Raw genomic sequence first — 72,089 nt, 5'->3', positions numbered from 1 at the left:
ATCTAGTAACAACAAACAATACACTACTCACCCTCAACTATCTACAACCCTCAAAGTACTTATATAATGTGCTTTCCATTTTTCGAGCATCTTTCAAAGATAGCTCTTATGCATCATAGGAATTCGTCATAACCATTTCAGTCATGATTTCTTATACACAATTAAATCTTCCAAAGATAGCTCTTATGTGTCATCGAAATCCATCATAACTGTTTTAGTCATGATTTCCTTACACACAATTAAATATTCCAAAGATAGCTCTTATGTGTCATAGCAATTCGTCATAACCATTTTAGTCATGATTTCCTTACACACAATTCAAGATGTGGACACATGCAAGTGGAGTGACACATCAACATGCCAACTAGACATGTACACTCACACTTATTACATTATTTACAAAAAATACATTTACAAAACAAATAATAAGAATAGGAATTACCCAAGGTCGAGGCACCTTATTTCTAACAAATCTATAGACCTTCCTTATATAGGAAATTTTACATCATGTGGGAAGTTTCTAGACATCAAACCCTAGCCCTTGAGGCTGGCCAATTGTAACATTACATATTGAGTTGGCTCAAAATAATTATGACATTTAGTTTAAAATTTTTGATTGGTCTAATTTTGGAAGACCATAAGTTGCAAACTATTGACTTGATTGACTATTATAACCCCATTCCAGAATCCTTAGATTCTATTCTTGAAGGCTTGGCTTGTGTAGGCTCTAGTTGATCTCATTTTAGAGCTCATCTAAAGCTTCAAAGGCCTTCAAAACTAACCCTAAATTTTTTTGTACCAAAAATCTGCAATAACTTCATGAATACACATGATATGTCAGTGAGCCTCAACCGACAAACTAATATATCCAAGATGAACATCCACCTCTAAAATTAAGTTATTCTAAACTCCTTTGACCAAATTACTAAATAGAAAGCCTCTGTAGAAAAAAAAAACTCTACAAGTAAGACAACCCTTATTCAAGAAATATATAAGAAATATTTTTGGGTGATGCAAGATTTCTGTTACACCCATGATACTTCTGCATTAGAAGGCTTTAATATTCTAATCATTAGCTAAGTTTTAAGGATGAATATATATTTGAGAAGTTCTAAGAGATGAAGAAGGAGAGAAAGGATTATGAGGGTTAGGAAAAGGATTAGGAGGGTTAGGAAAAAGATTCATGTGGTTAAGAGGATGACTAGGAGGATCATCAACTAAGGTCCTCACATGATCCAAAGAAGAAATAAGCCTACCACATAAAGACCTAAACATGAACTTTAAAGAAGGAAAATATGTATTCATTAATCTAATAATACCATAAGCAAGAAGAGTATTAAGAGCCATAAATATAGGGTATGTGCAGGATCATGGTGTACCAAACTATGGTTTTAAGTGGCAGTGAAAAATTAGCAAATCAGGTTTATGTCAACTTGACACATAATTTTGAAGTGGTTATGTACTTTATATCAAAAAGTTTTAAGAAAATAATCTGTAAGAAATTGAATGTAGTTTCTAAACTACCACACCTTATTAGGAGAAAAAAATAATTAATTGGTCAAAAGTTTGAATTTTAATGCAGTACTAAGAAAATTTCAGAGTGAAAATAAAAAGTAGGTGTATGTCTGACCACCTTAATCAAAATCAAATCATAATTTTTTTTAATATAATTATAGATATGAAAAGTAGACTCATGCCTAGAGGTGATGCATATTTTTCGGTATTTTTATTCCAAATAAATAATTAACTATGAATTTTCTACCAAAACTTTTTTGGAAAAAAAAAGTCTCGTGTTTGACCACCCTAACTAATAGAAAATTTTACCAAATTTTTATTTTATTTTTTTTTCTTATACTAGCCGAAGTATAGAATGTGATGCAACTTTTAGATTTAAAAAATGTTATACTATTTGAAAGTTATAGCTATTTTTCAATCAGTATGTCAATCAGCACTTTACAATTATCTTCATTGATAATTAACTAATAAATACTTATCAAACTCAGAATTTGACAAAAATTATATTTATGGAATCTAGAGATCGATATTAGAAAACCCTTTTCATTTTATTCAATTTTGATCAAAATAACATTGTCAGACGGCTACCCGAAGTCTGAGTATCACTAAAACCCTCTTCAAACACATCTTTTAGGTTGATTGGGTAGGCTTGGTATTTACCAAGCCTAATCGGATATCCGATTTTAAATCGGATATCCAATTTTAAATCCAATCATAAATCGGATATCCGATTCGAAATCAGATGTCCGATATGTTCAGGTGGGCAAATTTAAAATCTCAACCCATTTTGGAGGGAAAATTGGGTTTAAACGTCACAACTTATTATTTCTAAATTATTTCACTTATATTACTATGTAAAGATATATATATATATAATAATGTAATGTAAAGATATAAGATATAATCTAACAATATATACTAATATATTATGTTAATCTTATTACAATCTATAAATATAATTTATATTATTATTATTTTTATTAAATATAATAACGTAATTTATCTATATATAAAATACGTATTATATATTATTATATTAATATGTATGTTATTAATATATATATATATAATAACGTAATATATTAAATATAAATATATAATATGTATTATATATATTATTATATTAATATGTATGTTATTAATAAATATATATATAATAACATAATATTTTCATTAAATATAATAAAGTAATACATATATATATGTTATTAATCTATATATAATAATGTAATATTTTTATTAAATATAATAATATAATATATATATATATAATTATATATATATATATATATATAATTATATTAATATGCATGTTATTAATAGATATGTATATTATTAATATATATGAGTCAAAGGGGGTCATAGGTCAACCATTGACTCCCTTTGACTCATTAAACGATGATATATGTCCTTAGGGGTCCTAAGAGCCCTAGGGACATATTACAATGGTTAATATGGGTCAAAAGGGGTCATAAGGTGACCTATGAACCCTTTTGATTTATTAAATGATGATATATGTTCTTACGGGTCCTAAGACCCTGAGTGACATATTTGAATCGTTCATATGGGTCAAAGAGGGTCATAGGGTGACCTATGACCCCCTTTGACCCATTAAATGATGACATATGTCTCTAGGGGTCGTAAGACCCCTTAGGACATATTCGAATGGATAATATGGGTCAAAGGGGGTCATAGGTCCCTTTGACCCATTAAATGACGATATATGTCCCTAGGGGTTCTAGGACCCCTAGGGAAATATTCGAATGGGTAATATGAGTCAAAGGAGGTCATAGGGTGACCTATGACTCGCTTTGATCAATTAAATGACAACATATGTCTCTAGGGGTCTTAGAACCTCTAGGGACATATTCGAATGGGTAATATTGGTCAAAGGGGGTCATAGGGTGACCTATGACACTCTTTGACCCATTAAACGACAACATATGTCGGTAGGGGTCCTCGGACCCCTAAGAACATATTGAAATGGGTCATACGGGTCAAAGGGGGTTTTGACCCATATGAACAATTCAAATATGTCGCTAGGGGTCCTAAGACCCCTAGGGACATATTCGAATTGTTCATATGGGTCAGGGGGGTCATAGGTGACTTATGACCCCCTTTGACCCATTAAATGATGACATGTCTCTAGGGGTCCTAGCACCCCTAGGGACATATTCAAATTGTTCATATGGGTCAAAGGGGGTCATAGGGTGGCCTATGACCCCCTTTGACCCATTAAACAATGACATGTGTCTCCAGGGGTCCTATAACCTCTAAGGACATATTCGAATTGTTCATATAGGTTAAAGGGGGTCATAGGATGACCTATGACACCCTTTGATCCATTAAACGACGACATATGTCCCTAGGGGTCCTAGGACCCCTAGGGACATATGTCGTCATTTAATGGGTCAAAGGGTGTCATAGGTCACCCTATGACCCCCTTTGACCCATTAAACAATGACATACCCCTTTGACCCATCTGAATGATTCGAATATGTCTTTAGGGGTCCTAAGACCCCTAGAGAAATATTTAAATCATTCATATGGGTCAAAGGGGGTCATAGGGTGACCTATGACGCCCTTTGACCCATTAAACGATGACATATGTCCTTAGGGATCTTGAGACCCCTAAAGACATATTCGAATCGTTCATATGGGTCAAAGGGGGTCATAGGGTTCCCTATGACCCCTTTTGACCCATTAAATGACAACATATGTCCCTAAGGGTCCTAGGGACATATTCGAATGGGCCATATGGGTCAAAGGGGGTCATAGGTCACCCTATGACCCCGTTTGACCCATTAAATGATGACATATGTCCCTAGGGGTCCTAAGACCCCTAGGGACATATTTGAATCATTCATATGAGTCAAAGGGGATCATATGGTGCCTTATGACACCTTTTGATCCATTAAATGATGACATATGTCCCTAGGGGTTCTAGGACCCCTAGGGACATATTCAAATGGGTAATATGGGTCAAAGTGGCTCATAGGGTGACCTATGACTCTCTTTGACCCATTAAATAACAACATATGTCTCTAGGGGTCCTAGAACCCCTAGGGACATATTCAAATGGCTAAAATGGGTCAAAGGGGGTCATAGGGTGACCTATGACTCTCTTTGACCCATTAAATGACAACATATGTTGCTAGGGGTCCTTGGACCCCTAGGAACATATTTGAATGGGTCATATGGGTCAAAGGGGGTCATAGGGTGACCTATGACCCCCTTTGATCCATTAAACGACGACATATGTCTTTAGGGGTCCTAGAACCCCTAGGGACATATTCGAATTCATATGAGTCAAAGGGCATCATAGGGTGACCTATGACCCCCTTTGACCCATTAAATGACGACATATGTCCCTAGGGGTCATGAGACCCCTAAGGACATATTCGAATCGTTCATATGGGTCAAAGGGGGTCATAGGGTGACCTATGACTCCCTTTGACCCATTAAATGACGACATTTGGCCCTAAGGGTTCTAGGACCCCTTGGGACATATTCGAATGGGTAATATGGGTCAAACGGGGTCATAGGGTGACCTATGACTCTCTTTGACCCATTAAATGACAACATATGTCTCTAGGGGTCCTAGAACCCCTAGGGACATATTCAATGGGTAATATGGGTCAAAGGGGGTCATAGGGGGACCTATGGCCCTCTTTGACCCATTAAACGATGACATATGTTGCTAGGAGTCCTCGGACCCCTAGGAACATATTTGAATGGGTCATATGGGTCAAAAGGGGTCATAAGGTGACCCTATGACCCCCTTTGACCCATTAAATGATGACATATGTCGCTAAAGGTCCTTGGACTCTTAGGAACATATTCGAATGGGTCATATGGGTCAAAGGGGGTCATAGGGTGACCTATGACCCCCTTTGACCCATTAAACGACAACATATGTCTCTAGGGGTCCTATAACCCGTAGGGACATATTCAAATTGTTCATATGGGTCAAAAGGGGTCATAGGGTGACCTATGACCCCCTTTGACCCATTAAATGATGACATATGCCCCTAGGGGTTTTAGGACCCCGAGGGATATATTCGAATCGTTCATATGTGTCAAAAGGGGTCATAGGGTGACCTATGACTCTCTTTGACCCATTAAATGACAACATATGTCTCTAAGGGTCTTAGAACCCCTAGGGACATATTCGAATGGGTAATATGGGTCAAAGGGGGTCATAGGGTGACCTATGACCCTCTTTGACCCATTAAACGACAACATATATCGCTAGGGGTCCTCGGACCCCTAGGAACATATTCGAATGGGTCATATGGGTCAAAGGGGGTCATAGGGTGACCTATGACCCCCTTTGAACCATTAAATGACAACATATGTCTCTAGGGGTCCTATAACCCCTAGGGACATATTCGAATTGTTTATATGGGTCAAAGGGGGTCATAGGGTGACCTATGACCCCCTTTGACCCATTAAACGATGACATATGTCCTTAGGGGTCCTAGGACTGCTAGAAATATATTTGAATCATTCGTATGTATATGGGTTAAAAAATGAAAGGATATATATATAGTATTTATACTATTTTATGATAACATAAATAAACATTAAATATTAATATTATCATATCTATAGTAATAATAATAATACTATTATAGCTATAATAATAATATATATATTAATACTATATTGTAGCATAATAATAATAATAATAATAATATAAATAAACACTAAATATTTACACTATTATATCTATAGTAATAATATTAATACTATTATGGGTATAATAATATTGATACTTTAGCTATATTAATACTACTATACTATTAGCTTAGTAATAAGCCAAAGTCAAAAAATTATAGCAAGTTTTGATTTTGATAATATTAATATAATTATGGCGAAAGAGGAAAATTATAGCAAGTTTTCCCTCCAAAAATTCACTTTGCAAAATTTAGGATCGGATATCCAATTTGAAATCGGATATCCAATTTGAAATCGGATATCCGATTTTACTAGCACCAATTTCCAATAATTCTCTGTCCCTGCAGACCCGACAACATCACTTTTCCACTTTTTTTTCACGGGTTTTGAAAAAAGTCGCGTTTTGGGGACCAACTAATCAAAAAAAAATCAAAAATATAACCTTAGGTGTTCTAATTTGTCATCTGAATGGGGAGCAATAGTCATCGAAAGGATAAACACAAAAGGAAGATATCCAATGAAGACATTGCGACATATAGCGAAAGGGACAAAATGGAACACCGAAGAAAAAGACAAGGTATGCTAAATATTAGTCAAGTTGACGATGAATTAATCGAAGGTGAAATCATAGAATCAAATAATGAATATGTATAGTTGGAGAATGAAAATGTACCTATTGAAAATGATAATGCCGAAATTGAAAATTTGGAGAATGAAAATTTTGAAGAAGAAATGCCACCAAGTCATAATCCAAATTGCATAATTGACCATGTCGAAGATGACAATGCATAGGAACCTAATGCACAAGAACCTTACATATCTCCTAATTATAATCGGCATGAAGGTTCTAAAACACCAAAATGGATAATTGAAATTGATGAAACGATTATTGCTAGTTTGGAAGGAAAAAAATTCAGAAAGAACCATTTGGTTATGGGCTTCAAGACTATATCAGATGTTTTTCAGCAACAAGATAGTGGTAGAGCAATGTCAGCTTTTCATGCACTTATTAAAGATGCAAAAGATGAGATCTATGCTTTCCAAATTGGAAGTTCGTGTCAATAAAAATTTAGAAAGAAATGCCATTATTGTGAAGAATCTTTTTAGAGCTCTCAATAGCATTGGGAAAAATAGTAGAGAGAAAGATAATAGAGTTGCTCGAAGGGTCATTACAACCTCTTTGGTAAGTCATCATTTGAGAAAAGGTAGATATATGAGACAAACTTGTATTGATTTGAATCTAAATCATACTACTTTGAGAAGAGCACTTAGTCGACGAGAGAAAATTGATGATCCTCTTCAAAATGAAACATGGGCATTTGGTAGGAGACTTCCACATTTTGATAAGAAGCTATCTGACGATGTGAAGGAAAAAATTACACAATTTTGGCACTCTAACTCACGAGTATCACCCAATGCTAAAGACATCTTAAAGTTGAGAATTGGCATCAGAGATCACACGCCACATCCTAAACACCATTTAAAAGTAAGTCAAACTATGTTGTTCAAAAAAATTAGAGAGAGTCATCCAAGTCTTCATATATCACAAAGAGCTTTTGAATCTTTGAAGCCATTTTATTGTGTGCCACTCAAAATTCAAAATACATGTTGTTGCAAATATCATGTTGAGTTTTCTATGCACCATGAACTATTATGCTTCATTCATTCTACTTTGCATAGTAAAGAAATGTTGCAAGATTGTGGGGCTAGTGGGCTTCCAAAATCATCAAGAGACTTGCTAGATCAACTCTTATGTCGTAGAGTTGATGGTTGTTCCTTTTATAGAAATGCTTGCTAAATGAGAAGTGTTCAGAATGTGGTGGCTTATCCAAGTTTGACACATGTTTCCATGAGGGGTGTGAACAAGATCTTGGAAAGACAATACTAAAAAAAAATGTATATGAAACGGTGAAATACGCATTGAAGAGTGGGAGTGAGAGCTCTAGATGTGAATTGGTTGGAAAAGATAGTAGTGTGGCTAATTTTATTTCAAATTTCAAGGTAAATCTTTTTTACAAGTATGCAAGACATAGTCACAAGTCTTAGTGGTTGGATCAACAATTTAGAATGTGTAAGGAGACTTTTCCCATTGGCACTATTATATCAGTTGTTGATTTTGTTGAGAACTACACATTGCAACCTCAAAATGAGACAGAATCTCAGTATTACAACTCCATTCAGATTGCAATTTTTGTTCACATAACATATAGACATGCACCTGATAGTGCGAAAGATAATCGAAAGATTATTAGAGAGTATCATTTTTATATGAGTGATGATAGATCTCACTCTCATGAGTTTGTGCAACATTGTTTTGAGAATTTTTTTGATTTCTTACATGAGCATGCAATTGCTATGGATAGACATATCATTTGGTCAGATAACTATACAGGTCAATTCAAGAATGCTCGCATGTTTTATTGGTTGTGTAGGATGCACGTAGGGAGAGGGGTGCCTCATATTTGGAGTTTTTTTGAGTTCGGCCATGAAAAAGGGGAACATGATGGAGCCGAGGCATGTGTGAAGAAAGCTCTAGTTAAGGAGCAACTGAAGATTTCAACAACAGAGCTTCTTGATGCTCGTAGCATTTTTTATTGGTGTAGTTTAGGATTATCACAGCGGGGGACTCTTGATTAAGTGGTATGTAGGTTCTTTTGGTTGGTTGAGGAAGGGTCCATAGGTGATAGATCAGATTGTGCTACATCGAGAGACTCATCAAAAATGCATTCATTTCAGAGCTCTAATTCTAGTACATGGACCATTTGGACACGACAACTAGCTTGTTTTTGTCGTACTTTTTTTCAGTGTGATTGGGATCACTGTGAGTCAAGTGAGTGGGTGGACACATGGGCTCCACATTATCTTACTCCATTGTCTATCATACCCTCTATCAAAAATGATGACATGGAAAGTTCACTTGAGCATAACCATCTATCAGATCTACTTTAGCCAGGACATGTCTTTGCATTGATTGCACCACAAGGGAATGATGAGAAATCCGATTATTGGTTAGCACGTTGTGTAAGAGGCAAACAAAAACTTGCACAACCGATCACAGATGATGATGGATTCATGTATCCTACTGGTTTAGTGGTTGTTGCTGGAACATGGCTGTGGACATACATGCTTAGAAGGAACAGAATTCCTACATTCGAAGACTATCAAAAGTACAAAGTAATTCTCATATATTCGCATCTTATTATAGCAACAAATGTAATGTTATTGAAGCATCAAGGAAGACCAAAAGTAAAAGAACTTTTTACTATTGCTAATGTTGATCATGAAGCCTTGTTGGAGACCCTAAAATAGAGAGAGGACCCTATTGGAATACTCGACTAGGTATATATACTTCTTATGTTATTTTCTTCATAATGATTTAATGAATTGATGATTATCTTGTTTGATACAATAAGTTACTAATTTTTGTATGATATTGGAATGTAGGTACATCATGAAGAGTTGGAGGGGGGTGGTATTGGGGAGAATTTCTAGAATTTATGATGTATTATGATGTAAAATGTGTAGTTTTTTGTATATGGTTTTTGTATTTTGGTAGGTTCTTTGTAAGGAATTATAAGAGGAAGATATTGAACAAGTTCTTCCAAATCATATTTGCATGTGATACAAGGCTATAACGACAATTTTAAGAGCATTTATAACTATATGAAAGATAATTGCATGCAGATATCTTATTACTGTAGAACAAGAATCTTAGTGTGCAAAGAACATTAACATTAAAGCAAACATTCACAAACTAAAACTATATTCACATATGAGATTAGACAAAAGAAACAATTAAGGAATGCAAACCCAAAAAAGGAAACACTCCATGCTTCCTTGATTTTGTAGATGTGTCCTTTGATGTGGATGTATGCTCAAATGCTCAAAGTTGCTTCAATGGTGGAGATGGATAATAGAAAATTGGTAGCTTTGTGAGCTCTCAATTTGGCATTATAAAGGTATGGGTATGGCTTTGGTTCTCAAAATAGCATGGTAACTTTAGCTCCAAGATTGTTGATGAAATGGCTTGGGATGGGATTCAATTTATAGGCCAAGGGGTAGAGGGATGGAGGGCTTAGATGCAAGGATGGATGAAGGCTTAAGGAGGGATAGGATGCACTCAAAGGAGAGCACATGGATTGTGCTTGTTTAGCACCAATGGGAAGGTGACACTTGTCACAAGGAGGATGAGTGTGAGAGGGTAGGGTAAAGGGTTGGTTAAGGGCATGATGAGTGGGGTTGAGTATGTAAGAGAGGTGTAAGAGGAATGAGTGTGGAAGAGGGAAGAGTGTGGAAGATGGATGTAAGAGTCATGAGTGGGCTTGTAAGAGTCTTTGATGGTTTGTAAGAGCACTCATGACTTGGTGGTTGGGATTTTTGAGGGGAGACTTTGATTTGGTTTAGGAAAGTCTTAAACTTGTTTAGGGAATGTGACAACATTAGGGGGTGGATTAGGCTTGGGTTTAGGATTAGATTAGGGATGTTAGAGATGTACAAGTGGATGGCATTAAAGAGGGTGGGTGAGTTAGTGGCTAAGCTTGGTTAGTATGGGTGGATGGGGTGGATTAGGCTAAATGGAGGATTAGAGATAGGTTAGGGGTTTTTGAATTTGAGGATTTCATTTATCAAATAGATTTATTTAATAAATGGGGATTTTTGGAATTAGATAGGAGAAAAGGATTTAATTGATAAATAATAGATTATTTGATTTATCAATTAGGACTATAGATGACTAATTAAATTAATCAACTAGGGGATGACAAAGGATTAATTAAATAGAAATTTAATTAATAATTTCTTTTTAGATAACTAAATAGGATTACTAAAATAGTGTAATCAAATTTAGGTGTCTACAATTACAAATTTGGCTTTTTCCTTATTTGACATAAAGCTGACATTATGATTATTAAAACTATTTTTATCAAACTAATCAAATAAAAAAAATCTAGAAAGTACAGATGAACAATTAGAATACTTGATTTCTTCCATTTTGCAACCAATCATAGCATTTGAAAGCATAAAGAGTCATAATATTGTATAATGACATGATATGAAGTTGGATATGAAGGCTATGAGTGGATGAGAAAGTAAAATAGGGTATGCATGGTTAGCTTGATTTTCTTTTAGTTGTAGCTCTTGAGGGTACGCATCGTCTATATGGAAAGAATTAGGTTCATTAGTGTTATAAGAAGTGAAGGTGTCAAGGAAATCATCACTTGACATAGGTTCATCAGCATGATCTTGTGACACATGAGTCATTAGAGGTATCAACAATCCCATCATAAATGAGATCTTGGATTTTATGTTTCAACACTATGGAATCTTTAGTTTTATGAAATTTTCTTCCATGGAGATTAATTTAAGAATTCCCCATGTGTATGTAAAGGTCTTAAGGGAGATTAATTTAAGAATGCAATATTCTCCTCTAATCTTTTCTCAAGTTTAGAATTGATTTCTATCATGTGCTTAGAGAGATGAAGGTAAGAAAGATTATTTGTCTCTTCTAGCTCTTTGTATTGAAAATAAAGAAAGAGAGATGACAAGTGAACAAATTTAAGTGTAGTCAATAGATCAAGGAAACCATTTAGTGAAAGAAATTCTTAGTATGCATATCATAGACCATGAAGTTAGAAAATACCAATAGCTCTAAGACCAAAGAGCCATTTTAAGCATGTTCAAGCACTAGAGACATAGAAAATCAAAGTCAATTTATGAAACTCCCCTTAGCAAAAAATGCAAACAAATATTTGCATTTGACGTTTTGACTTGGTTGAAAAAGTTTGACAATAATTGATAATATTGCAAGCTTGATGTTCAAAAGAAAAAAAATTTCCAAGAAAGATAGTGACACATGGAGTAGTCTTCAAACAATCAAGCAAGGCACAAGGCAACCTTTCATAATACAAGTCAAAGGGGTCAACCTTTCTTGACAACTTTTCAAAATCTAACTCCTAACGGCTACAAGTCAGTGCCATTAGCTCCAAGTGGGTGGGTGAACCATAGTGACACCCTTGTTCCAACCATGTAGACCATCTATCGTCTGTGGCCACCCCATACCGAGGAGTCTCCAAGGTGCTCTAAGTGCATTTTGAGGTCGATCTTTCGAGGGTCATAACTCAGAGCTCGTGAGGGTTATCAATGAACTAGTGAATTCTACAGGATAGTGATACTAAGGCATAAAATAACCTATCTCATTTTCGAGAGATCACATTCCGTTTGGATTCAGCATAGCGATCTTGCTCGATGCCAAAATTTGCAGTGTGCCTCAGTTCATAGGTGCACCACAATGTAACTTTGAAACCACTGATCTTGGCATCGAATCGTCAGTGCCATTAGCTCTGGATGGGTGGGTGAACCCTAGTCACACCCTTTTTCTAGCCACAAAGACCATCCATCATTTGTGGCCACCCCATACTGAGGAGTCTCCAAGGTGCTCTAAGTGCATTTTGAGGTTGATCTTTCGAGGGTCATAACTCAGAGCTCGTGAGGGCTATCAATGAACTATCAAATGCTACAGGACGGTGATACTGAGGCCTAAAATAACCTATCTCATTTTCAAGAGATCACACTTCGTTTGGATTCAGCACAGCGATCTCGCTCGATGCTAAAACTTGCAGTGTGCCTCAGTTCATAGGTGCACCACAGCGTAACTTTGAAACCGCTGATCTTGGCATCGAATCGTCAGTGCCATTAGCTCCAAATGGGCAGGTGAACCCTAGTCACACCCTTGTTCTGGCCACGAAGACCATCCATCATTTGCGGCCACCGCATACCGAGGAGTCTCCAAGGTGCTCTAAGTGCATTTTGAGGTCGATCTTTCGAGGGTCATAACTCAGAGCTTGTGAGGGCTATTGATGAACTGTCAAATGCTACAGGATGGTGATACTGAGGCCTAAAATAACCTATCTTATTTTTGAGAGATCACATTTTGTTTGGATTCAGCATAGCGATCTCGCTCGATGCCAAAACTCACAGTGTGCCTCAGTTCATAGGTGCACCACAGCGTAACTTTGAAATTGCTGATCTTGGCATCAAATCGTTAGTGCCATTAGCTCTAGATGGGCGAGTGAACCCTAGTCACACCCTTGTTCTGGCCACGAAGACCATCCATCATTTGCAGCCACCCCGTACCAAGGAGTCTCCAAGGTGCTCTAAGTGCATTTTGAGGTCGATCTTTCGAGGGTCATAACTTAGAGCTTGTGAGGGCTATCGATGAACTGTCAAATGCTACAGGACAGTGATACTGAGGCCTAAAATAACCTATCTCATTTTTGAGAGATCACATTCCATTTGGATTCAGCACAGCGATCTCGCTCGATGCCAAAACTCGCAGTGTGCCTCAGTTCATAGGTGCACCAAAGCGTAACTTTGAAACCACTAATCTTGGCATCGAATCGTCAGTGCCATTAGCTCTAGATGGGTGGGTGAACCCTAGCCACACCCTTGTTATGGCCATGAAGACCATCCATCATTTGCGTCCATCCCGTACCGAGGAGTCTTCAAGGTGCTCTAAGTGCATTTTGAGGTCGATCCTTCGAGGGTCATAACTCAGAGCTCGTGAGGGCTATCAATGAACCGTTAGATTAGACAAGTTTGTAAGGATGGAGTGGCTTAGTTTTTTTGCTAAAATAAGTTAGTGGGAAGGCTTTATTAGAGGGTCTTGGCCAAACTAGTGGGGTGTTTGCCCACTCTCTAATTTTAGAGACAGGTAGGTTTTGCACGGAGATTAGGGGAGCTCTACTACAACTATCCTTACCCTAGCTTGGACCAAGGTTGGTATCTCAAACTTGCTTCTTTTCCATTTCTTTCTTTTAGCATGGTTAAGCAAATATGCAAGTGTGGAGTTTATCAATGGAGTATGCATTGCATTGCATTGTGGAGTAGCATTCATGTGAGTGCTTGAATGGTGTTCATTCCATGTAGATTAGTGTGACACCATTGTGCATCTTGTTGTATTGTGTGGAGTATTGTGAGTATGAGGTTTGGATTTCATCTATTTCCCTGTTGTATTATGGGTGTTGATATTGTGTTGTGAAAATGTGATGTGCTCTTGAAAATTTCTTGTTTTATTTCTACTTGAAAATGTTATGTGATACCATTGATTGTATAAATTTAAAACTTAGTAGATTGCTTACAATCTTGTTGTGCACTCAATAATTTGGAAGGAAATTTTTATGTTCATATCACATGCATGGATAACATTGATTTTAATTACCAAGCTTAATGCAATTCTAAGCAAGGAAATCATCAAATTAATTTTATGATATAACAAAATGAAGTTTGTTGTAAGAGAAGACATAATAAAATCTATGAGATACATTGTTGTAGGCATGCATTTTCCTCTCTAGAAAATGTATGGTAAAGGCAAATAAATCCCTTCCTTAATACAAAGCAATAAAATATTAAAGAATATTCCCAGATTCTAGACTGCTATCTAATAAAAATAAAAATAATAATGGCATATAGAGACTAATGAGTGTCCTAGACTAATATATTTTCTAAGTGACAGAATGGTACACATTACAATCTTGTGACCTCTAAGTCACATCCAACACTCAAATAATAAATTAGTAATTAAATAAATAAGGCATATTAGTGTGCATGTTAGAGAATATGAAAAATTTAAATATTTAACTCAAAAATAAAATAAAATCCAAGATTGATTGGATGTACATATAATAGGGTTAATATGAAGTAAGTTGTCGGGATGATGGGATTGGAGAATCAAGGATAACGATGGATGGTGGATTAAAATAATAACTCAAATCTAGTTTTATCTAGTCAATAAAGCACATTCATACATTGATACATATATGTCAAAATGACAAGGTATGTTATATAAAAACCTTATTTATATGCTTGCACCTAATCCTTGCATAAACAATTCATCTAACAAATTTAAATTGACACACTCAATATGATGGTGTAGTAGGATGTGTTTAAATACAGATTGTGAATTATTATTGAGTTAAGTACTTTGAATTGGCCCTTAGACTTACTAAGAGTTCCTGATTTTATGTGCTTACTAATTCGTACTATGAAACTACTTTGAATCTTAACATGCTTTGATAATAATAATATTAATAGTGAGAAAGTGAGCTTATGGTGAATAGTTAGATGTAATTTAATGTAAAAAGTAAATGTAATAGTATAGTAATTATAGTAATTAAAATAGTAAATGTAAAAGCATGGCAATGTAGCTAGATTAGTTAGTAGTTGATGAGCTAGATAGTTAGTAATTGTCTTTTGTTAGAGTGAGTTTAATTTATGTATTGAAATAGTAATTTTTGTGTTTAGAAAACTGTAGTGAGTGCTAGTTTGGTGAGGAAGCAATGTTGATAGATAATGAGGATATAGTAATATAGTAATTGTCACATTAATATATATTGTAATGATTAATGAATGTGTGTACATTGGTAATGAGGATAATAAGTAATTCTGATCCCCTTCCCTTACATGCTAGAATCACAACCTAGTCCATATGATACAACCAACAGACCCTAATAGAATATTAGTATCAGAGGCTTGTTAAGATATGAATTACCTCACTAATTTATGAGTGTTGTATCTTGAACTTGCTCATTTGACTCGTGACGCTAACTTAAACTAGATTGTCATCCAATCTATTTGAAAACCATCTGTGACTAAAATGTTAACACCTTCACACTATCCACATGAGTCTTGAACTCCTATTCAATGATAACCTTGTTTTACAATATGTAATTTCTTATGCGACTTCATAAGCTACAAAAAAAATAAAAAATTGTTGTGTTTTTACTAGTAAAATTTAGGGCATGACACATGATCCACAATAAATTGAACAATACTAGATACTAAATTAATAGGTATATCATTGTGCACGTAAATGACAAAAATATATATCAAAATACATGTATCCATAGACAAAATTTTACACAAATATATATCAAAGATCATGTATCCATAGACAAAGTACTCAAATATATATATATATATATATATATATATCAAAATACATAGATCCATATACAAAATGTGGCTGATCCTGCCATCAGAATGTGTATAATATTAATGTTTTTGTATACAATGTGGCATATGCCATCTCAAAATGTCTCATGATGCATCCTACGAAAACTATACTATCCTAGGGTGCTGGTGGATGATCAAAATGTAGCCTCTTTGTTGCACTAGGTGGATCAGATGCCTCCTACATAAACAAAAAAGGAAAACCCAAAGTTAGACTACTAAATTTATATGATTCTACGTATCTAACATTGAATTACTCAAATGCACAATGATCTTTTTCATAATGGAGATTAATACTATCAAAATTTCATAATAAATACCTCTCTCGTTGACCTCCTATGCTGGTCAGGAGTCTTCTCGTATGCCCTTGGCAATGCTGGTACCTCTCTGATTGTGGGTTGTATATGTTCAAATAACTTTGTCAGATGAATCTACAATTTAAACTATAACATTATAATTCATAGCATGCTAAATTTATAACATATTTAATTATGAATTCAAACTACAACTTACTATTGTAGGCTCCTCCTCAGGAGTGAGTGACCACGTCATCAAATCTACATAACTATCCCGTCGAACCTCATGTGCACTAGGAGTCTCCTATGAGACACAAAATAGTAGTTGTTAATATCACAAAAATTAGTTTTGAATTTATTTATGAAGATAAGTGATGCAGGAGCATCCCATGCTCATCAGGGGAACATTGAAGATCCAAGGCATTACAGAGGTCATGGAACATCTCTTGAAGTCAATTGGGCAATCCTTGCACCAATTATGGCTCATGGAAGCATACAAAGTTATAATGTTGGACTCATATGTGAAAAAAAGTTGTAATTGGACATGAGATAGGATTTTAGGATTTCATATGGTAGATGAGTCATTTGATAGGTTCATGTAGGTTGTCATGATCATATCTTGTCATTAGACAAGTCAAAACGTTCTAGAATTGAGTTTTGGGGTTTGAACAAGTAGGCCCTGGTTTTTAAGCCATTTTAAGGAGGGTTTTTAAGTTTGGGTGTTTAAGCCTTAAGTGTTTTGGGTCTTGGGAACCCACCTTGCCCATTCTTCCTTGAAGCCCTAGCCTAACTTGATCAACTAGGTCTAGGTACAAAGAAGCAGTTTGGAGGGTGCTGGAGCAAGATTAGCCCAAAAGATTTTGGATTCTTAGTAGGTGCCAAGAAGGGTGTTTGGACCTATGGATAATTCCCTATGCTATTAAGGGATACTGGGAGAAAACTGCAAAGAAGGTAATTGGAAGGCTACAAGGTTTGTAGGCCTAGAAGCGCAAAGGTGTGTTGGGAGTTTGGTGGAACCAAACAAATTGATGGGTTTGGGTTGGAATAGTATGTCCATGATTGTCTCCATTTCTGGTGACAGTTGGTGAGGCTTTTGAAGTGAGATTGCCTTGTTTGGCTTGGAGGTTGAGTATACCCGGAGTGGGTAAGAGGACTTGTGAGAAGTCCTAGAATCCTAAGTTGGATTGTGAAATCCATTTATTGGCTTGTGGAAGGTAGTTGCTTCAGACTCTGCATCAAAAGGGGATTGAATAATATTTCAAATTAGGAGAGAATGAAGACCATGGTGAGAAATCAATTCTTGCCATCAGATTTAGCAATCCAAATTTAGAGATAAGACAGAACAATTTGAAACAAAGGGATATGGATGTCATGTCCTATACTAAGAAATTCCATACCTTGAGTATTAGGGGAGGACTGGAAGATGAAGATGAGAAGGTGGCTAGATACATTAATGGCATCAAGTACAATATTCAAGATGAAATAGGATTGAATGTACCAAGGACACTTGGAGAATGTTTTCAGTTGGCAATCCAAGCAGAGGAGAAGTTGAAAAGAAAGAATGAGAGGCAAGCAAATCAGAGAGGAGGTGGAACAATGAGAGGAAGAGGTGTAAGAAGTCAGTTTGACACTTCAAACAATCAAGACAAAGATAAAGGAAAAGAGATTACATCTGAGACAAGAGGAAGTTTCAAGGGAAGAAGATTTGGAAGTGGAAGAGGTAATAGTGTTTTCACAGGTAAATGCTTCACATGTGGAGGAGTAGGCAATAAATCCTACAAGTGCCCTGAGAAAGGTGTGGATTTTAGGAAGGAGGAGAGGAGAGTCACCTTGACCCAAGGAGAAGAGGAAGAAAGGAAGTACGGTAATGCAGACCCTGAACTTGAAAGAGAATCTTTGATGGTGAGAAGAGGACCACAAATGCAATAGAAAAAGGAGACCAGACCATCCATTTTCAGGACAAATTGCATGAACCATGGTAGGATTTCTAAGATGATAATAGACTCTAGTTCCTTTGATGATTTAGTGTCTTATGAAATGGTAAATAAACTAGGATTGAAGAAGTATCTTATTGATAGACCATATAGGGCATTTTGGGTCAGTGATGCACAAAATATTGTTGTAAGGGAGCAAGCAATAGTGGATTTCTCTATAGGAGAATATAAAAGATCAAGCTATATGTGATCACATTCTAATGACATGCTGCCATGTAATCCTTGGAAGGCCTTGGCAACCCTCAAGGAACACTATTCATTTTGGCTCATCAAATGTTTATATAGTAAACAAAGATGGTGTGAAGTTTAAGCTAAATGTAGTGCCTCTCCCATTTGACTTTTGTAAGTCATCCTGATGGATGCAACCTTGCTGATCTTTTGTTGTGATGGATCATGATTGTGACCCTGAGTGGTCTACACCGTCGAGGTGTTTGGATTTATATTTTTGTATCAGTTGCCTTATTTATGCTTTTGACTGATCTTTGAGATTATGATGTGATTTTTGGTTCACTGAGATTTGTGCCAATGGTTACCAGGATCGATGTGGTATCATGAGGTTGTTCAGTGATTACCCTAAGATGTGTGCAGAGATTGCACTATGTACTATTACCATGCTACACTGGACTGGGTTCCTCTAGCGATGATTAGTCATGTTTATGACTGTGTTTTCTTATGTGTTTTAAATGACTTTTTAATGCAAAGTAATCAATCATTATTAAATGCTTAAGTAATTAGAATGGATTGTTCTTGTTGGATTATTTGGTTATGTGCTGCGGATATTTACCTTGTTTTATTTTGATCTGAGAGATATTTGTTCTCATGTTATGTTTACATTTGAGATGACCTGAGGGTCAAATGTTACTCTTTGATTTCAGTATCAAAGATATTAGACTACTATATTGTTCAGTTAATCATATTGCATGATGATGCCATTTTGAGATGACAGTGTGTTTTATGATGATATTTGGTTATCTAGTTATCTAGTATTTGGACATACCTCTGATTTCGCTATATGATGGATTTAATGCTATGGTTATTTACTTCATTCCTACGTTGCTATGCCTTTTGCGAACATGAGTGATGTAAATAGATTATCTTAATATAATTAAATAAATGGTTAAATTAGGTGATTTAATGCATTTATTGCTTCGGCTATGTTATTATATGCAATTGCACTTGATTGTGTTGTTTAGTGTGCAGGATTTTTATCCCTGGCAGTGGCACATGGAGTTAGTGATTCAGCCGTTCATATTTTACCAATTTCATCCTTGTATGGTCGACGTATCCTTAATTAAATGTTTAATTTAAACCTTTCGGTGATTATTAAATCCGAACTCATTTGCATTATGTGATTAGACCAGTAAGCGTGTCTGTGCATTTAGAGTTTCGCTTTGTCACGAAAGTTGTTTAGGAGATTTATGTGTTTTTGAGTTTTCGGGCTTTTTAATTGATTTATTTTATATTTCTGGCAGCTTTGCCATAGATGAATTCCTATTTATAGGAATAGCCTATTTTCGTTTGGGTCGATTCGAGATTTAACTAGGTTGGCTGGTTATTTGCCCTAATCGATTATTCACTCGAAAAGTGAATAAATATCCAAAAAGTAATTTAATTCCTCACTTCTCACTTTCAAATTGGAAAGTTGGAGAGTAAAACCCAAAATCCTCTTCATGAGGATTTACTATTTTGTTCGTTGTGGGAGCTACGGGCGTGGTATAGTCCTGAGGTTGAGCTCATTAGATCCAGCTCAGGAAAACCTTGGATTGTCATGATTTTTAGCCACTTCTGCGGGCGTTTTATTTTTTGGTTCAGTTTTTTGTTTTGCCCTTTTGGCTGTGAGGTAGGGCTTTCCTGTTTTATTGTTTCTGCTCCGTTTCAGCTTCTATTTTTGGTAGCTGTTTGTTTGGAGGCTGAGAACTAGTGTTCCCCTCCGTTTCTGTATGTTAGTTCTACCCGGTTGGGCGGGTATGAACATTTCCCTATTTTTTGGGATGAGGGTTTGGGATTTTACGCTGTTATGCTGGCCGTTTTTGCATACGGTGTTCGATTTCATTTATTTTTGGATTTTTGGGGATTTTGAACCCAAAGGCCAAATGGGTTTTAATTTCAAAGTTTTCCACATTTTTGGGGTTTTTACCTCGTTTTGTGTGTTGCCCTGTTTTCTCAAGTTTTCTTGGCACAATGTGGGTCATGGACCTTGATGATCCATTTGGATATCAATTAGACCACTTTTGCACTTTTATGTTGCGTTGGGATGTGTGTTGCATCCGTACTCTCGAGGTTGTGTTCGGTTGAGTGATTTTACACCTGTTTTGGTTTCTTTTGGACCTTTGCTTTTGTTTCGTGAACGCTAGGATTCGTGTAGAATCCATACTCTCGGATTGAGGCCAGTTGAGTAAGTTCATGACTTTTGGTCTTGTTACATCATTGGGATTCATGTAGAATCCATACTCATGGATTCAGGCTGGTTGAGTGATTTTATGATGTACGATTTTATTAGCTCTGGGATTCGTGTAGAATCTGTCCTTCTCGTGTTGCTTTCGGTTGGGTGTTTTCTTTGCATTGTGTTCTCATTCTTGTCCTTATGTTATGATCTTCGTGATGGTGGTGTGCCACACACGAGTACGTATGCGTACATTTGTTGGGTGACTTGCAAGGCCCGATCTTCTGTGGATTTTCCGGAAGTTATGATCATTGGGGTTGGGATGGGAGTATGCATGCCCACGGGCACTTGTCGTAGGATGAGCATGGGTAGGGTAGGGTAACATATGGAGGGGGCTTCTATCTCGCAGCCCGACGATCATGATGACATGGGTATGGCTGAGAGGAGCTTGAATAAGTGATAATTAAAGAAAATGCGTGACTGGTAATAAAACTTAAGATAATAAAATGGTACTTTTTTGTATTGGCCTTTCGTTGAGGGAGTTGAGCTACACAGTGTATTGGCCTTCCGTTGAGGTAGTTGAGCTACACAGATTCAAGCTTGGGCTTTTCGATGCCAAGCGACTCTCCATGATGTTAGTCCCTACTTAGTAGCCTTTTGAGTGTCTGACCAGGACCTTTACTCCTTGCATTGTCTTAGGTTCTTGGTTCAGCCATCATACTGTCTGGCATGAGTGTTAGCCTTGGTTGTTGTGCTTTTGTGTGTTTGTGGTTGGATCATTATCTCCATCAGCATGGTGGGTGTGGACCTACAGGTGCCACGTGGTTGGGAGGCATAGCTACCTTCACCACTACTAGGGATCAGTGTACAGAGATGATCTTTTGTCCTAGTGCGACCGTTGGTGGATGTCTTCACTTGGTACTTTGGGTTTCGGAGTATGCTTTCTTGTGATTTATGCTTTCATTGGGATGCTTGTATATCATGTTTAGATGATGTTATTTTATTTGGCGCATTCCCTTATTATGATGTTTAGCATATGATTAGATGCTGTGAATTATTTTATTAAGCATATATGTTGCTTATTGTTGTTTAGCATGTGATAGGTGATGTTATCTACTGTAGGATTATCTTATGCTTTACTACTAGCATGTTAGATTTTCTTATGCTTATATTGTTGCATGTTTTTAGTAGTGATGTCCCTATTACGACAGTACCGATGATTTGGTCGGTGGCTTGGGATGTTACGCGCGGGGGACTGCTAGGACCCACGATGGTCTTATGATGCTATTGATGGTTGGGAGGAACCGCGCATTTATTTGGTTGTTTAGTTCTGAAATGTATTTTGTTCATTGCAATGTTTATTTCAGTATGTGATTTTCTTTTATGTTTTAGATGGTTAGATGTTTCTCTTTCCTTGCTATTAGTGCTCTCGAGTGTTCATTCCTCGATTTACGTGGATCCGGTACTCCCCGGTGTGGAGGTTTCCTTGTTTGTTTAGCTTTTTGTTTGTGTTTTGTGTCACGCTGATTTGTTTCCTCGCATGAGATTGTATTTTCCTTGCGCAAGACTGTTTCTTCCTCGCGCGAGACTATTTCTTCCTCGCACGAGACTGTTTCTTCCTCGAGCGAAAGAATACACTTCCCGCGCAAGAATGTAAATCTTTGCGCAGCACATAGGAATCCTCGCGCGAAGCTCAGTAGTCCTTGTGCGAAGTGCGCACTTTCTCACATGAAGCGGTGAAAGATCTCGCGCGAAACTCATGACCAATTTTCTTTCTCGCGCGAGAAACAGGGGCTATCTAGGCTTGTCAGATGAAAGTTCAGAAGTTGGTTTTAGGCACCCTTTTGGTTTCTACACCTTCCTGGTTGAAAACAAATTTCCTAGGGGTTTAAAATATATCGTTTAAGTATAAGTTGATGTATATTTAATTCCTTATACTTAAGATATATTTTAATATATGCAACAAATCGTTTGAGATAGGTTTCAGACCTCTCAGAGATAAGTTATGGATTCTAGGAAATTTCAGGGCTTCAGAAATCCAGACTTAGCCAATTTTTAGGGCTTCAAGATTTCAGGCTTAGCTAAATTTTGGGACTCTGCATTTTACCCCAGCTTGGTGTTTTTTTGATGAGTGGTCTTTTCTTGTGCCCTCATCTTGTTGTGGTGGTTGTTGGCTTTTGTTTGGGTGTGTCAGTTGGGTAGTAGCGTTCAGAGATTCGTTGGTTGTCGGGATTGTGTTGAAGTCTTCCATTCCGATCGTTGTGATCCCTGTATGATGTTGTCATGTGCATTCATACTTGTAAAAAAAAAAATATCTTGGCTTGATTTGAATCCTTGTTTCCAAGGATCTCCTGGCAAGGCATTACATCTGGTATCAGAGCCCATGTTCAAACATTGGGATCTCTGTGTTTATGTTGCCCTTGTAGGTTTTGCTGTGTTGGTTGAGTGCGAGTGTCTTGGAGAGAACTTGTGATCTTTTTTTCTTTGGTATCTACTCATGATGGACTTGCTTGTCCAGTAGATGCAACTAGAGCAGTGTGTGGAGAAGGAAGTGAGTCTTCCTGGCCTTGTAGGTGGGATCGTTGTGCCTTGGTTGGTTGGTTGCTTGTGTGACCCTTTTTGGATGGAACCACTGATTGGTGTCCATGTGTTGGCCTTGTGTGCCTCTGCTCGTTTCTCCTTGTGGAGTTACGTGCATTGTTTCCCTGTTTTCTCCTGATTGTAAGTTGATGAATGAATCTTATTTGTGATTCTTTATTTTGTTATTATAATGATGAAATGGTTCCTATCATTGAAAATGAGTGTTTATTGTGAATCATTGCAAAGAGTAGGTTTCCATTATATCCTTGGGTTAATGAGTTAAGTCCCCAATCTGATTGTTTCTTAAGCTTATGGAAATTTGTATTAGATGGATGAATATCTAAATGTTGCATTGCATGGAAATTTTTTTTGTCTGCATATGCATGAGATTACTGAAGGTATACTGCTTGATGTGTGTGAGTGTGTTCTCTAACGATGCTAGGATGATGTATTCCTTAGCATTGTGTGGTGATTTATCCCTCTTGTGTGATTGTACTTAGTCATCACTTGTAATGTGATTTGTTTGATGCCTTATTTTATTTGGCTGGAGGTACTTTCCTCATGTTGTTGGGCTAGCATTAGTTTTTAGTTTTTTTCCTCTCTTGAATTAGTCATCAATTTTATCTATCGCTCTCTTTGTGATAGTTGTCACATTTGACTTATTGTTGAAATGAGCTCTTTTTGGTACTTACTGTTGGAATTGACAATTCTCCCATTTGGGCCTTTTGATTATGTTTCATGATGACTATTCTAGATGTGTTTTACTGCTGCCCAGTTGTGTTTTGTCACTCTATCATGTTCATCTCAAACCTGTGGTAGTATGTACAAGGGATAATATCATGGAGAACATGCTAGTGTGTCTGATAGATTTTAAGTGTTTATGTAATTGGATGGTTTAAAAGATGAGTAAATGGAATGTTATTTTGAAAGAAATTGAAAGATATGTACTTGTTTTATGGTGACTCTTGGACCCTTGCTTAAAATCTTTCAGTTTCATCATGCATTAGTGCTTATATTATGTTTTATTAATGAAATTATGAAAGAAGAGTAATGATGGTTTCAATGTGTGAATTACCTTTCTCTCCATGCCTTATGTTGTTTTGGGCATGTGTGTTCTTGTGTGGATTTGGACATTTTGTCCGTTGCTTGTCTTGGTGACCAAGGCTGTTGGTTTTGTCTTTGTTGTTTTGATTTCAGTGGTGGCTCAGATCATAGGTCTTGGTCTCTATTAGCTTCTTCATGTTGTAGTCCTTTTCGATATCTTTTCGACACTTTTCAAATGGATTCAAACCAAGTCCAACTGTGAGGCTATGGCTTTTGGAGTTGTTGATCGATGTTCTGAGTACCTTTTCGAGTAGAGGCAAATTCAGTCATGACATATCGTATTTATGGCCATTGGAGAAGTTTAACTCCTCATGTTATTCATAATGGAAGAGTTATCTTGTCTTCATAATCTACTAGGTACTTGTTGGAGTTCGTGCTTGGGTTTTTGTGTTTCCTATTGCACTAACCCACCCTTGTGAGGTGTAGTGTGGTTTGTGAGTGTTCCTTGCTCAGGGTTGATGTCGCCTTGTCTTTTGGGAGTGACTCAGTTCTTTGATGAGTCTAGATTCTCCTTTCTGGATGTTGACCTTGGCACATCTCTATATTCTTTCTCTCTTGAGAGAGTAGGCTAGTGTGGTTATGCCACTAGCTTAGTTAGTGTTCTCTTGTGAGTATGTTGATGGTTAGGGATATTGTGAGTTCCCTAATGCATCTTGGGCTGATTTTGTGTAGAGGTTGAGAGTGACTCCCTCTCAGTCCTAATACTCTGTAGTATCCTCCTCCCTAAACTTATATCTTCATGTGGACTGTCTCAGTCAAGCTTTCTCTTAAATCATTGACTTGAGGCTGGAGATTGAGTTTAGTGGTAGTTTGGGTGTAGTTTTCCTAGCATGGTGCTAGAGGGACATGGTATCGTTGGACACATGTTTCCATCTTGTGAGTTGGTATGCAGACATTTTGTGATTGTGTCCACTGACGAAAGTCGTTGAACCATGTGAGAAGGTGATATCTTGTCTAGTTGGGTTGTGTTACCCTAGTTCCCAATGTTAGTTGAGCTTTTGTACCCTGGAGAGGTGTTGTGCTCCTACACTTGGTGGTGAGTAGTCCTTTGGAGTGTGTCCTTTTGTTGGTAAACTTTCATCCTCTTTGTTCTAAGGGTGAGTTTACGTGGATTCCAGAATGATCATGTGTGACATGATAGTATTCTTGGAAACTTTGGGATGGTTATTCCCCATGATTCCAACTTTTGTTGGAAGAGCTTAGTGTTTTGACCTGGTTTTGTGGTCATGTGGTTGGTGCATGTCATTTTTGGGCACCTGTTGACAAGGTAGAGGGGATTGTTCCTTACCTTCTATTATTGACTCTATGGCTAGATGGGTTCTTCCTAGCGCATAGAAGGTTTCTTGTTGGAGGGCCTTGTGTCTGTGTGACACCCATTCTCTTGTGGTTAACCCATTTGGGGGTTAATGTGATGGTTTGAGAATGTGGAGTGATTTGGGTTTGACTTGTACAGAGTTGTTGAGTCATTCCTATTGCTCGCTTTTGATTTTATTCTTGGTGTGTTTGGTTTCTATTCTTGGATTGCAAGCTTCCAGGAGTAAGCCTAGTCTTTGGGGGGGATGATGTAGTGCCTCTCCCATTTGACTTTTGTAAGTCGTCCTGATGGATGCAACCTTGCTGATCTTTTGTTGTGATGGATCATGATTGTGACCCTGAGTGGTCTACACCGTCGAGGTGTTTGGATTTATATTTTTGTATCAGTTGCCTTATTTATGCTTTTGATTGATCTTTGAGATTATGATGTGATTTTTGGTTCACTGAGGTTTGTGCCAGTGGTTACCAGGATCGATGTGGTATCATGAGGTTGTTCCGTGATTACCCTGAGATGTGTGCAGAGATTGCACTGTGTACTATTACCATGCTACACTGGACTGGGTTCCTGTAGCAATGGTTAGTCATGTTTATGACTATGTTTGCTTATGTGTTTTAAATGCCTTTTTAATGCAAAGTAATCAATCATTATTAAATGCTCAAGTAATTAGAATTGATTGTTCTTGTTGGATTATTTGGTTATGTGCTATGGACATTTACCTTGTTTTATTTTGATCTGAGAGATATCTGTTCTCATGTTATGTTTACATTTGAGATGACCTGAGGATCAAATGTTACTCTTTGATTTTAGTATCATAGATATTAGACTACTATGTTGTTCAATTAATCATATTACATGATGATGCCATTTTGAGATGACAGTGTGTTTTATGATGATATCTGGTTATCTAGTTATCTGGTATTTGGACATGCCTCTAATTTCGCTATATGATGGATTTATTGCTATGGTTATTTACTTCATTCATGCGTTGCTATGCCTTTTGCGAACGTGAGTGATGTAAATAGATTATTTTAATATAATTAAATAAATGGTTAAATTAGGTGATTTAATGCATTTATTGCTTCAGCTATGTTATTATATGCAATTGCACTTGATCGTGTTGTTTAGTGTGCAGGATTTATATCCCTGGCAATGGCACATGGAGTTAGTGATTCAGTCGTTCATATTTTAACAATGTCATCCTTGTATGGTTGACGTATCCTTAATTAAATGTTTAATTTAAACTTTTCGGTGATTATTAAATCCGAACTCATTTGCATTATGTGATTAGACCAGTAAGCGTGTCTGTGCATTTAGAGTTTCACTTTGTCGCGAAAGTTGTTCAGGAGATTTATGTGTTTTTGAGTTTTCGGGCTTTTTAATTGATTTATTTTATATTTCTAGCAGCTTTGCCATAGATGAATTCCTATTTATAGGATTAGCCTGTTTTCGTTTGGGTCGATTTGGGATTTAACTAGGTTGGCTGGTTATTTTCCCTAATCGATTATTCACTCGAAAAGTGAATAAATATCCAAAAATGAATTTAATTCCTCACTTCTCACTTTCAAATTGGAAAGTTGGAGAGTAAAACCCAAAATCCTCTTCATGAGGATTTACTGTTTTGTTTGTTGTGGGAGCTACGGGCGTGGTATCGTCGCGAGGTTGAGTTCGTTGGATCAAGCTCGAGGAAACCTTGGATTGTCGCAATTTTCAGCCACTTCTGCGAGCATTTTATTTTCTGGTTCAGTTTTCCATTTTGCCCTTTTGGCTGTGAGGTAGGGCTTTCTTGTTTTATTGTTTCTGCTCCGTTTCAGCTTTTATTTTTGGTAGCCATTTGTTTGGAGGCTGAGAACTAGTGTTCCCCTCCATTTCTGTATGTTAGTTCTACCCGGTTGGGCGGGTATGAACATTTCCCTATTTTTTGGGATGAGGGTTTGGGATTTTACACTGTTATGCTGGTCGTTTTTGCATACGGTGTTCGATTTTATTTATTTTTGGATTTTTGGGGTTTTTGAACCCAAAGGCCAAATTGATTTTAATTTCAAAGTTTTCCACATTTTTGGGGTTTTTACTTCGTTTTGCGTGTCGCCCTGTTTTCTTGGATTTTCTTGGCACAATGTGGGTCGTGGACCTTGATGATCCGTTTGGATATTAGTTAGACCACTTTTGCGCTTTTATGTTGTATTGGGATGCGTGTTGCATCCGTACTCTTAATGTTGTGTTCGGTTGAGTGATTTTACACCTGTTTTGGTTTCTTTTGGACCTTTGCTTTTGTTTCGTGAACGCTAGGATTCGTGTAGAATCCATACTCTCGGATTGAGGCCGATTGAGTAAGTTCATGACTTTTGGTCTTGTTACATCATTAGGATTCGTGTAGAATCCATACTCACAGATTGAGGCTGGTTGAGTGATTTTATGATGTACGATTTTATTGGCTTTGGGATTTGTGTAGAATCCATCATTCCCGTGTTGCTTTCGGTTGGGTGTTTTCTTTGCATTGTGTTCTCATTCCTGTCCTTGTGTTATGATCTTCATGATGGTGGTGCGCCACACGCGAGTACGTATGCGTACATTTGTTGGGTGACTTGCGAGGCCCGATCTTCTATGGATTTTCTGGAAGTTATGATCATTGGGGTTGGGATGGGAGTATGCATGCCCACGGGCACTTGTCGTAGGATGAGCATGGGTAGGGTAGGGTAGCATATGGAGGGGGCTTCTATCTCGCAGCCCGGTGATCATGACGCCACGGGTATGGCTGAGAGGAGCTTGAATAAGTGATAATTAAAGAAAATGTGTGACTAGTAATAAAACTTAAGATAATAAAATGGTACTTTTTTGTATTGGCCTTCTATTGAGGGAGTTGAGCTACACGGTGTATTGGCCTTCTGTTGAGGGATTTGAGCTACACAGATCCAAGCTTGGGCTTTTCGATGCCAAGCGACTCTCCATGATGTTAGTCCCTACTTAGTAGCCTTTTGAGTGTCTAACCAGGACCTTTACTCTTTGCATTGTCTTAGGTTCTTGGTTTAGCCATCATACTGTCTGGCGTGAGTGTTAGCCTTGGTTGTTGTGCTTTTGTGTGTTTGTGGTTGGATCATTATCTCCATCAGCACGGCGGGTGTGGACCTACGGGTGCCACATGGTTGGGAGGCGTAGCTACCTTCACCACTACTAGGGATCAGTGTACAGAGACGATCTTTTGTCCTAGTGCGACCATTGCTGGATGTCTTCACTTGGTACTTCAGGTTTCGGAGTATGCTTTCTTGTGATTTATGCTTTCATTGGGATGCTTGTATATCATGTTTAGATTATGTTATTTTATTTGGCGCATTCCCTTATTATGATGTTTAGCATATGATTAGATGCTATGAATTATTTTATTAAGTATATCTATTGCTTATTGTTGTTTAGCATGTGATAGGTGATGTTATCTACTATAGGATTATCTTATGCTTTACTACTAGCATGTTAGATTTCCTTATGCTTATATTGTTGCATGTTTTTAGTAGTGATGTCCCTATTACGACAGTACCGATGATTTGGTCAGTGGCTTGCGATGTTACGCGCGAGGGATGGCTAGGACCCACGATGGTCTTATGATGCTATTGACGGTTGGGAGGAACCATGCATTTATTGGGTTGTTTAGTTCTGAAATGTATTTTGTTCATTGCAATGTTTATTTCAGTATGTGATTTGCTTTTATGTTTTAGATGGTTAGATGTTTCTCTTTCCTTGTTGTTAGTGCTCTCGAGTGTGTTAGAATCTGAAAAGATTAATAACCCAGAAAACTAGTGCAAAGAGTAAATATCTAAACTATGAATGCAAATGATACAAAATCAAAATAGCATCATAGAGTTAGTCTCCAAGAGATTAATGAAAATGCTGGAAGTAAAATAGCATTAAGAGGATGCAAAAATAAGAGATGCAAATACAAGCCAGGTAGCATGCTTATATAGGCTAGGAAGAGGGAGGAGGTGTCAACACCAACCAATGAGGAGCAACCATCTATCGGACTAAAGATAGCAAAGTATCTTCCCAAGATAGCTAATGGATGCTCACATGTAGGAAGGTGACACCTCACAACCATTCACCTAATAAGACATGCTTTATTAACCTAAGCGAGATTATTAAAAAGTGTAGGAAAAACCTAGCAAAAAAGAAAAAATAAAAAACTACACTAACACCCCCCCATAAGCGAAGCTTAGGTGGATGTAGAAATGGGTCCCGACAAGTCAAGCCTGATGAGGTACCCATGTACATAAGATTTCTCAAAAGAGAGAGAGAAAAGAAACCCCCCCACAAAAAAGTCAGGACTCCGAGTGAGAGGAAGAGGCCCCCCCAAAAGATGAAGCATCCCGCACCCCCAGTAAAGCTCGCAAATGAAGGAACTTGCTCTCAGTGAAGGGTTTGGTGAAGATATCAGCAACTTGCTCGGAAGTCGGACAATAGCGAAGGTCAATGACATGACCATGGATGAGCTCTCGGATGTAGTGCATGTGGACCTCTATGTGTTTGGTCCGTTGATGATGAACTGGATTCCGTGAGATCTGAATGGCACTCTGGTTGTCACAAAATATGACTGATGGCCGTCTGATCTGGATACCAAACTCAGTGAGAAGATGTTGAATCCAAATGGCCTCAGTGGCAGCATTTACAGCCCCCCGATACTCAACCTCAGTAGAAGACAAAGCAATAGCAGACTGCTTTTTACTCGACCAACAAATAGGACCTGACCCAAGTGAGAAGCTATACCCTGAAGTAGACTTGCGATCCTCAGAATCACCTGCCCAATCTGAATCTGTGTAACCCACCAAATCAAGCTCAATACCTGCTGCATAGTGAATCCCACAACTATGAGAACCCTGAATGTAGTGAAGGATCCGCTTGGCTGCTTTCCAGTGTAACTCATGGGGCTCCTGCATGAATCGAGAGACCATGCCTACAGCATAGGAGATGTCAGGTCTCGTATGAGTCAGATAAATGAGACTCCCAACAAGTTGGCGGTACAAAGTGCCATCAACAAGTGGAGAAGAACATTGAGCCTCAAGTTTGACTCCAGAAAGGAAGGGAGTCGGAGCAGGCTTACAGTCATCCATATGAAACCTTGAGAGTAAATCTAGAGCATGCTTGGATTGTGTGATGGTGATCCCAGAAGGAGACTGAAGGATCTCAATCCCGAGAAAGTAATGCAACAAGCCCAAGTCAGTCATCAAAAAACTGTCCTGAAGGGCCACTTTGACAGCCTTAATGGTGGGTGAAGAACTTCCTGTGATCAGCAAGTCATCAACATACAAAACCAAAAATAGAAGTGAATCACCCTATTGCAAAATGTACACATTAGGATCAGAATGGCACCGAGTGAACCCAACTGATAGAAGGAAGGAGTCCATCTTGGCATACCAGGCCCGAGGAGCCTGTTTGAGGCCATAGAGAGACTTTCGAAGATGACACACAAGTGAAGAATCCTAAAGGAAGCCCTGTGGCTGCTCCATGTAGATCTCCTCATGAAGGTCACCATGAAGAAAAGCACTCTTCACATCCATCTGATGTACTTCCCAACGATTAGCTGCAGCAATGGCAAGAACAATTCGAATGGAATTCATTCGGGCAACTGGCGCAAAAGTCTCAGAGTAGTCAATCCCCGGAACCTGGGAGAATCCTTTAGCAACCAAGCGAGCCTTGTGTTTGTCAACTGACCCATCTGTTGCAAATTTTGTTCGATAGATCCACTTACATCGAACAAGTTTTCTTCCTTTAGGAAGAGGGACAAGATCCCAAGTGTGGTTCCTCATCAAGGAACTATACTTGGGATCTTGTCCCTCTTCCTAAAGGAAGAAAACTTGTTCGATGTAAGTGGATCTATCGAACAAAATTTGCAGCAAATGGGTCAGTTGACAAACACAAGGCTCGCTTGGTTGCTAAAGGATTCTCCCAGGTTCCGGGGATTGACTGCTCTGATACCAATTGTAGGGCCCATTTGCCGTTGCACCAAAAGCCATGACTGTTAGTGAACATGGAACACCACATAATTAACCACCTGTGGGCAGGGGAGCGCATTGCATCACCCAACAATCTCCCCCTCGACGCGCATACCAGGTGCTTACGCGGGTCGGGAAGGCACCGGGGAGATTTGAACCCATGACCAGGCCAAAACCAGGCTCTGATACCAAGTTAGAATCTGAAAAGATTAATAACCCAGAAAACTAGTGCAAAGAGTAAATATCTAAACTATGAATGCAAATGATACAAAATCAAAATAGCATCATAGAGTTAGTCTCCAAGAGAGTAATGCAAATGCTGGAAGCAAAATAGCATTAAGAGGATGCAAAAATAAGAGATGCAAATACAAGCCAGGTAGCATGCTTATATAGGCTAGGAAGAGGGAGGAGGTGTCAACACCAACCAATGAGGAGCAACCATCTATCGGACTAAAGATAGCAAAGTATCTTCCCAAGATAGCTAATGGATGCTCACATGTAGGAAGGTGACACCTCACAACCATTCACCTAATAAGACATGCTTTATTAACCTAAGCGAGATTATTAAAAAGTGTAGGAAAAACCTAGCAAAAAAGGAAAAATAAAAAACTACACTAACAGAGTGTTCATTCCTCGATTTACGTGGATCTGGTACTCCCCTGTGTGGAGGTTTTCTTGTTTGTTTAGCTTTTTGTTTGTGTTTTGTGTCGCGCTGATTTGTTTCCTCGCGCGAGATTGTATTTTCTTTGCGCGAGACTATTTCTTCCTCGCGCGAGACTATTTCTTCCTCGCACGAGACTGTGTCTTCCTCGCGCAAAAGAATACACTTCCTGCGCGAGAATGTAAATCTTCGTGCGGCGCATAGGAATACTCACGCGAAGCTTAGTAGTCCTCGCGCAAAGTGCGCACTTTCTCGCGCGAAGCGGTGAAAGATCTCGCGCGAAACTCGAGACCAGTTTTCTTTCTCGCGCGAGAAACAAGGGCTATCTAGGCTTGTCGGATGAAAGTTCGAAAGTTGGTTTTGGGCACCCTTTTGGTTTTTACACCTTCCTGGCTCAAAACAGATTTCCTAGGGGTTTAAAATATATCATTTAAGTATAAGTTGACGTATACTTAAGATATATTTTAATATATGCGACAAATCGTTTGAGATAGGTTTCAAACCTCTAAGAGATAAGTTATGGATTCTAGGAAATTTTAGGGCTTCAGAAATCCAGACTTAGCCAATTTTCAGGGCTTCAAGATTTTAGGCTTAGCCAAATTTTGGGATTCTACATTTTACCCCAACTTGGTGTTTTGTTGATGAGTGGTCTTTTCTTGTGCCCTCATCTTGTTGTGGTGGTTGTTGCCTTTTGTTTGGGTGTGTCAGTTGGGTAGTGGTGTTCGGAGATTCGTTGGTTGTCGGGATTGTGTTGAAGTATTCCTTTGCAATCGTTGTGATCCCTATATGATGTTGTCATGTGCATTCATACTTGTAAAAAAAAAATATCTTGGCTTGATTTGAATCCTTATTTCCAAGGATCTCTGGGCGGGGCATTACACTAAATCCTTTGACTGGTCATGATGAGGAAAAAGTTATTTGTTTTGGCAAGAAAGAGTTTGTGGACTTGCAGAGGCAGAGGGAGAGTAAACATGATATGACAGATCTACCACTGAAGCCATCTCTTTTGGTTATGAAGGATGAGATTGTTCAAGACAAAACTCAGAATTCTACTTACAATCAGACAGTGACAGCAAAAGGAGTGATGATAGGAATAGTATGGTGTCCTTTGGTGATGAGAGTGAACAAAGAAGTGAACATATCCATGGAGGATAAGAGACAGGGTCAGCATGACCTCAGACAACAAGTTATTCAGCCTTTGTCAAGGATAAAACATGAGTGTTCACAATCAGCAGGCAGTAAGGTTACCATGACTAGTAACAAGGATCCAATGCTTTTTGTTTCTAATGATTTGTATGCAGGTGTGCAGGGTAATACATTGCAGGTGAAAAGTTGCAAACATCCCTCTAGAAGGATGGGAGGAAAGAAGATAGTACCCCTTAACTCTTGGGACAAGAGTTGCTTTGAAGGTGGGGTGTTTGGTGCAAGGGCACCTATTAAATCATCTAAGAGAGCCTTGGTACCAGATGAAGATAGAGGATCAAAGACATCATTGATTGTTAATTGGGATATATTAAAACCAATAATAGAATTATGTAATAAACAATGTACTTTGAAAGACAAAAGTCATAAAAGTCCTAGTAAGGATCTAAGGGCAACATGATGTAAAATGGCCAAAAGAGCCATATGGGGTAGTCTTAGGATAGTTTCATACTTAGTTGCATTTAATAAATCCATATGACCAATTTTGAGTCAATGGAATAGTTTAGAAAGTTAGGGAATGCATGAAAACTATAGTTTGAAATTTGAATTTCAAATTCAAATGGTCATATTAGTTTTGGAGGGAAAGTAGTAATTTGGTATTTGTTTGATTAAATAAACCTTTGTAACCAACTTGGTCAGTTGGACAGGTGCATATAAGCCTATTTAAGTTGTAATGAACATATGCTAGAAATGAATCATTATTGGTATGGAAAAAATCATAGAAATTGTATAGAACAACAATCATACTTTCCTTTGCATCAATTAAAAAAATAAAAAATAAATGATACTTATACATACAATGGGGCTCTCTGTGCGAATGAAAATCCCTGATGATCTAGGACGCCGAATCTGTACAGGCTCATCGCTAGTAGCCACACCCTATATACAATAAAGAATGTAATTAAATGAGATTACCACAAACATTTTACAAGAATGCATCAATATTTAATCAATTAGAAAACATCTAATTACCTTTCCTTTGTCAATGCATGCTGGCTCACCCCCCGCACTTTGTCCCCCTGGGGCAGGTGGTATCTGCAAGATAAAAGAAAGATTAGCAACCATATATGCTACAATATCAAATAGAAAAAAAAATGCGAACACAAGATAATGTACCGTAGATGTCTCAAGGCCAAATGAAATGGTCGAGAGTGTAGCATCATCTATTTGTCTGAGCTCCTCCTCGATCATCAACTAAACATGAATGAAGATCACATACATGTAAAAGTCAGTATGGCTTAAAAATTAAAATTACTCTATTATAAAAATTAACTTTAAATCACATATGTCATAACAAAAAAATTAATACACGTACCGACACCGAAGGAGTCCATGCCTCTGCATTCCCCTCCTCTCTCGCATCAAGGTCTGTAGCCTCTGCACGTGCGTCTGGTGTATCCTCATCTAATACAAAATGATACTCAGGAAGATCACCTATGGGACCCAGGGAAATATTCTTGCATGTAATGCAAGTGTGAGGCACACAAATGTGTGATGAGCTAGCCAATGATGAACTGGAACCAACATCATCAACACGAGGAGGCAGGACTGACCTAGCCTGAGATATCATTAGGCTACTCAGCCTATGAATGACTCTGATGGTCTGAGAGCTAGCCTCTGCCATAATATCTGGATGCTGCACTCGAGGAGGGGGGCAGATTTTTGGGGGGGGGGGACAAAAGTGCCAAGTTTCTTCCATTGGGAAGAGGGTCTATCGTGAGGAGCTCCTAGTCCTAAGCCCATGTTGGGCTTCATGCTCCAATAGTTCACTTTAAGTTTCAACACAATTTCTGCATATAATTTTCTAAAGAAATAAAATAGTATGTCTAAATTGCCATGTGGAGGGATATCAAAGACCATCCACCAATGGTCCCAAAAATTTGCACGTATTGTGTCATTTGTGCACCATTTAATCAATAGTTTGGTTTTTTTTGGGTCAACTGGTATACCCATTTTTGGGTTAGCAAAAAGGCTTGCCAAATTGTCTTTGGTTATGTTGAGGGCCGCAACCTCATCATAATCCAAACCATCATCAAACATCTGGTGCATTTCATCACGCCAACGAAGAGTGGCATTTTGTTGGTTTGCAAGGGTTTCAATGTTATCCACTATGGTGTTTAACGTGGATAACATAGGAGCCAGTGCAGGTACATTATTGTATGTTCTATCAAACCTCTCAACTTAGTGAGATTTTCATTTATCAAATCCTCAATTCAAGGAGGGTTTTGAGGAGGTAGAGGATCATTTGGTGGATAGTTTTGTGGGGATACTAGATCGTTTGGTGGTGGGTTATGAGGAATATTATTCCTTGCCTCAGTGTCATCATTTTGATTAGCCATTCCTATTGAATTACAAAATGTAATATTTTTTTTTAAAAAAATCTAAATTTTAACCATTTTTGTCAAAAAAACCCTAGATTCAACTAAAACAAACAAAATCATGTTAAAATCTATTAAATTTAGGTTAAAAATGAGTTGGGGGGGGGACATACCTGATATTTGATATCCGATTTCGTATCTGATATCTGATTTTGTATCTGATATCCGATCCGCGATGGCAATACTGGCCCCAAATTCGTGTAAAATGAGGGCCCAAGGGTTTGTGATTTTATTTAATCCAATGCACAGGTATCGGATATTTGATATGACACAAATATAACATATAATATATAATATATATTACATTTTATATATAACATATAATATATATTACATTTTATATATTTTTATATTATATTTTATATTTATTATATTAATTTACTATATATTATAATATAAAATATTATATTATATAATATTATTATTATTATATTATATTATTATAATATAATATGTTATTATAATATAATAAATTATAATATTATTATTATAGTATAATATTATACGATTATAATATAATAATATTATTATTATTTAATATACTAATAATATTATTATTATTTAATATACTAATAATAATAATATTATTTAATATAATAATAATAATAATAATAAATAATATATCATTTTATTATATGATTTTAATTATTAGTCGAATATTTGATTTAAAATCGGATATCCGATAAGGCTCGGCTTAACCTTCCAGGTTTGGTTCCTAGATAGGTAAAAAAAAGTCAGAGCAGATTTTGAAGCGCTTTTAGGTGTCTTCAAATTCTTTTTTTTTCACATCGCCACTTTTTGGCACACCATGATCCTGCACATACCCTATAATGAAATACAATAAACTCTTATATACATCATAATTTCTATAAAGAGATACGAGAAATATAATATTAAGAAAAATAGCCATACACCAAAAGATCTTCATAATCCAAGATATAAGCTAACCAATAGCACACAATCTAACTCAAAAGGAGGGATCCACCTAATAAAGATGAACACACAATCTAACTCCAAAATGGAATAAAGGTTGCAAGTGAGTCAGGTTCACCCAAAAATGTGGGGTGTGTGTGTGTGTGGGGGGGGGGGGGGGGGGAGGGGGGGGTAATGGAACCAATCCTCCCTAACACCTAATAAAGGATGAAAACCAAGATCACCTCTTACGATAGGTTTAATTAACACAAAAGGAAGTGTCAATGTAGAACCTAATGCAAATGAATAAATTACTTGGATTTATTTCCCTCTCAACTCCACCTTAAGAGGGTTTTATGCAAGTAGATATGAAATTTAAGATTGAAATATAAGAAAAAGAAGATGGTAAAGTGAAGATATTATATCTTGCAAGATACAAACCTAAACAAGTGCTACTAAATGACCTCCAAGAGTTGAATCCCAAATTATGAGTGAAAAATAACAAGATAGACAAAAACCCAAAAATCATTTGATGATCTAGAAAAGGTCAACTTTCACATGAGGGTGACTTTCTTCTAAAGTAGGGGAATTGTATGTCTCTGATCAATTGTGTCCAATCCCAATTCTAATTTTATATCTCTGACAAATGACAAAAAGGGTATCTAAATCTACAACTATTCACCCATCCAAGATTCAAAACCTGCATAAATGAATGTGCTTGAAATCTTCCTTTAAAGTGAATGTAGATCTTGAGAGGATGAATGAGGAATATGCATCAAAGGATCTTGAATTATATGAAGAGATATTTTGAATGTTGAAAGTGCTATGGAAGATCTAACATAAACTCCTTCAATCACTTGAATGTATGAATCCTTGATCTTCAATGGAGAGATTGTTTAAATGCCTTGAATGCTTGAGAATTTGAATGCTAGAGCGTGTGAATATTTGATCATGAACTTTATGGATGATTGATGGATGTGAAATGGAGAAAATAGATAGGTTTATAAAGGGTGCAAAATTAACTTTCTCCTACAGGCTGACCCACCTAAAAATTAACAAATTGGAACAATTTAGATAGGGGACCCAGGAAGCGGCCCCAGAATAGGGTTGTACTACATCCTTGATTGGGAAGGAACACATTGTATCCCTTCCAACCAGGGCCCAAAACCCTTAAGATTCCTTCGATGTCCTAAAATAGGTCTTGAATCTCAGAAATTAGGTGCATAACTTAAAATATAGCTATTAAAGTATAGAAAATAGATTATGAGTGATTGGATGATGGAGTGTTAGGACCTAGGTGGTTAGATCATTCCTCGAGCTTTACAATATAAAAGTAGGAGCTTTGAAGATAATCTGTTAGCTCCTACCCTAACTCCTCTTGGGAGAAAGAAGATGAAAGGGGAGTAATGCAAATGAATGATGAAATCATATTAAATGGGTGCTAAACCATCATTAAATTAAGGTGCTTCCAATTTAAGATAGTACACAAGGTACCATTCTTAGTTTGAGTTTCCACAATAAGAGTCTATGTGTTGTATGGTGTACTGTTTTCTGATTTGTGTTTACATGCTTTACACTTTGCAAATTGGTGATTTTTTATGTATCAACTTTTATAACTTTTAAACTTCTTACTCCTCAACTAAAACATCAAGTAAAGAATCCCTAGTACCACATGAGCTAAGAAAAGAGTAGACCTCATAACCTTGTACTTTACGACAATAAGCTCTCCCCAACCAAACCACACCTTTAACCTTTTAAAATTTCCTGCTCTTTAAAAATACTACTTTTTAAAAAGATATTAAAAATATTAGCAAATTTTACATTATTTAAATATTTTTTAAACTAAATTTTATAAAAATAAGACAATTTTAAATATTTTTAAGAACAAACATTTTCTAAAACTAACCATTTGGTAAATATTAACCATATATATATATACGAACTCACAACTACTATAAATATATACGAACTCCTATTTATTTGTTCTCCTCCATCTTGGTGGAATTATAAGTTTCTTGCTTTCCATGAATACAACGGCTATCTATTACTTTATGGTTACCACTATTGTCTAACACAAAAAACAAATTACATGGAGTCTATTCGTCAATATGCTCAAAGTGGCAAACATGTCTCCTTAAAGGGACTCGTTACAATCCATCAGGTAAAAGTTGGGTTTAAAAAAGGCATTTAAGTCATAAACTAATGAATAAGTTATCCACTATATTTAATGCACTTGTTCATAATTAAACTAAAATTAATGAAGAATGTTCATATATCACATAAATTATGTTTAAAATAATAGTATGCGCAATAAGCGTTCTCAAATCACCACAAATAGATTGCAATATTATAATGGAGATATTTACTCATAAAAGTGATAAGTATTTTCAAATATATATTCTGATTCATATCAGATTTTACCCATAACAATTGAACTTCACAAAGTATTGAGAATTGGAAGAAAGAATGTAGAGATTTTTATTGATATATTTATAAATATTTACAACTTTTTAATCTATTTATTTTGCTTAATTTCATTTATTTATGATAATATACATCAAATTTAATTTACAATATTATATTTGTATTGGTTCAATCATAATGGGCAATCCTTTTTCAAATTCCACATATGGATGTGCAAGAGCATGATCTTCTCCATTCAATATCCATCTGCAACAAAATAAAATTAAAAATTAAAAATTAGGAGTCAAATTGAATTTAACATGTACATATGTTTCTTTAATAGTATAATTTTAAATTTCAAACATATAATACGGATGTTCATTTAACAATATATGGATTAAATATGTTGTAAACAAAATTATCTATGATAAAATTAATATCATTGTATTTAAAATTTATTAAATACATTATTTAAAGTTTAAAAACTTTCAAAATTTTAAATTATATAATTTTTTTATTTTACTACCTATCTTCTATTGACTCATTCATGTTATATAAAAATAAAGGTTACAACACAAAAAATAAATTAAGTACCTTCTATATAAAATTAAAAATGATTATATTATCTTTACATACTAATATTTATAAGACTTTTTAAATTTCACATGAACAATCAACATTAATATACCTGTAATTTAAAATGAGATGATGGATGAAGAAGGAAATCTCTACTTTCGCAAGTTCTGATCCTGGACAAAGTCTTGGTCCCCCACCAAAAGGTGTAAATTGTTTAGTTGGGGAATTAGCTATCTACAAAAATTTAAAAATAACATATATTAAAATATCTAAGTTTAATTACAATATTTAAAAAAAAAAAATACATATATAATAATCACACCTGCCATCTCCAAGGATTAAATTGTAAAGGATCCGTAAAAAAAGATTCATCTAGATGTACTCCTGTGAATACTGGAAGTACCTTCCAACCTTTTGGAATTCTAATATCTAAACAAACAAAATCAAAATCAAAGTTAACAATTATCTTCAATCAAACTAAATTCAAAGACTTCTGACTATATGATATTTAAAAACTCATTATTAAATATGTAATAGAAAAAAATATAATTACTAATTAATTAATTTAATTCTTTTATAAAAAAACTGTTTTAACAAGTCAAAAACTATTAAAAAACAATTTTCCTTTTTGTATAGTTTCTTATTTTAATCCATTTATGTTTGAATTTCAACCATAGAAAACTGACGATTTGAAATCAACCTGCCCTATATATTTAAAGCAACTAGAAATAATAAAGAAAACAAAATACCTTTATATGTGATGTCCTTCAAAGCCTTTCTATGGACAAATTTGACTATATTGCCATAGCGTAATGCTTCATTGATCACCTGAATTCATTATAGTCTTGAGCACATTCTTTCATGAACAATATTATAGTCTAATTCAGACTTTAAAAAAGAAGGGGAAAAGCTAATTTGTAATGATGGTATAATTTATTTTAATATAATATGGTCACACATACCTGTTGTGTAAATGTCATTTGGTTGTAATGGTCCCAAGTCAAGTGCTGATCCTTTTGCTTTGTGCTTGCAATCATTTCATGCTCAGCCTGTAAGCCCAATGTCCAACAATGGTGTTAGCTGTTTTGGGTGCCAAAATGAGTGAGACCCATTACAATTAAGTGAAGTGAAAAAACAAATATATTAAATTAGCAGCATGAATCATGTTGACTTGATATTATAAAAAAATGATGTTGTGCTCTCATGGATTCTAACATGAAGTCAACACTTGAAAAACAATCTTCTGTATGCATTCTCAGTCTATGTTTACTTGATCAGCTATTTTGGTCTCAAACTTCATGAACATGTCTATGAATGGGGATTAAGTTAAAGCCTATCTTCCTAAAGTGTGATGATTCCGTATTACAAGTGCAGGGCTGATATGAAAAATTCATGAAATTTAAAAATGTTAGTATTTAATTAATTTTTTGTCGGTTTGAAATGATGTTATAGTTGAAAAATTTTACTCATCAATGTTTCAGATCACACTCCATCAGAATAAGAGAGTTAAGTAAGAAGAACCAACTTATCAATGTTTTGAGTCACACTCGGCCAGAATAAGATAGAGTTAAACAAGAAGAAGAAACGAAATGACTTAAAAGATAACTAAGAGAGAAGAGTGAGGTTAATGAATCCCTTGCCCTAAAGTTAATTGGGATGGAGACAAGCCTAATCTGACTTTTCTTGTACATACTGTATATAAATTTTACAGCCTAGTCTAACTTTTATGACGTAAAAGAGAATAGAAGACAACTTTGAGTAAAAGTGATGGACCTGAGATAAGCCCATTCGCTGAACATTTATAATAATTACTAAAATGATAGATTGAATGACCATAGATTACCTTTAATTCTTGCAAGGCTACTTGGGAATCACCAAGTAGGTAAATGATCATTGCCAGTAGTATGTAGGTGGTTTCATACCCACCAAGCAGAAGATCCATAACAAGGCTTAACTTTTCATGGTTTCTCAGGTTGTTACTGACTAGAAGTATGTCAAGAAAGTCTCCTAATGGCTTGTAGTCTGTTCCTTGCTTTGTTCTTTCTTTCACTATCATGTCTACTGCAGACAGAATTCTCTTCCTTGCCTGAATATCATGAAAAAAAAAGAAACATTAGAAGGCAATTGAAATCTACCACGTGGGTAATCAACAAAACATCTTGGCGAATGAAATCTACAAATTCAATCACCTTAACTGCCCTTGCATAAGGTGTTCCAGGGATGTACAATGGCAGTGAAACAAGCCCCTTCATGAAAGTAAGATAATCATCCAAGATTCTGGCTGTCAATGGGTTTTCAGGTGTCAAGCTAAGCATTTGCTTCACTATAACATTGAATGTGAACTGCATATACATAGATTTAAAGTCAAGTGACTATCATATTAGCATTTTTTCTCTTGTAGATTCATTCCTTTGCATTCTTAGCTCTCTTATCTTAATGATAGATTATTGAATATGATTCAAAACATTAATACTAATAAACTCACACACAATCTTACCCAAAAATGTGAATATAACAATTTTTTCCAGTTCCTCTGTTATAATTTATCCATATTCAATTTCAAAATGATGTGAATAAAATTATGCTTAGAACTACTTGACTAGCTCTAAGCTATCCATATGCTTGGGTTGTACCAAATGCTTAGCTTTATACCTTCCTAGCTTCTTCACAAAAGATGACTTGCCGCTTATCCTTCCAGGAATCGATGACATGAAGTGCATTTTTCTCTATTTCTAGTAGAAAATCATGTCTTGATTTAGCGGCGTTGATCAGATTCAAGGCTTGAGTTCGGAGCCTTTTGTGCACATCTCCAACTATAACCAACAAGGAATCCTTCCCTAGAATGCCATGAATGGCCTTTGGATAGCTACACTCAAACAGCTTATTCTCATTCTGAAGTACATACGCATTAAGCTCAGGGTCACATGATACGATGGTCTGTGATCCAAAGAGATGTGACTTGAAGACTTTCCCATACCTGCATGATCGGATTCAATTGCATTACAATTAGTTCATGCAATTGCTAAATCATCTAAAATTGTTATATGTCATAAAAAGCCCCAGAGTTGAGAGTTATCCCTGTCTCATGGAGCTTTCTAAATCCCAACTTAAGGGCTAGGATTCAGATGTGCAAACATGTTTAAGGACCCACTTCAGGATAAAACTTTCACATAGACATTTTCAGGGACTAATTGAAAAACCGGCCTCTGGAAATAAATTGGGCCGAGCAATAAGATATCAATACCTGCTGCAATGATCTTCGAGAAAGCTTCCTTTTCTGTTTGACTTGTGTGGTTTTAGGAAAGCTAATGTTTCTCCGAGTAATGGCCATCCCATGCATCCTCTAGGAACTCTTCTCATGCTCCTAAGGAAAGGAAGATAAAGGAACAAGATAATCCCTCCCAATCCTACCAAGCATGGAAATACAACCCACCAAAACTCTCCCACCATGATTATATGCTCAAACTCAAATGGGATATGAATTTGGTACATAATTCTAATAGTGGAGAGCAATAACATATGGAAGAGATGCACTCCCTGCTTTTTAAAATATGCAGGGAAACTTTTGCAGCTGCAGATATTATATAGGCGATGAGCTTTTGTAGGCTTCCAGGTAGACAAAGCAAGTCCAGTTAGCACGAGAGAGACTTCTGATTATTATTAGATACTATACAGGATGACTTTAATGGATTGAGTTTGCTTTCATCTTAGCCAATATTCAAACAGGAGGAAAAAAGGACGAAAGCTAAAAAGTCAGCATTAGTTTGAAACATGAGATGTCAGGGTTAATTCATATTCAACGCTCAATAGGGCACTTTGGTGAGTCTTACAATTCCAAGCTCCATATGATGTGCCACAGACTTAGAACAGACCAAATGAATGCCAAAGAAGCCATCTTTTTCTATAGAGGAGCACAAAAAGATGGTGTTTGGAATTTCATTTTCTCCTAATTGATCATGAGGAGGATTTTCTTAAGTTGGAATCATAAGCATATGGAACTCTGAGCTTGATGAGGTCATCCTTGTTATATGCTCATTCAAAGCAATTCAACTTCCATTAGAAGCCTCTATCACATTGTAAACATGAGAATGCTATCTATTACATGTTCAAACCATGGTTTGTTCTCCGGGGTCCCATGACAAAATACAAATAGAAGACACTGTTTAAATCTCGACGACAGACCACTATATTAATCCCAGTGCATACACGTGAATTGAAAACCCGGTATATACCTAGAAAATAGAAAAGCTTTTCACATTCTTGTCAGCAGTTGATTTGATTATGGAGTTTGACCCACAAAATTTGACTCACCAAAAAACTAGAAAAGGAGTCAGTACTCTGCCCATCTTGGGCCTATACTATTTATGCAGTGTTCCTGCTCCATCACAGCTATCTCTGCCATCTAAATATAAACAGTCTTTCCCTCCACCCGTGGGAATCTGTGATGATCAGCATCTTTGTAAACTGTGAAAACTTATTGATTGTACATAACCCTAAGAAGGTGTCAACCATGCAAGTTCCGTCTGATGCTCCAAACACACGCCCTCTCTGCATTTCACAGACAACTACTATGTTGGCTTTACTCTACTTGTACTGCTATGTATATACATACACAAAGTACTGCAAAACCCATGACTGACAATCTTGCTAAATCTGTCACTTTTTACATGCCCTCCTTACAACCTCTAGTTTACAAGCACATCCCATCTCTAAAATAGCCCTCAAATGATCCATGGGGTAATATTCTTTATAGCAAGTTGCTATTTCTAGATTCGATTGTGTGAGAGTTCTTTTATCGTATTTTGGATCATACACTGTGATTAGTCATTGGAATGTTAGTATAATCGATGTTTCTGATCATTCTTGGCAATCCTTCATCAGTGCACATCATGAATTGTGATTCAACCAGTTGATTATAGCTACCATCTTGATCATGGATCATGGAGTGTGATCTGAAACATTGATGAAATGAAGCACACTCAATCAAACCCACTATTTATATTTCGAATCTATAATAAATTGTTGTTTTAGGGTTTGATTGCATATGAGTTTTTATATCAACATTTCGGATCACACTCTGTGATTAATCATCAGAATATTAGAACTCGAAAAATGTTTCAGATCACATTGCACGATCCATCAAGTGTGATCCAAATAAAACAAATCACATGCAATTAAACCCTAAATGTTGATCAGTATACATCATAATGATGGATCATGGAGTGTGATCCAAATCATTTATTATAGCTACCATCCCAATGATGAATTGAAACTATGATCTGAAACATTGGTGGAAAAGCTCACACATAATCGAATTGAGGCATATTGATGTTATATTATAAAGTATGTGTTGGAATCGTTCGCCGCTGCACCAAAAGCTTGAACTATCAATGCCCGATATGAATGCCAGATTTAACCCGATCCATGGAGGCAATTAAGCTATACCATGAATCTCCAAGGAAGTGATGACTACCAAGTCAATAACAATCTCACTATTAGCACTGAGTCTTCAGCACCCACTGAAGGGAGACTCAAACCCATGACCCAAGGCTCTGATATCAATTGTTGGAATCATTTGTCATTGCACCAAAAGCTTGAAGTATCAATACCCAATACAAATTCCAGATTTAACCCATTCCATGGGAGGCAATTAAGTCATATCATAAATTTCCAAGGAGGTGCTGACCACCGAGTCAACAACAGTATGATCTTAAACATTGATGAAAAAATCACACAATCAAACTCGAAAACAATATCTTTTGTTTTCCATACCCTACACCTACACTCTCATCCTACACTCTCATCCAAATGATGGATCATAGAGTGGGATCCGAAATATTGATATTAGAAATTTCATACACAATCCAGAAACAAATATAAAGAATAATATTCTTTTTCTCTATAAATTGTTAAAAAGTAACTGTATACAAGAAGTGCACGACAAACCTACATTTTATTGTAAATCCAATGATTGCATATCAAATTTGATATATCTTCAAAAATAATTGAAAAACCCATATCTATCGATATGAAATATAAATAAAGAGCTATACATGATGTAAATACAGATGCACAGATACCCAGTGTAAAACAAACAGAGAGATTTCTATACATATGATTAAATGTACATACCCACACGTAGTGTATAAGATTTAAGAAATGTACACTTTTGTGGGGGTGGTAAGAGTGTCGGTATGTCTAGAATTACGAGAAGATGATTATGACAGGGGCGTGTGCAACTATGATTGTGGAATATATGTCTTCTTTTTCACATTTATCAATGGAGGTCTGCATGCTTGCACATACATAATGTTTGACCCTGTTTAATCTGTTGACTGGTCCTTCCATATCTATGACTACCCTAATAGCCTTTTAAGCCCCATTCCAAATCAAATTAATTCGCACCACTCCATGACAACCTCTCCAATCAAACACCCATCTCAACATTCTAACTTATATTTGATTTGTCTAGTCTCCCATGAATGTCACTGTCTGTGTGTGCTCATTTTGATAATAGGGTCAAGCCCATGATTTTACAAAGGAAAAAATGAATTGAGAATGTAAAACTTTCATAAGATCATGCAAGATTTTCTTCCAGCCCATTAAGGTAAAAAATTATGTTAAAAGCCTCATTTTTCTCCCCAATACTAAGAGCAGTAGTTTAATACCTGCGTGAACAGCATTGGAGGGTTGCTAGGGTTATTATGATGGGGAAGAATGGGGAAATGCCACTTGGTTTGAAAATATTGGGGTTTTAAGTGTGGTGTGATATTGTCAAATATCTTACATATTGGATACATGAAACAATTGTGAAAATATAAATTAGCATTTGTATAGATTTTTTCGTAGTTTAGAAGTTGATTTTTAGAATTTAATAAGTAAAACTGGGTGTGGTTTGTAAAGTATAGTTGAATGGCTGCATCTAACATTAAAATCGGTTTGGATTTTTAATTTTTAATTTTTTGGCACAAAATGACAGTAAAAAAAAAAATTATAGAAGGGAAGAGCTTAAAAAAACAAACACATGGTTGTTTATACATGTATCCATTGACCTATTTGTACAGTACTATTGGAAATAATAAAGACTAATGAGACATTCAGCCACAAGTGCTGGTGTTTTTTGAGTGAGGGACTAAAGCTCAAACCTTCACTTAAGCTCTTCACTAGCCTATAAAAGTATACTGAAACAAACAGCAGAATCCAACTTCGATTTGTGAACTCTAAGTATGCAGGAACTACTGAATCTGTTTCCCTGACTCAAAATATTTTCTAAAAAAGCATGATAATAACTTTGATCTATTTTCATTTTTTAACATTTGAACAGTATTGCAGAAAGATCAAGCGAATATAAACAACAAAATAATTCAAAATTAAGTTTTGTGTAAAGAAAAAAGTCCACTAAAATCAATAGGTTAACGGCTGTATGAATAGAATTGTAGGCTTGGTAGGGTTATTATGATGGGAAAACAATGGGGGTAATGCCATTTGGTGTTTAAAAAGCCGGGGTTGTGGGTCTGGTGTGATATCATCGTATATCTCACATATTGGACAAAAATGTAAGATTTCGCTATCAAAATTATTGTGGGCTAGACAAAAGGAATTACACTATCACTTATATTCTTGTTTACCAACCCTTGTCTCACAACGTATATCACAATGAAGCTGCTGGTAACTTATCCTCCAACATATACCATCAAAATGTTTCCTTTATATACTTGCTGCTTTCAAGCCTATGAGGACATGGGGGTTTTAATATTTTTTACTGCTTTCTTAATTGTTATTTGGGGATATTGCTTGTTAATGTGTGCATGTATCATTAAGCTGATAATACTTTTGGGTTTAAGTCGCTTAAAGATGTTTTTATTCTGTCCACACTTTGAATCGGGTTTCACAACATAATGTTAAGCATGACCTACCATTTCTTTCTTTGTTTAGATAATTCGAAAGGGGAAAAAATTAATGCTTTAATCAGTAAATATGAAGTGTCAGCGTATTAATGAGTTGGAGAGATAATGCATTTGAAATAATTAAAGATATTTGATTAAAAAAATGTTATAAATATTATTATTGATCTTTTATTTGAAAAGTAATAAACTGAGGGTATTAGTTTTGTATACAAAATAAGTCAAAGACAACTTAATATAACATTAATAAAACATCAATATCATATTGACAATAATCAGTTTATATTATCAAAACATTCTAGAGATATAAGTTATTTGATAAAATGCTTTAGGAACATATAGCAAAAAAATTAAAAACTAGTAATTAATCAACCAATTGCTAAGCAAGAATCCCACTCTTGTCATTACCGAGGAATTTAAAGAGGTTTGTGTAATTCCCCTCTTTTTCTTGAAATCTTTGTTGAGGACTTTCTTTTAAATAAAACACAATGTAGTGTTAGAGCTATGCTTGACACTCAAGTTGAAGTAGGAGATGCTTACCATTTTCTTCTCCATGTCCGAAACCTTCTTCAAGTCCTCCAAGTCCACAAAAATGTCTTAATTGTTTTATGAGTGCTAGTTTCTATAAAATGTCTGATGTCCTTTTTTCTAGCATGGCATCTGGATTCAAGTCTAGGGGCTCTATCTTTTCATTATTTGAGAGATGAGAAGACTTGTAACTATTATAATTTCTTGAGTTGCCATAGTCTTTAGTGTCACCACCATCTCCACAATAAGTAACCAACAACTCTACTAAACCTTTGTAAAATAACCCTTGTGGTCATCATCGTTGTTGTCAAGGGTAGCTCCATTATTACTAATATTTCCACAATGCAGAATTGGGTCTTGGTTTTTTTTCACGAATAGTCCTTTTCTATCAATAAATTAATATACTTGTTACAAATTCATAAAAGAGGGGTCAAGGGATACAAGATCACCCCACGAGAGTTCACATGGCCGTAGCCAAAATCAACAACTATTCATTTTTAAAAAACATTAACCAACCCCTTAGGCCACCAAAGTAGTGCCAACCAAGTGGGGTGGTTCACCTCAATCATTAAAACCCTAGTCATCCCTGGTGTTAGCAGGCAAACTAGGAATAGTCCAACCATCAACAACATCATCAAGAACCTTGTCTTTATCTTTATCCTCTGCCCAAGGTAGAGAGATAGCCAAGTTCAGGTGGAAAGGCCACTTTCTAGAAGAAACAGGAGGAGCACCAAGAGAGGGAGTCACTAGACCCAAGGACTAGCCTAAACCACATCGAGGCAGAGAAGACGAGCGACGACACTACCAACCACCATCACCACCACTAGGAGAGTGGTGACGAGGAGCCTGGGAGTGTGGCATGTGTGAGTGGAAAGTAGAGGAGCTGCACCCTCAACAACAGCCCCTGGGAAGAGTATGGTCAATCAAGGCATTGGGAAGCACTCTAGTGACTATATAGGGCATGCTACCCCAATGATTGAGTAGCTCCTGAAGGTGGGCCACCTCTAGAGCCACTTTGTTAGCTTGGACCTAAATTTGCATCATGACATTATTACAAATGCATGCTTTAGTGTACATAGCAACATTGATATCAAGAAAGCAATGAGTGAAAAGAACAACATTCCTATCCTTCCATAAAGTAAAAAAAATATCCATCCTAAAGGTATGCCAGATCTAGGTAAATTTCCTAGGAATCCTAGGGGAATCACTCACTACAACCATATGCCAAGAAAAAGGTTCTGGCATAAAAGGATTAAATAAATCACGTATCCACTACCAGTAATTTTATGCACGCCTAAAGAACCAAAAAATATGTAGAAATGATTTTGGTTTCCCACAAAAAGGACATCAAGGATCAAGAAACCCAATATGCTTGAGCCGCAACCTAAGGGGAAACCCTTGAAAATGCAGGCACCAAGCAAAATCGGCAATCTTGGGCTCCGAGATATCACTCCAAATTGTATCAAAATGCATCCTCTATTAATAAAGAGAAGACTACAAATGCCATCACTTGTTGAGAGTATTTATCATGGGAAGATGAGGAGAGAGCCATTGATATCCTAAGCATGGGTTATAACTGGTGAAGGGTGTTGTAGGATACCATTTCCAATCCTTCCACTAAGGTCGAATAGACTAAATTCCTACCTACTAAATTCCTACCTTGTGAATTAAATGATTTGGAATTGTAGAGAGTAGAAGGTCAAAAGTCTGTCAATCTTGACAAGCAAGACAGAACTAGACTTGAATAGCCTCCTAAGATATGAGACTCATAGAGACCCTTGAAAAGAGGTCTTTAGGAGTCTTGATGGCATGTTTGAAAAAATGCAAAGCACTAGCAACTTGAGTCTTCGCTAGAGGAACATCCTAAATGGAAAACAATGGGGACCACCAAAGGTTCTATTGATTCAGAGAAAGCCCATCACGAAACCCATCACTAGCCCAATGAAGCCAAGGCTTGATAACTTCTCAAGCCTTCCATATGCTCTTGATAGAAAAAGACCCTTGGATGTGAAAAGGTTCTTGCATGAAAAGTAGGATTCGAAATCCAATCCCATTCCCTGCAGGCATGTTGACGGGAAATCCAGAAGTGATGTTATGTCAAACCAACACTTTCCAAGCTTCATCACCAGTGATAATATGAATAATCCACTTAGCATAGAGTGTGAGCCCTTGTTTCTAAATAAAAAGAAGGCCAAGACCTCCAAAATCTTTGGGGAGACAAAAAATTCCCAGGCAACTCAGCAAAAGCCATGGTGATCAAAACTAGACACCCAAAGAAAGTCACATAGTAAGGGTTCCAACTTAAGGTAAGAGGCTTTGGAAGGAACCCAACACAAGGAGTAATAAACATAAGTAGCCGCCAGCACCTTTGATCAAATCTAGAATTTCCCCATAAGAGAAAGGGGTTTAGTAAGCTAGTAGTCAAGCTTTTTTTCAATTTTCATGAGCACATCATTTCATAAGTCCACCAATGAAGCTTGGAAAGCAAAGGGAATGCCCAGAAAGAGAAAAATCTCCACGTGAGTGACTCATTTCCACTTGAATTCAGCAAGCTAGGGTGGGGCTAGAAGAAAAGATTGCCTATAAAAGAGCATCTTGTGTCATTGAATAGCTTAACTAGAAGCTTGACAAAAGGTGTCCAAGCATTGCAAGGCATTAGCAATGTTCTCCTCATCTTTCAAAAGAGTGAGAAAAGAATCATCAATAAAATGCCCATTAACAAGCTGGGAAGAAGATTTGTGTAAGGAAATTCCATGAACCAAACTAGAGGAAATTGAGTGGTCTAGTAAGTAACCAAACCCTTCAGCAACAAGAACATACAAAGCTAGAGCCAAAGGGTGACCCTACCTGATGGATCGAAAGAGCCCAAAGGATTTCGATTGAGAATAGGTAATGGTAATACAAGTAGAAGCATATCTAAAGAGCATCTCCATAGACTAAATAAAGTTAGGACCAAACCTAAAAGCCTAAAGCATAGCCAAAATAAAGGGCCATTCAATGCGATCATAAGCTTTGGCAAAATCAATTTTCAAAAAACAAGGTTTGCTAATTGGATTTCTGAGTCCATTCCATGCCATCCCAAACAACAATGACATTGTCAAGAATATACCTAGACTTAAAAAAACCAGTTTTCTATGGCCACACAATCAAAGGAAGGAGATTATGAATCTTAAGAGATATCACTTTAGCAATGATCTTGTATGATACATTCAACAAAGTGATAGGCTACCAATTACAGATACCCTCAGGATCACTGGCTTTAGGTATGAATTTAATGTTTCCTTTGTTAATAATGGCTCTTAGGCTCATAGTATCGTAAGCTTCCAAATAGAATTTTTGTAGGTCTAGACCTATAGACTCCTAGAGGTGTTTGCAAAATTCACAAGGGAACCCATCACACCTAGGGGAGTTGTCATCTACCATAGAAAAAATAGCCTCTTTGAGGTCCCTAGTGGTGAGAAGTTGTTCAAAAAAATCTTGTTGCTCAACCACTAGGTAGTTTGGGGTAACATAAATACACTTTCTGAGAGCTTCCTTTTGAGAAACCGAATTTTCATACGAAGCAAAAAAAATTTCATAATGGTGCACAAAAGCTTGTAGGATGTCAAGAAGATTAGAGAGAATATTATTTCCATGTTTAATCTTTTTAATCCCAACTTTGGTATGATGGGCTCTAAGAGCTTAGATTAACTCTTTAGAAGCTTTATTGCCAACCTCTAACCAATGGAGGTGAGCTTTAATTTGGCCCCCCTAAGAAAAATAGTTATTTTTAATCTATTTATCATGATGAAGCTTGGCAAGTTGGATCTGTAAGTCAACATCAAATGGGTTAAGGGTAAGATCTTTAGAAGCCTTCCTGAGGGCCTTGGTATTGGTTTCATAAAACCTTTTTCTAAAAACCACCAACTGCCTCCCATAGATGTGAATAAATCTAGCGGTTCTAGTAATTACATCATTCCACCATTGAATTTAGCTAGATTGAGAATAACGACATGGCTCTAAATTCTAGACACATAGGATGTGAGAAATAGTGGAAGAATGTGTTAGCATCAACGTGTTGAGGAAAAGCTACATTTTGACAACTCACTAGATAGTTGTTTGCTAAAAAATAGAAAAATAAATGGGATAGTGGTTTGACAATGTCACATCCAATAGAGGAATGATAGGTAACTCTCAATCCTCAAAAAAGAAGAAAAAGATTGTGCAGTAATCATAGCATGATTGAGACATTTTAATATACGGTTAGAGCTAGCTCAAAATTTAGACTAAGTGTGCCAAACCTCACTCTGCTAGTAGTAGTTAGTATTGGGATCAAATAGGCCCAATTTATTGTACATGTAGTACCATGCTTCCCTTTCCCCAGCTATCTAGTGAAAAGGCAAAATGCCTTCTTTGTCAAAAGCTAGCTCAACCATATTAAAATCACCACACATCACCCAAGTTGCCAAGGCAAGTTGTCAACCATCCAACACCATATTTGTGATCTTTCCACAACATCATTGGAAGCATAAACATTAACTATACCAAAATAATGATTATTGAGGGAAAGCAAAATTCAAATAAATCTTTGTGTGTGGTCAGAACCATGTGAAATAATAGCAGAATGAATGTGAGGTGACAGGAGAGTAACTACACCACCTCTACTAGTTTCATGTTGAGACAAAAACATAATGTCATCCAACCAAATGATGTGACATGTAGAAGAAAGCATGAAAGCATGAAATTGGAGATTTTAACCTCTTGCATACAAAGAAAATTTAAATTTCCAAGTCTATGATGGGTATCCCAAACATAATACTTTCTAGAGAGTGTGTGAGACCTCATACATTCCATGATAAAAAATTCATGAAAAATCTTCCATATCTTCTTCATCCTCGAGAGAGGAGTAGTTGTTTTGTAAAAAAGTAGAAACTAGGCTAAAACCAGAAGGAAACTCTCCTGGGATGATAACTTGTCGCTTCTCTATTGGTTTCATAGCACATTTAGGAGGACTACAATAATGTTGCATATTTTGTGTCACAATGGAAGACATAGTAAGAAAAGTGCGAACCACAATAGGAGTGGTAGCCCTCACAGCCACCTTGATCCCCTATGAAACAACAATGTGTGAAACTTGTGAATCAATAGGATTTGACTCGGGTGAAACTGTCATCAACCGTGCAATGGTTGAGATTTGCACTCCTATTTGTATAGAAGGAATAGAAACAACAATAATATACATCTCATTGGGAGCCAAAGAAGCCTTGCCTTTGCACCCAATAGTGGTCCATTCCTCCTTTTGTTTTCCTTCTGCTAGTTTAGCAGGATCATCCTTGAGTGCAGGTTTAACCCTAGGCACTGCCAAAGGGCAATCCTTGATCTTGTGTTTGGCCAAATGACACCTATAACAGGTGTTGGGCAGGTTCAAATAGAACATCTTCTAAGAGAAGGTGTGGGAACTAACTTGAATCTCTACATAATCCTTGAGATCCTTGGAGAGATCAACCTTGACACAAATGCATAGCTAAGGGCAAGCATTAAAAAACTTCTCATTTTCCTTTGTAACAACTTTGCAAAGAGTGTTGGAAATGGACTCAATAAATGACCAATAAGGCAATGGTAGACTAAGGAACTCAACTCAAATATGCATTCTAAGTTTTTTTTCATCAGATACTATAAAGTCTTGCGACCATCATTGGAACACAAGTAGGCAAGAGAGAACCAACCAAGGGCCATTGCTAAAAACCACATCAGCCTGAGATTAGTTAGTGAGGAAAAATAAAAATAAACCTTTGGTGAGTTTTTGCACAATGTCAACGTAGACTTCACGAGGAGTCCAACTTTTGTTAACCCATTCTAAAAGCATGGCTTTAAGAGGAGTCCTACCCACTAAATGCCCTATCAAAGTATGTTGTTCTAACCATTCCCATAAAAAAGTCAAATTCTTATAGAGGAAAGATAATATCAATATTACCTTTTGGAAAAACTTCAGGATGATCTTGCGAGGATATTTTTTCAATGGAGATACCATGGCTTTGCAAAGTAGTAGTGTGAACACTTGTATCAACTCTTGGGTTGCAGCTAGTCAGAGCCATTATAAACTCGCCCTAAAATGTTCCTGTAGTAAATGCAGTATAGATGGAGAACACATAAGGATATCTCAAATAAAGAGCCATACAAAAGGAAAATCAAGTGAGGCATAAAACCCTAATAGAGAAAAAAAACTAGAACCTTAATTCAAGTCATTATTTTGAGTCTTGGTTTTCTTCATCAAGAGAGGTAGATTTTTTGAAATTTCCTCTTTTACCTAGGATGGTGGGGGTGATATAATGTTTGAGGTCACACAAGCTTTTGAAACTAAAGATTTTCTTTGGTGTAATTGGTGTGTCAAAGTGGGAGAGACCCTTAGGTGGTTGAATTTTGTTGACACCTAGGATATGGAGGAATAGAAAGGACTTAAGGATGGTCATAGTGAGTGATGATTTAGAGTGAGGGGAATCAAAAACCATAATTGGTTTTGGTGGGAATATGAAAAGGTGGAAACTATATAGATGAAAAAAAAACTCTTGTAACAACCTCCATAAAACCTTTATCAAAAAATTTCAAGTAAATTAAAATTAAGGACCTAAAAGAAACCAAAGCATTATGCAAAAATTAATTAGGCAAGGATAGATTATAATAACAAGTAGTAATCCTTAAAGTAATCCTCTAGGGTAAGAACTTTCATTATCAAAAGAAAAACTTGGTCCCATAGGCTTGATAGTTCCACATAGTCAAATCCTCATGCAACTTCAAAGGTTTTTCATTATCCCTAAAGAAAAGAGCCAAACTTCCACCATCAACAACCCTACTTCATTTTTTCCATTTCTTATCTGCATCTTCATAGTGATGCCCTCATTGACATCAAAGGAAATCTCTCTCACCTTCACTCTTTTGTCCTTCTAGGACGTTGCAAACTAAATAGAGAGGTTTTAATCAAATTTGTTGATATATTTAATGAGTTACATCATCTACTTTAATCACACAATGTCATATACTTTAAACTTTGGATGATTTCTTAGTTCAATTCTTACACTATTCCCACCTATCATTTCAAGAGTAGCAATAGACATAGTGATGTAAAGCACCAAAACAACAATTTTCTCCATTACACTATCCAACAAGTGAAATAAAAATATAAAATAAATTATTATTAATTATATTTTAGGAAAATGGGAAGCAATATGAATAGGTACTTGTAACCTTTCTTTTCACAACCTACATAGTTGGAAGGAAGATGACCCCAATATGTTTAAGAGGAGACTCAAGCACTAAATGGGGACAATGGTTCCTCCACTAAAGATGAAATGTATGAAATAGGAAAAGTAAAAATGACAAAGGATGTAATGTATATAGCCTATTAGTAAAGTTACCAAAAATTTGGTAAAAATGGATTGTAACAGATAGATAGTGAGCCAACATTAACAAAAATAGAAACTAGAATATGAAATTGGCATGTAACATAAATTTGAGATCAAAATGATAGGGATAGAGACATGATGGAAATGGCCACATGTCCCTTGACATAACAACAATGGTGACATTTTTTAGGATTCATAAGTACAAAGAGGGGGATGGCGGAGTGGGTGTGAATTGGTACTAATAGGTAATCAAAAACTTTAACCACCAATTTGCTAACTTCAAATATTAACTTCCAAATAGTAAAGCATATAACTAATGCTAAAAAATAAAATATAATGACATTAAATGACCACATTGTTGGAAATATTCAATATATGATAAGTTACTAAGAGGGGAGGGGTGAATTAGTAAGCTTAAATTCTTCTTTGAGTTAGTCACAAACCAATCTATGCTACTATAAGCATTAATACTGAAAGTTAAACATTCATCACACAAAAGAACACAATATTTTGGTGACCCAGAAACCTTCCAAATAGAAAGTAAAACTAGGGTGGGGATGATACCCACAAAACTTTAATACTACAGCATAAAGTTGGCCTATTAAGGCTTACATTGACCACTTCTAGTGATCTGCCCTGTTAGGAGCACAAAGGACTACTAGGTCCACCTTGTGAGAGGATTTACAAACATACAATGAAGTATGCACTTGGTTAAGAGATTTGTACGAAGACTATCAAATCTACCTTGTTAGATGATTTAGAAAACTGATTCACCTATTAAGATGAAGTAGTGGATTTGCTTACAACTAATTGCTGATAAGATCCTTTATGCACTGATCACCTTATGTGATAGATATAACTTTTCTGCCTTTGTATTGACCTTTTTGTATTCCTTGAACTGCTGCTGATAATCTTTTACATATACTTCTCATTACTTTGCTATTGCTTCTATGCATGTGATATCTTACAATACCCCTTACATATATACTTTTCAAATTTACAAAACTGCAAGGTTGGCCAAAACATAAGTGAACAAATACATTACAAAGTTGGCCCAATAGTAAATAACTTGGGTTCACTAAACTGACTCGGTGACCTTTTGATACATGGTGTTCACTGCATTACTCAGCATTGTCATGCACTCACTAGAAGTGAAGACTCGGTCCATACTAATCACTCGATGTAGTTTTGAACTCGGTGACCACTGGTGACTCGGTAGATGTAGTGTTACTCAGTAGATACTGCGTTTACCTTGCTTCACTCGGTAAACACTAATTCTTCCAATGCTTGGTTTACACAGAATTTGCATGACACAAGCTTACTGCTTAGTAGACATTGTGAAGCTCAGTAAACACTGTTGATCTTGTATTCGCTCGGTAGCCACTAGCTGCTCGATGTAAACTACTGAACTCTTTCAAAGCTTGGTTAACATTGGAATCCTCGGTGAGAGTAGAGAATTAAGTGCTAAGCTTGGTAGCTATATTGATATGGATAAGTATTGTCACTAATGTCAATACAAACTTAATTCCAACACACACAATCATCACACATAACATAGTGATTTTTGTACTGTAGAAACCCTTGTTAGATGGTGAAAACCATGTTGAGGATGATACTCACAAGCTCACTACTACAATAAATGAGTTGCTTGGTTAGAAGCATACAATTTCACTTTCTAAGGCTTCACCCCATCAGGAGTGAATTTTACCTTGTTAAAAGTACAAATAGATCTACTAGGATCTACCTCGTTAAAGGATTTTGACTACTCTTCCAAGAGCTTTCCCAATTAAGGGATTTACAACTAGAACTTGTTAGTGTTCAACTAATTCAAGGATTTAAGTATTATAACTATTAGGAAACAACTTAATTACTGATATGGACATGACACTCCTCTCATGTTAAATCTAATTAGTTCTTATCTCTTCTCCAACTACCTCTTCTCTGTATCTTGATTGCAACTAGTACAATTTATTGACCTTCAAAAATTACTCTCTTTGTCATACTTTCGTTATTGCAAGACCTCCTTAAGAACTATTAGGTTAGGCACAACATTTTCCTCTTAATCCTTACTATTTGTTCAAACCTTAAGCCTCCCACTGAATTTATTTAATAATTTCACGTATCTAAATATCTCCAATTGATTATCCCAACTATGTTGGTCTTTAACTAGATTTGTTTGTTGACCACTTAGAATAGTCAAAATATATTAACTTTCCCAATGCACCACTTTAGGATTTCCTTATATTGATCTAATGATCCAACCTATATGCAAACACATCATCTCATATCCTTCATTCTTTATTGATGCATCATCCAATAGGATCACATATAGTGTACCTTTTAATGATCTTGAATCTTCTAATTGTCTTCAAGTGTTCTTCCTTTGCTTGCAACTAGAATGATTCAAATTGTTTACTCTAGTTAACCGATTAGGTTGTACTGATAAGTATGCAATGGGATAATCACTTGGATTATGTGCACATGATTGCATCACTTTATTCATCTTCTATCTTGATCACTATGAAGGTGCTTGATATTCTAGATTAGTTTCTTTGTGGTAGTCACCGAGCATATACTTATTCACCAATCTCTATACCTTCACCAATCATGTTTCCTTCTTTCATTGATCAGGTTCCTATTACCATCATAGTTGATCATTTTTTCCATCAATAAAAACCATACATCATCATTATGTTTTACCAAATTTTCACCATAATGCCAATAATCTCCCCCTTTTCCATTGTCCCAATGCACTACTAAGGGTTTCCTTATACTAATCCAATTATCTAACTGATGTCAACATATAATTTCATACCCATTAGTTCTTGTAGCTACATCACCTAATAGGATTGCACAAACTATACCTTTCAATGATCTCAAATCTTCTAAATGTCTTCAAGTGTTCTTCCTTTTCTTAACAACTAGAATAATTCATACTATTTACACTAGTAAAGCAATTAGGTTATGGCCATAAACATGTAATGGGATAATCAGTTGGATTATCTACACATGATTGCATCACTTGATTGCTCTTATATCTCAACCATTGTGAAGGTGTTTGATATTCTACCAATTTCTATGTTATAGTAATGGTTCATATGCTTACTCACCAACCATTATACCTTCATGTTGGAAAAATGTTCAAATTTCCCCTTAGGATTTGTGACAAGGGCTTAACTCCCTCTTCTATCCTATGAGTTGAGTAGTTTTATGGAATACTAATAGACCAGTCTATTGATGCATTGTCAACCCCACTCTAACAAGTGGTATTAGAGTGTGGTCATAGGTTTAAATCCTCAAATGGAAAAATGTTTTATTTTCCCCTCAAGATTTGTTACAAGGGCTTAACCACCTCCTATGTTATATAATTTGAGTTTTTGTATTGGACACTGATTGATGAGTCTTTGGGGGTGGGGAGGGGGTGAATCAATACTAATAGGAAATCAAAAATCTTAACCACCAATTTTGTAGCTTCAAATATTAACTTCCAAATAGTAAAGTGTATAACTAATGCTATCAAATAAAAGATACTGATATTAAATGACCACACAATCATCACACAAAATATGGTGATTTTGATATTATGGAAACCCTTGTTAGATGGTGAAAACCACATTGGGGATGATACCCACAAGATCACTGCTGTAGTAAATGAGTTTCTTTGTTAGCAACATACGATTATAATTTCTAAATTTTTACCCCATTAGGAGTAATTTTTTACCTTGTTAAAAGTAAACATAGATATACAAGGATCTACCTTGTTAAAGGATATTAACTACTCTTTCAAGAGCTTACCTAATTAAGGGATTTACAACTAGAACTTGTTAGTGTTAAGAGAATTCAAGGATTTAAGTATTATAACTATTAAGGAACAACTTAATTATTGATCTAGATATGACACTCCTTTCCTATCAGATCCAATTAGTTGTCACCACTTCTACAACTACTCTTTGTTCTATATCTTGATTGTAACAAGTACAATTTGTTCATCTTCACAAATTACTCTCTTTGTCATACTTTCCTTATTACAAAACCTCTTTAAGAACTATTAGGTTAGGCACAACTTTTTCTTCGTAATCTTGACCTTTTTTTTAAACCTTAAGCTTCCCAACTAGTATCTTTAAGAATTTCACATATCTCAATATCTCAAATTGATTTATCCCAATAGTATTGTCCTTCAACTAGATTTCCTTGTTGACCACTTAGAATAGTCAAAATATATTACCTTTCCCAATGTACCACTTTAAGATTTCCTTATATTGATCTAATGATCCAATCTATGTCAACACATCATCTCATATCCTCCATTATTTATTAATGCACCATCTAATAGGATCATACATGTTGTACCTTTCAATGATCTCAAATCTTCTAACTATCTTTGAGTGTTCTTCCTTTTGTTGGGAATTAACAAGTGGAAAGTATACTTCTGAGGGGGGGGGAATCATAAGTATTAAACTTTAACCAATAAAACTTTTAACCCTTAAAAAAATTGCATGCATAAACATATAAAAATTAGCATATAAAGTAAATGCATCCACATAAACACTTGACACCAAATATGATTACCTAGAAACCCTCCAATGAGAATGTAAAACTGGGGTGGGGATGACACTGACCACTCTTCATTACTGCAGCAATAAAATTCACCTATTAAGGTTACATATTTTGATCATTCTCATGATTTGCCCAATAAAAGGATATTAACACTCTATTAGAAGTGTACCTAGCTAAAGGATTTACAAAACATTCACTTGGAATGTCACCCTATTAAAGGCTTTATATAATGGCTATTAAACCAACCTATCTCCATAGGATTTCATTCTTCTAATACAATTGCTAGAAAGTATAGTAGAATGTTTGAATTGATTACTTGCAATCTGCTAATGCTGATTTCAGTTCCTTGTTCTATCCAATCTGATCCTCATTGATCTAGTATGAAACTAATATGATCTTGATTCTCTATTCTGCCAACTGATACTACAATGATGTCCTTCTTATAAGTCAATTCACCCCTTTCACTTCCTTCAAACTTCACTTGTATTCTCTCCTTGCATGCATTCTCATCTCACACACTCTCTCATACATTACTGAATTATGAGATTTCAGCCTCCTTAAAAGGATTTTGTGACTTATGGTTGGGTATGAATCTACAATTGAGATTCATCTATCTTTCTCACTCAAGTCCTTCCATTTTTTTGATTGGTTGCATGTTGATTGCATAGGGAATCAAATAGATTTGATCTTATCTTTTAATCCTTCAAGATTTATCCCTATGTTGGCTCAAAAATAGTTTACATCTTAGTTTGTGAGGGCACAAACTCGTATGTTAATTTTGTGTTACTTAGCACTTACTGATTACTAATGCTCAACACATACTAAATTCTATCTTGCTCAGCACTTGAACTTTGCTCGGCATCTATTAGTCACTCGGCACCTGAAACTTTCTTGGCACTATTTGTTTGCTCAAAATTTGAATGACTCGGCACTTGATGAATTTTTGGCTCGACACATATTATGACTTAGCATCAACTTAGAAAATTTCTTAATTGTGTTGACACTCAATTGTCAAAACCAATCTGAGATCAATAATCTCCCCCTTTGACATGAGTGTCAAAAATACTTAACTATACATAATGAAACTAATCTCTTCGAGTATAATATACATTCTATTCAACATATATTAAAAAATTTAGAATTGTTAAAATTTTTGTGAAGGACTATATACCTCAAAATTTTGTATCTCCCCCTAAGTTGGTGTGCCATATCCTTGTAACCAAAATATCTCTAAATAGATTGAAGTGCCTCAATTGATGCTCCTTTTCTTCAATGCTGATACTCTTTATCTGATGTATCCTTGTTATGCTCTATTTTTCCCCCTCTCTATTTATTTTAGTTCCCCCTTTCACATGTTTTCCTTGTAGTTTAAGTGTCCTTCTGGCTTTTCAATTTCTTCTAATGTGCCTTTAATTTCTCCCTTTTCTTTATTTCTTCCCCTTTTTGAAACTTATGTCAAAGGGTCTTAGACACTAACTAAATACTTAGCCAAGATGTTCTTGTTCACTTCCTTTACAATTCTTAGAGCAGCATCCCAATTTTTTATTGCAACTTCTAGGGATTTAATTTGGATGGTTGTCTCTGCTGCAAGGTGAACTAAGCCATCTAATGTGGAAAGATTGGGATCTTTCTTTATCACATTATCTACATAGGCTAGTTCCTTTTGCAAAATTTACATGTGAAGTGTGAGGGAGGCTTGTATCTGTACCAATTTGGCTCATGTGTTAGCCTCTTCTACTGTTAATAGAGTTAATTCCTTTTGAGTGTGAAGCATTGTGTTAAAGTGCTTCTCACTTTGAGCTAGATCTTTGGGTAGTTTCATACTTGATATCTTCAGGTTCCTCTCCAAGTTCATAATTCTCTAACTATTTTGTGTGAAGATGGAAGGATCACACAATTTTGAGTACAATGAGAACATGTTCTCAAGTATATGCTTCACCTTTTCAATTTTCTTAGCTAGTTCTATTTGAGATAGTGCTATCTCACTGGATATTCTTTCATTCACTTTTTCTTGAAACTTTCTTTTTGACCATTCCATCAACTTAGCATTTGTATCATGGTCTTCACTTTGCACTTGGTCCATTATGTTTGAAAGTTGCTCTATTATGGGATTCATTTCATCAAGTGTCTGCAAGCTAAATGCATCTAAAAATATGTCCTTTATTTCAATCAATTCTTGCCTCTATTTATACTCGCTCCTGAGTATCTCCTGCTTCTTTTTCCTCTCTAGTGCCTCTTGCACTTCATTAATTTGATCAATGTTCATAGTTTCATAGTCATACTTAGGAATGACTATTTCTTCATCTAGTGCAAGGTCTCTATAGTGAAATACCCTTGCAACCATTATAAAGCTTGAGCTTGGTGATGATATTTGAACTAGTACTGCTTCAGTGCTCAACTTTTGTTGTATTTTTTTTGGAGTCCCAGAGGTTGGTAGATCAACCAAAGTTTGAATAGCTACTTGCTCCTTTTCCTTTAGTCTCTCCTTCTCCTCCTCTAATCTTTCTTTATCAATGATTATTATCTAAGGTGGTGCACTTTGTGCTTGTGTAGTAGGAACAAAGGTATCCATCTATCTTGTTTGATCCTTTGCTAGCTCCTCAATAGTTGTAGTGACTTTGACTGTGGATTCAACCTTAGCTGATATATCTTGTGTAGCTTGCTCTTTAGGTTGTCCACTGGTAGCTATAGGGATTATTGAAGATGTTTCTTGTGTTTCCATCTTATCCCTAGTTATGTTAGCTACTTCCTTTTTCAACTCATCTACACTGACCAACACTAGATTGTTGCATAATTGGGCTTGTAGTGTTGTTTGGTCAAGGATCTTCTTCAGATCTTTTGTAGTCAATGGATTCATGTTGTAACCATAATTTTCAGGAACATCGTTTACTTTTATGGTCTCTATAGGTGTAGAAGTTCATGTGGAGGTCTTGGAAGTGGCAATTGTGTGTCTTGCACACTTTTTTCTATTTGCTACTCTTCAGTAGTTTCCATATCATTCTTTTGTGTTTCCCTTTCTCCTATATCATGTGCCTTTTTGTTTTCTCCTTCACCTTCCTTTTCATTTTCATCCTCTTCTCCATTATTTCTCCCTTGAAAGGGATCTTCTTCTTCTTCATTTATAGTTGTTAGGCCATAGATTAATTTCCACATTTGTGTGGAATTTTTCACAACATCCTCAATCTTATTCTAGAGAATAATGAATGCTCTATATTTGGGTACAAATTTTCTCCCATGCTTCTTATTTTCCTTACTTATTTTCCCTTTTGTAAGTTCAGGCATTACTCGAGCCAATGTTGACTCTCTTATTTCTTTCTCCATATTAAGATAGTAATGCCATTTATTTTCTACAATAGAATATAACTCCTTAGGCATTGAATTGTCAAGTTCAAGTGGAGTGTTCTTGAACTTGGCCATCATAGTGTAGATAGATTCTTTAGTTATGTTATGTTCTTCTCTATTTAACTTATTAAAATCAATGCTTTTCAAGCTAGATAAGTCTGCATTATCTCTAATATTATCACATATATTTTCTAAATCAGACTTGGTGGTGTGACTTACCACTCTAAATTAGCCATTGTCATCAGATTTAGTCTTTTCCTCATCTAATTCAGGAGGTGCAACATACTTTCTTATTAGCTTATTCTTGGCTAGACCTTTCTACTTGGTATCCTTCTTTTCTTGCTCCTTAGCCTTCTTTGTTGTAGCTCTTGTTCTTGCCCTTGTAGTAGGTTTAGCTGGGCTTGGATTTTTTATCTTCTTGCCTTTGGGCTAAGCTGTAGGCTATTTTTGAGCTTTTCTTTTCTTTGGCTCTGGCTTGGCAAGTGCATTCTTGGATTGCTCTTCCTATTTAGCACATTCTTCCTCTTTGACATCTTCACCTATGCCTTGTGTTAAGGCAAGTGACTCTTGGCCCTATTCTTCTTCTTCTACTTCAGTAGTCCATTCACCAAATTTGGCCTTTAGTTTCTTGACCAATTTATCCTTCTTCTTTAGGGTAGAAATAGTCTTCAACTCCATCTCTACCTTAGATTTCACAACATCAAAAGTGCCAAAGGGTTTTGCACTTTTATCAATATCTTCTATTAGCAATGTTGTGATTGCCACTAATGCCTCATCAATGTTAATTTCATAACCAAGTGGCCTTAACCATCTTACCCTTGGTACTGTTGCTTGGATGTATGTATAATCAATGCTAGCTGAGAAAAAAATATCATTTATATGTTGATCTACTAGAGAAACTAGAATTCTGAGCCTTTTCTTCATAGACTTCTTAAAGCCTTCAAAATAGCTTATCATTAAGGTTTCAAAATTGGCTCCCATTTGCTCTATATACTCTATTTGTTTTCCAAATTATTTTTCCAAAAGAGGGGAATTCATTCTGAACATAGAAAAATATAAATATCAAAATTGATCCAAACTTACACTAAGCACTCTTGGATCTCCTTATTTCTCCTAAATTCTTCATAATTTGTTGCAGTTGCAACTTTGCTAGATCATATGTATGATCTTTCTTGACAAGTTTATATCCTACATCAACTGCAATGCATGTGACATTGTTTAGTTAGCTTAATTGGTAGAATTTATGGGATATTATTCTAAAAAAAAATTCTAGAAGTGGATCTCTAATTGTATCTATTGTCATGCCTCTTTTGTTCCACTTAGCTCTAGTGTTCTTCTCTATGACTTCTTTTGAATCACTCCTCAAGGTCTTTGGCTATTCTAGGGTTGGGTACCCTATTACTCTATGTATGATTCTCTTTGATAATTTAATAGGTCCATCCTCCAACCATAGACATCCATCATGAATTATGCTCAGCACTATCCTTATCCATTCAATTTTGAAAACTATAGGGAAATCTAGGGCACGGGTTAAGCCCTTTCTCTTAACAATCTAGAATTCCTCATTTAATACCCCATTTTCATAATGTTTTTCATAAGCTTGTCGAATTTCCATGTCATCTATTTCTCCAACATTACAATTGTAAAATTTTCTGACATCTTATACCATAACAACCTTAGGTGGAATGATAGACAAAGCTCCAGTAGGTCATTGTTGTAAGCTACTTTAGGAATTGATCTAAAATTTGGTTGTTTTACTTCATTGCTGACCAATTGAACCTCAAATAGTTTCTTATCTTTGGGATCCTAGAGCTAGATGCCATTTCTAAAAACTAGGGTTTCAAAATATAGAAATTTTGTAACTACATAGCTCATCACTCAAATAAATACCTTAGATTGACAAAACAATGATGAATCTTAGCTGGAATCTTTGCAAAAGCATCAATCTCTACTTTGAAATCATTTATGTGCTCTTCTCACTCTTGATCTATGTTCATAATGACAAGAAATGATTGAAAATTTGACCTTATACCCTTTGTTTCATAGCATTTAATGCTTAGTGCATGTACAATTGTCCACTCGAGTCCTCATACAATTTTTCTTTGCTCAACTTCCATTGATTTTCCAACACTCAACATCCATTGGAGTTTCCCTTACTCAACTTCAATAAGAATTTTCCTTTTACTTGGCAACCACTACACACTCGACTTCTACTAACTTTGGCAGACAACTCGATATACTCTAGGATTTCACTTGGCATCTGAGGACAACTTTCCTTACTTAGCAATAGTATAAAAACTTTGAAGTTTTAACCTTGCATATTTACTCATGTTGATATATATTTTATTAGTGCTAGCTCATTCTATGAGCTGGTGTATGATAAAGAGTTTAACTATTAGCTCCATATACCTTCTTGTTAGTTTGATGAAGCATGACCACTTGACCTTTTAGGTGAAGTGGTCCCTTCATTTGATGTGTTGCTTCCATCTTTCTTCTTCCATGTCTTATTCATATCTCCTCTAATATTTTCAACATCTACCTTACCTTTTCCCTTGTTTGAGTTAGAGTTAGGTGCCTTTGTCCTTTTTGTGTAGTGCTCACTAATATGACCAATCTTCAAACACCTAAAGCATATAGTTTTGCTCAATGATCTACAATAGCTTCCACTGAAATGTGTTCTTATGCAATTATCAGGGGTGTGTCTATACTCTTGATATTAGTGACAACCATGTCTTCTGTTGTAATCCCAATTATAGGAATTTTCATGGCTTCTTCCCTTGTTTGATGGCCACATGTGGGCTTGGATCTACATTCAAAAGCTTTATGTCCATACTTTTGACAATTGTAGTAGTGTCCTTCAAATCTTGGTGCATGCACTGTCCTTGTTCTACATTCATGTGCTTGATGACCTTGTTTGTTGCACTTGTAACAATGTGCCATATTCTTTGGCTTAGCATTCTGATTTCCATTCTTGTTCCTACAAACATTAGTTGTATATCCTTTCTTTCCACAAAAATGATAAGTGAGTTTAGAGTTCTTACCTTTGTCATTCCTTTACATTCAGTAGTTTTGGATGACTCAACTTCCTTAGTACTTGTATAGCCCAAACATGATGTATCTTTACTAGATCTAGGGGATTTTAGTAGTTGCTCAAAGTACTTGATGGCTTAATTTGGCTTGTTGAAGGTTTCAGCAAATTCCTTCTCACTTTTTAGATCATTTTGCAACTACTCATTTTGAAACTACTCATTTTGCAACTTCAATGTGGTTATTTCAATGTCCTTGACATTCAATTCATGATGGGCACTCATCATTTGGATCAAGGTATCTAACTACATGTTTGAGATCCTAGAAAAATTTGCTAATTTTCTTCTTTGATCATGCGCTTATCCTCAATGGATTTCTTCTTTTGTTCAGTTACTTCACATAGTAGTATTTCTTGAGATTCCTTCTCCAACTTGAGATTTCTAATCTCTTAAGCTTGTGCTCTGTTCTTATCCATGAGATCTATAATTATTACATCAAACTCATATGAGTTACCATTTGAAAATAATATTGTAGTTTCAATCTCCTTGTATTGAGTGTCATTCTTAGCTATGGAAATCTCTTTCCTTCTCTTTAGTGAACTCCTCAAGGCATTTTTGGCTTCATCCAATTGTTGCAGTAGGAGGTGTATCTCAATCTCTTGATTCTCTATGATTTTTCCCAACTTATAGACTTCCATCTCGATATCTTTTCTCCAAGTTGTAAGACTTCTTCTAATGATAACTTAGCTTTGATACCAATTTCTAGGAATTACCAAGTGGGAAGTATACTTCTTGGTTGGGGGGGGGGGGGTGTGTTGAATCAGAAGTATTAAACTTTAACTAATAAAAATTTTAACTCTTAAAAACATATGAAAATAGAATATAAAGTAAATGCATCCACATAAACACTTGACACCAAATATGATTACCTAGAAACCCTCCAATGAGAAGGTAAAAATGGGGTGGGGATGACACCCACAACTCTTCACTATTGCAACAATAAAGTTCACCTATTAAGGTTATATATTTTGACCATTTTCATGATCTACCTTGTGAAAGGTCTTCTCTATTAAAAGCTTACAAGGATTGTTAGATCCTACCCTATTAAAGGATTTTAACACTCTATCAGAACTATACCTGGCTAAAGGATTTACAAAAAATTCACTTGGAATGTCACCCTATTAAAGGCTTTATATAATGGCTATTAAACCAACCTATCTCCATAGGATTTCATTCTTCTAATACAATTGTTAGAAAGTATAGTAGAATGTTTGACTTGATTACATGCAATCTACTAATGCTGATTTCAGATCTTTGTTCTGTCCAATCTGATCCTCATTGATCTCGTATGAAACTACTGTGATCTTGATTCTCTATTCTACAAACTGATACTACAATGTTGTCCTTCTTCTAGGTCATTTCACCCCTTTCATTTCCTTAAAAGTTCACTATTATTCTCTCCTTTCATGCATTCTTATCTCGCACACTCTCTCATACATTATTGGATTATGAGGTTTTGACCTCATTAAAAGGATTTCGTGACATAGGGTTAGGTATGAATCTATTATTGAGATTCATCCATCTTTCCTGCTCAAATCTTTCCATTTTTCTGATTGGTTGCATGCTGATTGCATAGGGAGTGAAATAGATTCAATCTTATCTTTTAATCCTTTGAGATTTATCCCTATGTCGGCTCAAAAACAATTTAAATCTTAGTTTGTGAAGGCACAAACACTTATGTTGATTCTATGTTACTCAACACTTACTGATTACTGATGCTTGACACATTTTAAATTTTTTCTTGCTTGGTACTTGAACTTTTCTCGGCATCTATTAGTCACTTGGCATCTGAAACTTTCTTGACACTATCTCTTTGCTCAACATTTGAATGACTTGACACTTGATGAATTTCTAGCTTAACACATATTGTGACTTGGCATCTATACTATATTCAGCATCAACTTAGAAAATTTCTTAAGTGTGTTGACACTAAATTTTCAAAACCAATTTGAGATCATCACCTTTGTTTGACTATTGGAATAATTCAAATTGTTTACTCTAGTTAACCAATTAGGTTGTGCTCATAAATATGCAATGGGATAATCACATCAATTAAGTGCATGTAATTGTATCACTCGATTCCTCTTCTATCTTGACCACTATGAAGGTGCTCTCTATTATGTTAGCTCCTTTGTGGTAGTCATTAAGAATATACTTATTCACTGAGCTCTATACCTTCACCAATCATGTTTCCTTCCTTATTCATTGATCATGTGCCTATTACCATCATGGTTGATCATTTTTTTCATCAAGAACACCCATACATCATCACTCTATTTACCAATTTTCTATCATAATACCAATAATATCCCCCTTTGTCATTTTCTCAATGCACCACTTTAGGGTTCCCTTATATTAATCCTATTGGAATTTTTTAGAATAACTAAGAGGGGAGGAGAGGGAGAATCAGTTATCCAAGGTCCAAATGTACAAATAAATTTTTTTAGTGCTTAACAAATCGATATCCATAAAACCATAACATGTATGTATCTACTCAATCATACAATAGCTTAACTTAGTAGGTTACTATCCTAGGTCAAAATAACTTTGCACAAATGTAAACATGAAATACCATAAGAAAATTCACACAATTTGACACAAGGATTTTACATGGAAACCCAATTTGGAAAAAGCCATTAGTGACATGCTACCCAATTTCCCTCTTCTAAAGTGATACCCTATGAAAGGCCAACCATATTAAGGGTTACAATACAAACTGTTAAATGTGACCTAGTTAGAGGATTTCAATCACCTTGTTAGGAGTGAGCCTTGTTAGAGGACTTTAGAATATTCCATTATAATGTCACCTAGTTAAAGGATTTAAAAATGACTATTAGGTCAACCTTAGTCCAAAGGGATATATCCACACTGGTACAATTGTGAGAAAGCAACAATAGGACTTGATCTAATAAAGACTTATAACTCACTTGCAGATTGTAGATCTTTGGTTTAGTCCTTCATTCAACATTCATACTCTTTAGCTCTACTATATTGTTCACCAATAAAAAATTCATCCCTTTAAGTCTTCTTGCTTTGTATGCCAATTGTAGTCTCTTCTATTCACCGACTAGATGAAGCAACACCCTAGACTTCTTATCTTCCTTAGGTTCTCACACATGACAACCTTTTCTCTTGGATAGCTATCTCTATAAATGGAGAATTTATATCTTTTTCCACTTAACCACAATCATCCATTTTTGGGTTAGGTAAGATCAAATGAATCTATGTAATTGTCCATTTTTGTTCCTCTAGAAACTTCCTCTACAATCTTCCTTGAACTAGCCTCAAAATGGTTTACCTTGGATTTTGTTCCAATAGCTCATTATAGTCATCTTCCACACACTTCACATAATTCAAGAAATTTAATTAGTTAGCTTAGATTTGTCAAATCTTTGATTTAACATTGTTTATTGTTTCTCAACATCTATATTATTTTGTCACTTGGCCAACACTAGTTCACTTAGCACATACTTAAGTATATTGATGCTTGACACCAACTAAACTTTTCTTAGCATATATTAACTTTTGCTCGGCTTACGCTGTTTGTCATCTTTGCTGGATACCTCTTGATTTTCACTTGGCTTCTACTATTTTCTACTCAGAAAGGCTTGGCAGACACTATTCTTACTTGATCTTCTTCCAGTCTTTTCTTGAGTAATATTTCATTGCAAACATTAAGTAGATAAATGATACAATATAGTATTAATTTCTTAATTGTTCTTTGTTCTTCTTTTATACACCAAATAACTCAACCTTCTCTAGGTCCTCTTGTTATCTCCTCTTTTCAAATCCTCTTCATCAATCAACCAAATGCTATCATTTAGACCAAAAAGTAATTGCCTCACCAACATGTGGCAAGTTTGACATCATTGATGAAATAATGATTACTCCATTATAGGTTGTACACTTCAAATAATATCTTTTCAACAATCTCACTCTTTGACATTGATGGCAAACCAATACCAATAAAAATACCGAAAAGAAAATAATATCTTTCAAATTTATCCCTCTATCAGTATATGTCCTTCCTCTATATAGGGTAATGTAAGCTTTTTCAATCTACTTCAATGTATCTCTCTTATATCTCTGTCATCATATACTTTTCTACCTCTATAGGTTATGTCTCCCTCTTTGACAATAATGCCAAAGACTTGTCATTTTTCATCTAGATATAATCAATTTAGGTTCTCCCCTCTGCCACCTTGCATTTGGCTGTAAATATTCTAATTTAGCTCCCTCATTACTTTAGTTAGCTCCTAAAGTAAGATCCACTGCATCAAGTTTGTAAGATACAAAATTCACCTCAGTTGATACAGGGCACTACTCATACTTCTTAAGTAGCTTTGGATAGGGGTATCACTATCACCCCTATTTTACCTCTAAGATATTCATGTGAATCCTTAGGTAAATCTTTTGTGAATATATCAGCTATCTATTCTTTTGTATTCACATATTTTGTTCTCACTTCTTTGTCTTGAACCTATTCCCTTAAGTAATGATACTTGATTGTAATGTGCTTTGTCTTTGTGTACATCAAAGGGTTCTTTGATATGTTTATAGTATTTATATTGTCACAATAAAGTACCACAAGTTTAGTCATTTCTTCCTTCATCCCTTTGAGTAGCTATTTGATCTATACCACATTTGTACAAGTTTCTACAATAGCCACATATTCAACTTCAATAGTAGATTGAGATATACAAATTTATTTCTTTCTAGTCCAGGTGACCAATCTCTTTCCTAGAAAAATGCTCCACTTCTTGTATTCTTTCTGTCATCAATGTTTCTAGCCTAATCAATATCTATATAGGCTCTTAGCTTAACTTTATCATTTTTCTTGTAGTATAAACCATAATTGTATATTCCTTTCAGATATCTCATAATTCTCTTAATAACCATTAAATGATTCTCCTTAGGATTTGTAGAAAAACTTGTTACAATCCCAAAAACTAATGCAATATTAGGTCTTTTATGTACTACATATTGCAACTTTTCAATCGTAGACCTATACAATTTTTGGTTCACTTCAGCAGAATTATTAGTCTTTGAATTATCACCACAGGAGTGCTAACTAGTTTTGAATCCTCCATACCAAAAGTTTTCAATATTTCCTTTACATACTTACACTAAGTGATGTAAATACCATATTTCCTTTAATATACTTGCAAACCAATAAAGAACTTGATCTCTCTAAACATGGACATCTCAAATTCTTTCTTCATTTCATTTGCAAATGTCTTACCTAATACATTTTGACCTCCAAATATGATATCATCAACAAAAATTTTAGCTAGTAAAATACCTTTACCTCCT

At 35.9% G+C, this 72,089-nt stretch overlaps 1 protein-coding gene across 1 annotated transcript; it reads right to left on the bottom strand.

Annotated features, from left to right (window-relative positions):
• Positions 1-39,455: 39,455 nt before the first annotated feature.
• CYP724A1 (cytochrome P450, family 724, subfamily A, polypeptide 1) lies at positions 39,456-43,875 on the bottom strand. Its single transcript, XM_089814176.1, has 9 exons — positions 43,225-43,875; positions 42,633-42,957; positions 42,170-42,322; positions 41,824-42,066; positions 40,943-41,029; positions 40,730-40,808; positions 40,303-40,409; positions 40,093-40,214; positions 39,456-39,671 (listed from the first exon to the last, which is right to left on the bottom strand). Exons 1-9 carry the CDS (start codon positions 43,497-43,499, stop codon positions 39,578-39,580), a joined length of 1,485 nt encoding a protein of 494 aa, XP_089670302.1. The 5' UTR covers positions 43,500-43,875; the 3' UTR covers positions 39,456-39,577.
• Positions 43,876-72,089: the final 28,214 nt, after the last annotated feature.

Source organism: Cupressus sempervirens, chromosome 1, assembly GCF_028749045.1.
Source record: "Cupressus sempervirens isolate cs-2001-9-10 chromosome 1, ASM2874904v1, whole genome shotgun sequence".
Lineage (NCBI taxonomy): Eukaryota > Viridiplantae > Streptophyta > Pinopsida > Cupressales > Cupressaceae > Cupressus > Cupressus sempervirens.
The sequence above is the reverse complement of the archived record's forward strand: the minus strand, read 5'-3'. Positions and strand labels throughout refer to the sequence as shown.

Excerpts from the sequence above, each read along its gene's own strand:
- CYP724A1 (XM_089814176.1), bottom strand. The coding sequence starts at position 43,499 with ATGTTATTGCTCTCCACTATTAGAATTATGTACCAAATTCATATCCCA. Across the intron at positions 41,030-41,823 it reads TAGCCTTGCAAGAATTAAAG|GCTGAGCATGAAATGATTGC; the intron begins GTAATCTATGGT and ends TTGGGCTTACAG. Across the intron at positions 39,672-40,092 it reads CATCTCATTTTAAATTACAG|ATGGATATTGAATGGAGAAG; the intron begins GTATATTAATGT and ends ATTTTGTTGCAG.